Below are 70,938 nucleotides of genomic sequence, written 5' to 3'. Positions count from 1 at the left end.
CGCGCCCTGTGGCCGGCACGCGGCGCATCCGCTGGGCACCGGAGCTCCGCAGCGTCCCAGCGAAGAGAGACATCCAGGAGCGGCCCAGCGGCCGCGCGCAAGCCGTGCGTCTCTGCCGGCTTTGGATGGAGGACCAGCTCCGTGGAGCAGCTCCAGGCCGTTTTCCAACTCGGCCCCTTGGAAGTCAGTCACCCGGGCGCCGTGACAGCCGAGGCCGACTCAAAGTGCCTCTCTGCTTCGGAGAGGAGCTCAGCAACGTTCCCATCCAAGCTAATTGTGGCTAAGTTAGCGAAAACTGTCAGCTCGCCTGAAGACGGTAGACGAGCTGACTTTATGATAACACTGGCGATGGATGACTGATGGAGTAGGACGTGTTTCGGGGGAGCTCCTGCGAAAACGCTTAAAAATTTAACTCCAGGGCTTTTCAATAGCACTGTGGCAAGATATTTTGGGACTTTCACTTTATTCTTGCACTTTTCATCTCCGTCATGCCTCCTAAACCTAAGACCTCAAGTAAATCCACGGCGACACAAACGCGGCTTACTGCACCAGCGTCACCCTCGGCTTCGAGTGATAGCGCCCCGGCTCAACCAGTCACTCCACCTCCTGCTATGGATCCCGCCTCTGCGGACTTTAAGACAGAACTCCTTACTACCCTTCGTGACGAGGTGGTAAGCATTTTCAGAGCTGAGTTGGCGACGGCTATGTCTGATAATCTATCCAAAATAAAAGCGGAGCTACGAGAGGTGAAGGCTGAGCTAAATGTTAGCATTGGGGCCGTGAAAGCTGAGGTGAGCGAGCTGAGGGGCACTGTGCGCGATATGGAAGCTTCATTGTCGACCTGCACGGATGACATGGTCTCTCTCCAGACTAAAGTCGAGAAACTGTCTAATCAAGTTACTGTTTTGGAGAACAAATATGATGACTTGGAATCGAGAAGCCGCCGTCAGAACATCAGAATTCTGGGATACCCTGAGGAAAATGGTGCTGCTAATGCTAACACGGTATCCACTCTGCTGAAGGAGGCTTTTGGTCTTGATAAGTTGCCATTAGTTGATCGGGCGCACAGATTTGCTCAACCTTTGTCAAGTGGCCGCCCTCGTCCCATCATCGCACGCCTGCATTACTACTTGGACTGTGCAGACATTTTGAGACGTGCCAGAACCCAACAACGGATCAAGATCGGGGATGCCGTGATTTCCGTGTTCCCGGATTACACCGCGCGCACATCCAGAGCCCGGGCCGCCTTCAGCAACGTTCGACGCCAGCTCAAGGACATTCCAGATGTACGGTTTGGTATAGTGCATCCTGCTCGTCTCCGGATTACAAGTAAGGGAATCACGAGGGAGTTTACTTCTCCTGAAGAGGCCAGTGACTTTGTGAAAACTCTTAAGTGAACCCTGTTTGCATCTAGCCTACGTCCCATCTCATACAAGATGAGTACTTTAGTATGTATTAAGTTTATGGTTTAGGTCTTAGGTTTATGTTTTATACTACTTTGCCACAAGTTTCAGTGCTTTAACTGCCTTTTTTGTTTGTTTGTTGTTGTTGCTTTTTTTTTTTGTTTCTTCTTTTTTTTTATAATTATATAAGTTTGATATTATTTATTTATCATTATTAGTATTTAGTTATATCTTCTTTGTCTTTTAATTAATGTTATTTTCATCACTAGGCCTTGACAAACGACTTTTTGGTTAATGGAATGTTACAATGGCCTTTTTTTGTGTGTTTTTTTTTTTGTGCTTTTTCTTTTTTCTTTCTGTAAATTTAAGCGTAATTATCTTTATTTAATTTACTTACTTTAGTTATTGCAAGCTTAACTATTAGGTTTTTTTTTTTTTGTATTTAAATCAATGTTTCTTTGGCTGAGCATGTAGGCCCTGTCAGTCTGAGTTCATTATTCGCAGGGCTCCATTTTACTTTGGAGTTGGGTGGATGAGGTTCAAGTCCAAAGTCCTGAGCTCTTTCTGTTGGTTTTTGACTCCTTGTGGAGCCTGCACTGGCGCCCCGTCATTTGGGGAGGGGGTATTGGTAAGTGCATGGGTGGGGGGGTGGGGGGAAGGGGGGTTTGGGGTTAGTCCAGATTGTTTGGAGGTTTTTTTGGGTTTTTTTTTTTTTTTTTTTTTTTTTCCCCTTTTCTTTTTTTTTTTTTTTTTTTCTCTCTTTTTTTTTTCGTATCGGGGGTTGCAAACGGAAATTTGTCTTTTCTTTTTTCTTATTTCATTTTTTGATCTGTAATATAGATGGCTAATGCTGCAGGCTCTATAGTTAGATTTATTTGCTGGAATATTAAAGGTCTAGGGGGTGCTGTTAAACGATCTCGGGTGTTTTCTCATTTGAAACGCTTGAAACCTGATATCATTTTTTTGCAGGAGACCCATATGAGATCCAGGGACCAGGTCAGACTGAGGTGCCCATGGATATCTGAAGTATTCCATTCTAGTTTTAACTCTAAGGCGAGGGGGGTTGCCATTTTGATTGCTAAATCAGTTCAATTTACACACAATAAAACAATTTCAGATCGCGATGGCAGATATTTAATAGTTTTGGGCACAATTTTTGATTCCCCAGTTTTGCTAGTCAATGTTTATGCGCCAAATTTTGATAATCCCGGCTTCATGAATAATCTGTTTGAGAATCTGCCTTCTCTCAATGACCACCTTTTGGTTTTTGGAGGGGACTTAAATTGTGCTATTAATCCTGAATTAGACCGCTCTACATCAGTGTCTGCTTCCTCTCAAATGGCCAAGGCCCTTAGCTCATTCATGTCCAGTGGAGGCTATGTTGACCCTTGGAGATGTCGTAACCCCACAAGCAGAGAATATTCTTTTTATTCTCATGTACATCAAACCTTTTCTCGAATCGATTATTTTTTTATAGATGGTAGTCTTTTGTCTAAGGTGGTTGATGTAATGTATCACCCAATAGTAATTTCAGATCATTCTCCAGTGTCACTTGATATTCAGATTCAATCACGATCCCGTTATTCCTCACCATGGAGATTTAATACATCGCTGTTATCTGATGACAAATTCTGCGGGTTTATCATGAGCGCCATTGATGATTTCATTTCTTGTAATCAATCTGATTCTAACCCTGTCTCTAAAACATTGCTATGGGAGTCTTTAAAAGCCTATCTGCGGGGCCAGATTATTTCATATTCCGCATATTTAAAAAAACTAAGAGACTCAAATATAAAGAAATTGTCCTCTGAGATTAAATGTCTTGATCAACAGCTGGCAGCAGTTCATTGTGAGAATTTAACAAAACGCCGAGTGGCTTTACAAACAGATTTGGATCTTATTACGACCACAGAAGCAGAGCGCCTACTGATGCATTCTCGCTCTAAATATTACGAGCATGGGGACAAGTCGGGTAGATTACTAGCTCATCAGTTACGTCGTCAAACCTCTTCTAGATTAATTCCTCGCATTAAGGATGGATCAGGAACCTTGGTGGAGGAGCCTAGACTTGTTAATTCTGTATTTTCCTCCTTCTATGAATCTTTGTACAGTTCCGAGTTCTCTTCAAATGTGATGGTCATGCATACCTTTTTGAATGGCCTCGATTTTCCAATCATTGACCAGGAGTCTGCGGCTCAATTAGATTCTGAATTGACTGCTCAAGAACTGGTTCTGGCTTTACAGAGCATGAATAATCTCAGGACACCAGGTCCGGATGGATATCCGGTCGAATTTTTTAAAACTTTTCATGCAAAACTCATTCCTCTGCTTCATTCAGTATATCTTGAGTCCCTGTCATCTGGATGTCTTCCCCCAACATTGAGACAGGCGTCTATTAGCCTTATTTTAAAGAAGGAGAAGGATCCTGATCTTTGTACTTCATATAGACCTGTATCATTGATGAATGTCGACGCCAAGATTCTTGCGAAAGCTCTGGCTTGCCGCTTGGAAAAAATTCTTCCCTCTGTTATCTCAAATGAGCAGACAGGATTTATAAAAGGACGTCAGCTTTTCTACAATGTTCGTACCTTACTGAATGTTTTATATTCAAGGGAATCCTCAGCTAGTCCTGAAGTAGTAATAGCTGTAGACGCAGAAAAAGCGTTTGATAGAGTAGAGTGGCGTTATTTATTTGCAGTTTTGACAAAGTTTGGCTTCGGTAGGAAATTTATTTCATGGATCCGTCTTCTTTATACGCTACCCTGTGCTAGAGTTGTCACTAACAATATCCAATCTAACTACTTCATTTTGAACAGAGGCTGCAGACAGGGTTGTCCTTTATCACCTCTTTTATTTGCCCTTGCAATAGAACCCTTATCTATTCTTCTGAGGTCTTCCCCTTGGCTCACAGGCATTGTCCGGAAGCACACAGAATTTAAGCTTTCGTTGTATGCGGATGATTTGTTGTTATATGTTACAGATCCTAAAACGGTGGTCCCTAATATGATTTCAACCTTTCATAGATTTGGTTTGCTCTCAGGGTATAGAATTAATGTCTCGAAGTGTGAATGCTATCCCGTTAACAAACCAGCATTGCAACTCTCCTCATCAGATGTCCCGTTTAGAATATCCACTTCAGGCTTTAAATATTTGGGGGTACAACTAACTAGATCCTATAAATCTCTTTACGCTTCAAATTTTTTACCCCTGCTGGCTGAAATGAAGGCAGACTTTCAAAGGTGGAACTTTCTCCCTCTCTCATTGATTGGGAGAATTAATACAGTTAAGATGGTTGTCCTTCCAAAATTTTTGTTTCTTTGTCAGAATCTGCCTATTGTTTTGCCTAAAGCTTTTTTTAAGTCAGTTGATTCCGTTATTTCTCATTTCTTATGGAAAGGGAGACCACCCAGAGTTAGATTAAAAGTACTTCAAAGCTGCAAATTTGAGGGTGGTCTCTCCCTTCCAAATTTTCAATTTTATTATTGGGCGGTGAATATAACTAGAATTGCATATTGGACAAAACTGTTAAATGTGCCATGGTGTCAATTGGAGGCCCAATCCTGTACCTCATCATCTCTATCAGCCTTGTTGACCGGCTCTATTACAACCAACCCCTCTGGTCTTACTTCTAGCCCTGTGGTCATTTCTACTCTCAAGATATGGTTTCAGTTCAGGAAACAGCACGGTTTTACTGGTTTCAGCCCTCTCACTCCTCTCTTGGGAAATCATGCGTTTAAACCTACATTTATTGACCCAGTTTTTTCCATATGGCATGAGAAAGGGCTGAGGTGTTTTAAGGATTTCTATAAAGATGGTGTGTTCTATTCATTTACAGATCTAGCTCAAGAATTTACTCTTCCATCGTCCCATTTGTTTAGGTACTTTCAAATGAGACATTGTGCAAAATTATTATTCCCCAGTTTTCCACATCTCCCGCCTGCTCAACCTTGGGCTGAGCTCCTTCAATTAAATCCCTCTCAAAAATCACTTATTACAAAAATCTATGTCAACATTCAAGCCTTTAACAGCAATATGACAACAAAAATAAAGGAGGCCTGGGAGAATGAGTTGGGGCTCACTCTTGATAATCACTGGTGGGATTCTGTATTGCAGCACATTCATAAGAGTACCATTTGTGCCCGCTTGACGCTTATACAATTTAAAGTTCTGTTTAGGTGTCATTACTCCAAGACAAGATTAGCAAAAATTTTCCCCTCGACACTAGATATTTGTGATAGATGTGGCTTGTCTCCCTGTAACCTTACACATATGTTTTTCTCCTGCTCGGCACTCGCTAACTTTTGGCGGACTTACTTTGACACTATGTCTAAAGTTCTCCTTAAAACTGTTGATTTTTCTCCTTGTGTTGCCATCTTTGGTCTCCCAGTGGACTTCTCTAATTACTCCCCTTTACAGTTGCAGGTTATTTCCTTTACCTCCCTTATTGCCAGACGCCATCTTCTCTTACAGTGGAAGTCTGTTACAGCACCATCCAGCAAACATTGGATTTGTGAAGTTATGTCTTTTTTGAAGTTGGAAAAGATCCGATATTCCAGAAAAGGTTGTGTTGACAAATTCTTTAGGAAATGGCAGCCTTTTATTGACTTCTTCAAAACATCCTAAACCATCCCCAGCCCCCCCTCTTTTTTTTTTTTTTTTTTTTTTTTTTTTTTCATTATTATTTTAAGGAATGGCATTGTTCTTATTATTTTAATGTCACTGACGTTTTTCTGTAAATATGTGTAGCATTTTGGGTTTTTTTTTTTTTTTTTTTTTTCTTCTTTTTCTCTTTTGTTTTTGGGTTTGTTTTGTTCTGTTGACACCTCTGTACAAAATGGGAAAATATAGGTGTGACATTTGTTGTTGCTAACATTTTGATTTGTATTTAACACACCAATAAAAAAATATAAAAAAAAAAAAAAAAAAAAAAAAAACACTGGCGATGGATGAAAAAATGTAGCCGAAATGAGCGACTTTGCAGAGATTATGTCCCGCTGAAGCTCCCTTGCCGTGGCCCCCGCTAAATCGGTTAGATCTAAATAACTTCTGAAGGACTCTGAGCTGCACCATGTTTTTCTGAGTGAGTATATGAGCATGCACACACCTATAAATAAGGTCCAGGTGTCAAAAAAACCGGAGTTGCCCTTTAAAGTTTTGTATAAATCTCCCAATCACAGCGGCTCCTCTGTCCATGTGATGCTGTCACATGACAGGCAGGGCCAATCACATTAACATTACATTTTCAAATGTTCGTTATGGAGATTTCCTGCTCAAATCAACATACAGGTTTTCAGAGCACTATGGGTGGCATCACATAGCTGTCATCCATTTTTATAGTTGCAACTCCTGATAAAACGTGGAGCGCTTTTTGTTGAAACGCAGCTGAAGGATGGAGAAGAGGAGCAAGAAGACAAACAAATGAATCTGGCCAGCACCAGCTGCATACCTGAGGTCTTTGTGTGTCAGGCCAAAATGGAAACCTGGTGTGTGTGTGTGTGTGTACGCACGTGCACTCGTGACTGTTTTTGTGCATCCTTGTTAGGGCTGCATGATTCTAGAAAAAATGAGAATCACGATTCGGTAACACTTTACTTGAAGCACCCAGTATAACACATTATAAGTAGTCATACACACTCATAAATGATCGGAATGCTTTATAACCCACTATATAGCACAGGGTTAGGGTTAGGGTTAGGATTAGGTTTAGGACTAGGGTTAGGTCCTGATGTTTTAAAGCATTGTGATCATTTATTAGTGTTTATAACTGTAGTTATACAGTGCTAGAATGTACTTATAATGTGTTATACAGGGGTGCTTCAAGTAAAGTGTTACCCACGATTTCTTTTGCTTGGGATTGCGATCACGATTCTGTCACGCTTTTTTTTCCAAATATAAATATTTATTGCACTCACAGTCACTGCCGTACTGAGATGCACCCAAGGCATTGTGGGTAATGTAGTAAGTGTTTGGAGTTTTCTTTTTTTTAATTTAAAGAAAGAACATATACAAACTCAACAAACGGAAAGTTTTCATCCAGTCCATGCTTCACATGTCCGCATGGGTGTGCGTTGCGCGTTGGTCCACATGACGTAAAAATCTTCACGATTTCCGGTCCGCGAGGATCCGCGGACGTCCGCGCAGCAGCGGATTTTATGACCGTGTTGCACGTACGCGCAGGTTGTGCCGATATACGCATACGCCAGAGCGCCACAACAGATAAAGCATGACGGTAAAAGTGACGGTAGATGGCGCGACAGCCTGATGGCTCCATACAAGACTCATCCATGTTTCACATGTACGCGTTTCCGCATCCGCTTTGGAACCTCCCCGCACCACCGATGCGGACGCGTTTTCTCCCAGGCTACATTTTGTGCTCAGCTGTGCGCGTTCCATGCTCCACGCATCCTCGAGGAGCTTTTCCAGCACTACAGACTGTTTATCTGTGAAAAACTCGTGGACAGAGAAAGCAGACTCTGTCTGGAGGGAGGAGAAGGTTTGCCGACAGAAATGAAAGTATCTAATTGCTCCGGCGCCGCCCCTGCAATTCTGAATCAGAAAAAAAAAGGCTAAATAAACTTTAATACTAAATGATAATGTACTGACAATGTATGTGCTTCATTTTCTCTAAATAATCTGTAATAAAGGAGCAGATAAACAGTCTGCAGTGCCGGAAAAGCTCCTCGAGGATGCGTGGATCAGTGCGCCTGCATGGAATATGCACAGCTGAGCCCAAAATGTAGTGTGGGAGAAAGCGTGCGTGGACAACCTTAAAGGCTTGTCCATGCTTCCAATGTCCGCGTGTTGGTGTGCTAATTAATAAAAAGGTATAAACGGCTCCCTGAGTCCGCATCCCTGTTATGTAAAGAAGACAACCTGAAAACATAACTCGAGGGAGAAAGTGGGAGCGCTTGTTTTGATGCAGATTATGCTCAGGATCAAAATGTGGTCGAAGCATTTTTTTTTTATTTTTTTTGAGGGGAGGGGATCGTCACCATTGAGAAATGAGATCGCATAGATGTATGAATCGAGATCACGATTTTTTTACGATTAATTGTGCAGCCCTAATCCTTGTCAGTGGCATGATTGTGTTAAAGTTTAAACTGAGTGGTGTGTTTAAAAGGCACCTTGTAAATATTTTTCTTTAATCATTTTGACTGTATATCCTGTGTATTCGGTCGCATAACAGTATTTTAATTCGCATAGATTTTACCAGATGTGTATGACTGTTATGTGCGCAGTGCGGTGTGCGCACTGACATGTTGGAGGACTGTGCGCTCATGAGTCTTGATTATATTGAGCATTAACTACTCAAGTGAATTGATTGCTTTATTGTTTTTCATGTAGAGTCAGATGCTCCCGCTCCCGTCTCCTTTGAAGCAAAGAAATTGTCCTCTTGCCTCCCTTTAAGGGACGGGGGCTTGATGGCCTGTCTGTGGTGTACATCTTCATCCCTCCACTGAACCCCCCACAGTGCTGCTGACACATGTTTTGTCCTTTGAACCGTGAGATTTCTGTCCTACATGACTGTTTGCTCTCAGTTGGACCTGTTCATGCAGACCTGCTGCCAGCAGGGGGCGTCTCTCTGCTGCAGCTTTGTCGTCCCTGCAGGTGATTTTGTTTGAAGAAGCAGGAGACTCCTGATCCTGCCTCTCCCCGGCCTCTGTGGCATCCGGCCTCCACAGGAACTTCCTGCTGTGTTTCTTCGCACCTTTTTTGGTGTTGGTGTCATTCGGTTGGAGGCAGGAGGGGCCGTGGTGCTGGAAGACACTCCGGCAGGCCTCAACCAGCCGGAGAATGCAGACTGTAAGGTCGCACAGCGAATCCTGCAGGTAGAGGCAAGAACCGGGCGCTGTCGCTTTCCTGTGGGAAAACCGGACGACAGACATGGCGACACCGACGCCGAATGGCTTTCTGCTTCATTCATTAGCTTTATTTAACCCTCTGACGCCTGCATTTGTTTGGATTTTATGACTGTTTTTCAGCTTTCAATATTGAATTCATGAACGTTTTACTCACCAGAACAGGAAAAACCCACAATCCCACAGAAAGAATGGACGACAGAAGACAGACACAGGAATCTGAGGCCTCATCATCTGAGTCACAGCATCCCCTTTTACACAGACACAGAGTTGGAGACGTGAATAAAGTTTCATTTTCAGTAACTCCGACCACCGTCGTATAAACTGACACCCAAAAGGCAATCAGGTGTGTTCGGCTAGAAGACACCTAAAAGACACCAGACGCCACCATTCAGAGACAAATGTTGGACACCCCTGTTTGAAAGTCATCACAGGGTGTTCATATTTTAATTTTCAAACTGAATGACTGAAAATACTTCAGTGCTGGAAACTCAGAGACCCTTCAGAATTAAAACTGATAAAAATCCAAATTCTCTGACATTATTAAGCTTGAATGAATCAATGAAATACTGATAGAAATTATCATTTTTCTGTACAGAAAATGCAAATTCCCTCCAGTAAAACAGACCAAGTTGTGGCCGTTGTGTTTGTGTTGACAGCGTAATCAGGTGTAATTGTCCCTCTTCAAGCTGAACACATAAAGCCCATTTTGCTGCTGTGGCGTCATTTTTCACTGACGACCTGAAGTTTGTCTGTCACTCTTCGTCCAATGTCTTCGCTCACATATTGCAGTTCTTCTAGTATAATCAATGCAAATTTAGCAACATTTTCACAAAGTTTTGCAAAGACCGAAAAAAAAGCAGCTTTCAAATGGAAGTACAGACATCTACTAACATACATCTAGTTCTAAATGACATCTTCATCTAATTTGCATTGCTGGTCATTTGCATATCTAGATCAAATTAGATGATGATGTCATTTAAAACTGATACAGTAAGCTCGTTTCCGTGAGCCAAAAAATCCTTATAATGGGATTGCAAGGTGAAGCGGATTGTAAATGTGTCATATCCTGAGTGGATCCACTTCACTCGGAGTGGATTATTTTTCGGATCCGAGGTAGTCTCTGCTGATCGATAATCTGCTTGTGCCTCATATAAACCACTTTATATGAACCGCACCTGACATGAAGAAGAAACCATGTCTACAGCCATAGAGTCCTGATTATTCAAAGGCAACTTTTAAATGGATGTATAGACATCTCTTAACATACTTCTATTGTGTTTTATTATTCTTTTCCAAATGTAGAAATGCTGTGTACTGTTGCAAATGACATCTGATTGGTGTCTTGTCTCAAATAATCGGACCAACATTGGAATAGTTTAAATTAATGTAGTGTTTCCTGTTTGTAGTTTATTCTGTCATGTGCCCATTTATTTAATTAACCCTATATTCATTCATTCATTCATTCATTTTCTACCGCTTCTCCCTTTCGGGGTCGCGGGTGGCTGGAGCCGATCCCAGCTGCTGTGGGCGAAGGCGGGGTCACCCTGGACAGGTCGCCAGTCTGTCGGAGGGCTGACATAGACAGACATACAACCATTCACTCACACATTCACACCTAGGGGCAATTTAGGGTGACCATTTAACCTGACATGCATGTTTGTGGACCGTGGGAGGAAGCCGGAGAACCCGGAGAGAACCCACGCACACACGGGGAGAACATGCAAACTCCACACAGAAAGGCCTGAGCCCCGGCCGGTATTTGAACCCAGGACCTTTTTGCTCCCCTCTTAATGGAACTTTAAGATGCATATTCAATTATTTATTATAAAACTGAATATAGGGTTTTATAATAAATAATTGAATATGCATCTTAAAGTTCCATAAAGAGGGGATCCAATTTGTCTAACATGTCTAAACATGTTTTTTTTAAATAATGCAAAAGTTACTTTGCCTTGTGATTTGTTACTTTGAAAATATTGTAAAACAGTTGCTAACTCAGTTACTGTTTGAAGAAGTAACTTGTAACTATAACTAATTACTTTTTAAAAGAAACTCCCCCAACACTGGTCACAACTGATTAAGACCTGCTGGTGTTTCTACACTCTAATGCTGAAGAGCAGGAGGAGAGCTGGAGGGAAAGTTTGGCTTGATATGCAATAAAATAACTCCTAAGATAAAAAGAAAGGAACCGAAAGAGCAGATCAACTTTCTACATGGATCATGGCCTCACTGGTCCAGGTAAGACCCTGTTCAGAGTGGCTGCAGAGTCCAGTTGACTGTGTTGAGTTTATTATGAGGTGGCTTTCTCCTGGACTCTATCTCCAGCTCCTTTGTCGAACGGAAGTTGATCTGGATCTAGTTCTGTTCTGATCACACCATCCACAAAGGAAGTGAGGACTTCCTTATACTCTCAATTGTTTCCCTCTGATACTTTCCTGAGTTTGTGAATACCTGCTGAAGGTGTGTGTGTATGTGTGTGTGTGTGTGTGTGTGTGTGTGTGCGTGTGCGCGCGTGCGTGTGTGTATGTTGTTAAACTGGAGTATCCCTCTGCCAAAATGTTGCTGCAGGTCCTCTGAGTTTCAGTCCTTATATAGTCAGTCCAAAGAAGCACAAATCTGGTCCCGGCAGGGGCCCCCGTGCCTTACGTTTCGCCTCAGGAGATCTGTGGAGGTTTGTGTGTGACATGCAGAGACCTGCACATCTGCAGGCAGGAGCTTCCCTCCATGCTTTGCTCCCTGGACAGTTGGAGAAGTGTTCATATAACTGGCTTCATATGGATTCATATGGCTTCGATGTCATTTACACTTTGAGCGGAACATGAAAAGCTCTGGTCTGGAGCAGCAAGCTGAAGCTGAAGGGTGTATCAGTCCCGGCTATGCAGGAGACCGCCTGGAAATACCAGCGGCTGCAAGACAGCCAGGATCAGGGGTTCCATCCCTCATGTATATTAAAGCCTGCTGGGGCAAAACACTGTGTGACATCTAGTTTATATTGCAGGTCGGGCATGTTGAATCTCAGACGTTGACGTTACAGTGAGCGTCACAGTGTAGAACAGCTTTAATGCGACTGAAGATGAAAAAATTAAGCTGATTTACAACCAATGTTCCTGCTCCATCTCACTTTTACAAGAATTCAGAAAAGTTTAATTTCAGAGTTTCAGAAGAATGCAGCCAGTTTCTTGACAGGGAACCTAAAAAGGAACGAAATGCAGGCAAACCTGCAGCAGGCAGCCAATCACAGGCCTCCATTCCTGCAGCGGAGGATTTCGGGCCGTCCTGCACGTGAAGGATGCTTCCTGCAGTCAATCAGGAGGCCAGCCGAGCACACCTGCGGGAGCCCGCTCACCTGGACCAATCAGAGCGGCCCCTGTCACAACCTTACCTTTTATGGAGACGAGCCGCAGCGTCGCGAGCGCGGACATAAAAGAGGCGCGTTCGATGCTCGCGATGCTGCATTCAAGGACACCGCCGGGGCAGAAACACACCTGCAGGACTTCACCTCCGGACACACCCCTCACTCACCTGCACAGGTACGAGCAGCTCTCACACCCTCCGTCTGTCTCCTGCTGCCCGTTTCACACGGACGAAACTGCTGTTTTCCTCTCTGCTCTTTAAAAAAAAAAGCTGCTTTGTTTCCCTCACTTCACCTCATCCATGACTTGTACATTTTGTACACAGAGTCTTCAAACATGCAGCCTGTGATGTTCAGGAAGTCTGACTTCTGCTGTTCTGCTTGTAAATTAAACCGCAGGGCGGTGGCGCTCATTCATTAATTTATTCACTTTAGTCTATTTGGTAAATGGATTCTTTCACTGGTTTAATCGGTTGTAAATACCCCATAAAGCTGATTTACTGATGTTTAAGTGCTGAAATGCACTTTCTAAAAAAAAAAAAACGGGAGAAACGTAAAGGTCTTAAAGTATAATTACTGTAACGGGCATCTATTAAAGATTGAGAACAATTCTGAACTACAATGTGAAGAAAGTGGAATTCTGTGATCAGTTTGAGACCAGAGGACACAGCGACTCTTCCAGGTTGGACTGGAATGAGTGGAAACCATATTTCCATTTAATCTGCTGGAAGTGGAAACTGAGTGGAATCCACTAAGGCTCAAATCCTCAGTGATGAACTGCAGGGGTGGGTCCAGGTAACGTCAGGGAGGGGAGTTAATGTTGGGAGACAACTTTTGGGTTTTTTTGCAAGTTTTAGTTCGTCCTAATAAAGATGTGTTCATCTTCCTCTGTTGGCTTAAGTATGAGCTGGTCACACTGTTCTCTTAATCAACATCTTCAGTGCAGTTCTTAAAAACTATTTGACAGGCTCCTTCACAGCTTCTGTGCTGTAGCGCTGTTGGGATGGTCAGCTCTCTCAGATGATGCATTAACTTTAGTTTTTACAGTGAGAACACTGTCTGACAAGGGAAATCAGAATCTGCTCTGTCACTTCCTGTCTCTCTGAGCTGTCGGCTTGGATTTTCATTCCTATGATTACACAATGACAGGTGGAAACTTTACACAACGATTGGCATCTCTTAAAACTAGGTCCCCGTGTTTTAGCTCCGCCCCTGGGCGTCTCGGCAAGGAATGTTTGAGTTGTCTGAACTTGTCTGAAAGGCCCTGAAGCTGATTGGCGCTCGAGGTCTGCCGGTGAAGTCAAACCGGTGTGACTGCGTGTTGGCGGCCGCACCCAGCCTGCGGATGACGAACCCAGCCTGCAGCTTGTCGCGTTAACCCAACCCTCTCCTTTCAGACATGGATGATGAAATCGCCGCCCTCGTCGTGGACAACGGCTCCGGTATGTGCAAGGCCGGTTTCGCCGGGGACGACGCCCCCAGAGCCGTCTTCCCCTCCATCGTGGGCCGACCCAGGCACCAGGTACGGACCCCCTCCCTCCGACACTGCTCGGCTGTCTCAGCACTGAGGCACCAGACTGAAGGGGTTTGTTTTGGTGTGTCCAGGGTGTGATGGTGGGAATGGGACAGAAGGACAGCTACGTGGGAGACGAGGCCCAGAGCAAGAGAGGCATCCTGACCCTGAAGTACCCCATCGAGCACGGCATCGTCACCAACTGGGACGACATGGAGAAGGTGAGCGAGCTGCAGGTTTGAGACGGCCTGGCTCTGCATGTGCAGCTGAGTTCTGAAGATCAGACTGGCTGAGAGCAAGATTGCAGCTTCAGGATGTCTTCAGTGTCGGGTCCATAACTCGCATTCCAACGCTTGACTGAAAGTTCCAGAGGTAGAAATGATCTGTGTTCAGATGCTTGTGAGGAATGCAGAACTGAACAACCTGTAGACAAAGTTCCTGATCAGTGCTTCCTGCTCCCATCAGACTAGGATTTTGCCGGAAGGTTCAGAGAAGGAGGAAAGACAAGTTCATGACAAGTAATCATTTGAATATAGAGAGATGCTTCATGTATTAAAGCTCTTCTAGCAGTGCAAAGCTTCGGCAGTTGCGCTTAGAAAATGATCTAGACTGAGCCTGCGTGAATTGGTGTGTGAATATTAGTGTTTTCTTAATCCTTTGATATTTTCAGTTTCTAATTATTCATATAGAGAAAATAACAAGAGTAAAGAAATGCTTTATTTCATATTCAAGGTGCCTCATAGGGAAAGTATGGATGTTTCAAACTAAATGACCCTTGAGCAGAGCTGCAGTGTTTCAGTGTGATCCTCAAAAATGAACCGTCGGTCTCTTCAGAGGACGTTTGACTCTTGAATGTAATGGCTGAGACTCGAGTGTCTCTCTGGGTCAAGGGTTGGACTCTGTAAGGCTGGTAAGAGTCGGTGAAGCTAAACTGCTGCTCCGTCCTGCAGATCTGGCATCACACTTTCTACAACGAGTTGCGTGTGGCCCCAGAGGAGCACCCCGTCCTGCTGACCGAGGCCCCCCTCAACCCCAAAGCCAACAGGGAGAAGATGACCCAGGTGTGTTCAGGCCTCAAAGCAGCAGTTACCCAGTCAAGCCTCAGACACGCCACCTGTTTCCATGATATTTCAGCTGACACATGGTCGCTTCTTGTTGCAGATCATGTTCGAGACCTTCAACACTCCCGCCATGTATGTGGCCATCCAGGCCGTCCTGTCTCTGTATGCCTCTGGTCGTACTACAGGTGAGAACCATGTGGCCCTCTGCTGGACTTAGAGGTCCACATTCCTGCATAACATACCAGACTGGGATGAGTGTGTCCTCATGAAGCTCCAGGAAGCTGATGAGCAGCTGTGTTGAAGCAGAAACAGGTTGAACCTGCAGGACCTGGAGAGTCCGCCTCATTTTCTTAGAGCAGCATCAGAGGAACTGCAGCTGTGGCGTTCATGTACCTTTTTCATTTTCACTGAGTAGTTTGCTTCCCACAGGTATCGTGCTGGACTCTGGTGATGGCGTCAGCCACACCGTGCCCATCTACGAGGGCTACGCTCTGCCCCACGCCATCCTGCGTCTGGACCTGGCCGGACGAGATCTGACGGACTACCTGATGAAGATCCTCACCGAGAGAGGCTACAGCTTCACCACCACTGGTACAAACTCCACACACCCGGCTTTCATCACTCCTGAGGCTGGGACGGAATGAAATTGAAGTTTGTCTTCAGATAGACGGGTTATGTTAAAGCTGAAGCTTCAGTTTGCTTCAGTACATTGAGGAGAAATGAAAAAGCAACATTTGTAGTTGATGCAGGAGTTTTGAATTAAGATGTGGGTTTACTTGGTGCAGCAGCTCGGGTTGTTCAGGGTGATTTCAGGACATCTGGAGGAATTCCCCCCCTGAACTTTCAGTCTGTTTCTGGGACTTGAACCATGTATCCTGTGCTCTGCAGCTGAGCGTGAGATCGTGCGTGACATCAAGGAGAAGCTGGCCTACGTAGCCCTGGACTTCGAGCAGGAGATGCAGACGGCGGCCTCGTCTTCTAGCCTGGAGAAGAGCTACGAGCTCCCCGACGGACAGGTCATCACCATCGGCAACGAGCGGTTCCGCTGCCCCGAGGCGCTCTTCCAGCCTTCTTTCCTCGGTGTGTACGCAGACCGGGAAACCGTCTCTGAGGAGGGGGCACTTGGAGCTCTGTGGACTAACCACTCGGTCTCCTCTCAGGAATGGAGTCGGCCGGCATCCACGAGACGACCTACAACAGCATCATGAAGTGCGACGTGGACATCCGTAAGGACCTGTACGCCAACACCGTGCTGTCCGGAGGCACCACCATGTACCCCGGCATCGCTGACCGCATGCAGAAGGAGATCACCGCTCTGGCCCCGCCCACCATGAAAATCAAGGTACCCATCTGAATAATTGTTTTTCCAGCATGTTCTTGCTCAATTTAACTTGGACCGTGTATGAAATCTAGAACCTTAAAATGAATGCATGGGTTTGATCGCCCTGTCCTATTGACCTGTGGAAAACTGATGGTGCAAGTTTTTGAGTTTGATCTCTATTCTTTCCTCCCCCTCTCCAGATCATCGCCCCCCCAGAGAGGAAGTACTCGGTGTGGATCGGTGGCTCCATCCTGGCCTCCCTCTCCACTTTCCAGCAGATGTGGATCAGCAAGCAGGAGTACGATGAGTCCGGCCCCTCCATCGTCCACCGCAAGTGCTTCTAAAGCCCTCAGGCCTCCTCCTGCCCCGCCAGGGGCTTCGGGAGTAGAACCTGCTCCTCAGCACCTCCATCCAGCTATAAATGTGGCCTGTGTCAAGAGAAGATTTTCCCAACCCGATGAGTCCAGAGTCCAGTGTGGGGTTTTATATTTTTGCTAAAGATCCTCAATAAACTGTCTTCCCACCCGGCTCGAGCCTGAGCTGTCTCCACTCATCACGTCTTCTCCTCGTCTGTTTCATTTCTGTATGAATACCCAGTGTTTGTACTCAATAAAATGTCACCATTTGTTTACAGCCTTTGTAAAGTTGTCTTTCTTCAGATTGAAGCTGCAGTGCCTCAAATCATAACTGGTTTTGGCCATTCTTCCAACCCACTTGGTTCTGTTTCAAACTGTTTTTATTGCTGTTAAACACTCCAGTGTAACAGTTTAATTCGAGTGATTTCTGGGATTCCAGAGGAAAGGCTGAAGAAAACAAAAGGTATCCAAGAAATGATCAAATGACCCATTATACTTCAAAAAGTTGAAATCAGACAAAATCCATAATGTCAGGCCAGGGAGTTTTGCTCTTTTTTTTTTTTTTTTTTTTTGAGTGCTCATTTCAGTTGGTCAGGTTGTAATCATTACATATTAAAAAAAAAATTGGTTTGGAGACAGTTCCCCTCTGCATTTACAAAAACAATGTAGGCTACATTTATTTCAGCTTTGAGTTCTCTGGATACTTACGAGAAAATCCACTGCTGCTTGATGGTAGAAAGTGCAAACTTCAATGACCGCTGTGCCTGAAAATACCATGAGATGCTTCCACATGACCGTATGATACAAAATTGCTGACTCTTCTGGTGATACTGTCAATAGAATAGTGATGCAAACACATTAAAGTTACAGTATGTCTGTCTGACAGGCTGGATTAAGAAACACCAGGTCCCTCCCAGTGTGTTGAGTGTCATTGGACAGGAAAGCACCTCAATACTGATTTGTTTGTATTGCCAGAATATTTTATTTAAAAGTCAAGTTCTGTCTGGATGCTTAAAGGATAAGTTCGGTTTAAACAGTTTTCATATTGTTTATAGAACCAAGTAGAACAATATACTCACCCAGAAGGGTTTTCTGATCCAGTAAGTGCTTCGGGAGAATTTTAGATCCAAAGTTGAGCTGCAGACATCTGTATACTGTTAGATAATGGGGCAAGTGTGGCGCCGGCTCCCAAAACGGCTTTAATCGTCCAAAAAACTCATTACTTTCACCAGTATTTCCTCATGGTCCCTCAGCCTCTCCTCCACCACAGCCCGGTGTCGCAAAAAATACATGCTGTTGCGGTTTTACAGATCTCTGAAGTGAATATGGCGATTAGGATGTAAACTGAAGTACATTCACCAAGAGACACAGCAGGTGGCGCTGTGCACCTAGGTTGTTGGTCACCACAGCTCCAAAGAAGAAGAAGAAGATCTCTGAACCGCAAACATCTACCCGACCCCACACCTACTGTGTCTCTTGGTGAATTCACTTCAGTTTCCGTCCTGATCACCGTATTCACTTCAGAGATGTGTAAAACCACAACAGCATGTATCTGGCGACCCCGGGCTGTGGTGGAGGAGAGGCGAGAGCGGACCATGAGGAAATATTGGTGAAACTAATGAGTTTTTGGACAATTAAAGCCGTTTTGGGAGCCGGCGCCACACATGCTCCATTGGCTAACAGTATATGGAGGTCTGCAGCTTGACTTTGGATCTAAGTAAGTAAGTAAGCTTTATTTGTATAGCACTTTTCCCAGACCAGGGTCACAAAGTGCTTCACATAGAAATAATCTGTACAAAATACAAAAAATACAATCACTAAAATAACATAAATATGCAAGATAAAACAGTACCATGCAGGCCAGAAAACAAATAGATACACAAGATAAAAACGGTACCATACAGGCTAAAAGGCTTGTTCAAAGAAAAAGGTCTTTAGCTGCTTTTTAAAAGAATCAACATTGTCCAGAGACCTGAGCGAGCAGGGAAGCTCGTTCCAGAGACGCGGTGCCACTGCCTTAAATGATCTATCCCCTCCAGTTTTGAAACATGTGCGGGGAACCAAGTTTTGGTTGGAGGACCTCAGGCAGCGAGTGGAAATTAAATCTAAATTTCTCCAGAACCACTTATCGGATCAGAAAACACTTCTGGGTGAGGATATTGTTCTACTTCGTTCTATAAACAACGTGAAAACTGTTTAAACCGAACTTATCTTTTAAAGAAGAGGAATTTCGTTCAACTGTTAGTTTCTCTCCATTGATTTGACTCATTTCTTGAAAGAGAAATTACATTCTCAAAACAACATGGACCAATGTCCAAACTACTCTGAAACTGTTCTCAACAGAAAGATGTTTCTTATTCATTTCATTACATTATAAATATCATAGTCTATGTGTCAATCACTCAGAATATCCCTGCAAGTGATTAAGCACAGTCAGGCTAGATTTAGCACAATTTCCAAGTGAATAGATCATGCTGATCTGAAGTGATTGATTGATTTTCAGTCTAATGGTTTTTCTCTCCAAAACATATCAGCATCATTTCATTGTATCAGTCATCATCTGCAAAACCATCTGTTTAGCTGTCAGAATTAGTCAAAAACACACTTTAATACCATGAATACCAGATATGGGTTTGTTTACATGAGAGTGAGGAGGACAGTCAGGAGGGTGAAGAGAGTGAGCTATGAAACTCCAGCTTCATTTACAGCACTGCAGGTGACATACAATTTTTCCTTTTTTGTTGGTGTTTATTTTACAGTATGTTGAACTCTGGTGGATGGAAGCTACATTATGTGTGAATAAAAATGATAAAAATTTCCTTGGAAGTATGAATCAAAACTTGAAGATTCTTCTTACTGTAAACTACTTTTTTCTTCATTTTCTTATACAATATGTATTCTGCTAGCTAAACAACCCAAAAAAGAACAGCACGGTAACCATTGTGAACGAAGGACTGGGCTCAGACTGGAAGGTAGAGGAGGAATATTTCAGTGTTCCTCTGCCTTAACGACAGAACATCTAAACATATTGACTCTCAGAGCCACACAATACCAAAAGGACAAAGCATTTTCAAGACACTGACCATTTGTTTGAAAAAGAAATGTAGTTTTTCCACCTGAGTGAACTGTTTTGGAAGAGATCTGAGGTTTGACAGGTGAACCGTGGTGTTGAACTGAACCATCCAGGGTTTTTTTGTTTGTTTTTCTTCACAAGAGAACCAAGAGTGTTGAGAGCGTCCGGTCTGTTTGGAGAATTGAGCCAGAGCTGTTGAGAAGGACCTTTGGGTTTTGCTGGCACTGACTATTCACATAGGGAAGAAGGGTGTCTTCGAGTTTTGGGAGAGATTTTTAAAATGTAATCTCTGTTTCAAGAAATGAGCCAAAACAATGGAGAAAAACTGTAAATAAAGCTTTAGAGGCCCTGTGTAGACCCGTCAGAATTGGGAGGCAGAGCTCAGCATCCAGAGGCAGGAGCAGGAAGTGATGTGATGGTGGGAGGAAGTGGCTCATTGTGAAGGCACAGGTTGGGTTTTTCTGTCTACTTCATGTGTCTTTTCTTGTTTATGTTGGGATTTTTCCTCATTGGGCTGCTGATGACATGCTCCCAATTAAAACCAGCTCTCTTCTGCCAGTCTGCTTTTCCCTCAGAAACCTTTATGTTACTTGACAACCTCACATAACAAAAAAGGCCACAGTGGAGTTTATCGCTACTGGGGTTGTTAACTGAAGCCAGAGTTTTATTTACTCTGTGAAAAAGATCTTTTGATTGTGACAGTTTTGTACTAATATCATATTTTGCTTATTTTCATTTTCCGTTTATTTGTTGCATCTTTGAAGATGGACTCAACTTCTCCAATAACCTGTTTTTTTTATCTTATAAAGGATGTGAAAATAATGAGTCATTTCATACACATCATCAGAGGGAGCTAAGGTTCAGCTGATCTTTAATATAATTGTTCATATGACTTGAAACTGTTGGACTGGCGCCATCGTCTGGTCATCAGTGGAACTGCAACACCAGCAGATTTCTTTAATCAAAATACTCAGGATTCAAGAATTCTTGATTATGATACCAATACATTTTACATGACATGGTAATATTTTGTAGTTGAGGCTGGCTGACACAAAAAAAGTAAAGAATAACAAACAAAATAGGATAAAATGGAAAAGTAATCAAAGATAAGATGCTCTACCGAATCTGTATTGAATTTAGTTGAGCGTATATAAAATATGATCTTATTCAATCAATATTACAAAGTAAATTTCAGGTGATAAAACGTTTTATTCAAGTGATGCTTTTTCAGACGACATAATTTTACAGAAACGTGTGTGAGAAGGTGTCAGGAGAAGATCTACAGCAGCGTGCAGCTTTTCTCCTTCTCAGGCTTCACTTCTGTCTTCGGCGCAGAGCTGCTGTCTGCTGCAGCCGCCTCTCTGCCGGCTATAAAATGCACAGCTTTTAATCCGGAAAGTGACATTAGATACATGGTAAGGCATGCAAGAGTGAGCTCCCAGCACCAGAGGCACCAGGCAGGGAGTCTGCACGGAGGGGGAGGTCCAGGAGGGGTCAGCGATGGGCAGGCTCACCTCCCAGAAGATGAAATCCAGGTTAGGCTGAAAGGCAAAGAAAGTTTGTCCCTCTGTGATTGAAAATGTAGCATCTGAATCAAAGCTCGTAAAATACAGAGAACCCTGCATGCATCCCACACAGGTGCACAGAGACCTTGGTCCTGGACCCCCGGTTAAAGAAAAGGCCCCAGAGTCATTTTCCCAGCATTAACATGGAAATGTAGGCTTTTCCCAGAGAGTGAAGTAAAAGAACTCAGATCCAACAGAAACAGCTGTGTTTGACTGTGAGATTAACAGTTAGAGCAAACGATTTCCACTTGTCTGCACTTTAGTTTGATGACAAAGTGGATATAAACTGACAGAAGTTAGCTTGAAGGCAGAACATTCATTAAGAAAATGAGCAATTAAATGCTAACCTGATATTTTTTCTGATAAAAAACAGTTATTGTACATTTCTATGTATTTTCACTTGCATATGTGTATAGAATGCATCCAGAAAGTATTTATAATTTCCTCATTTTGATATATTTCAAAATGGATTCATGTCATTTTTTATTCATAATTCTACATCAACACATTGTAATCACAATTTTAAAAAGGCTTTGGTCATATTTATGGTAAATTATTCAAAATTCACAGGTATTCTTGGAGAGTTAATTACAAACGTGTCTTCTGTTTTTGATTAAAAAAAAAAAAACTAGTAAATAAGAACCACAGAGTTGTACTTCAGAATTCAAATTCTTCAAATTTCACTGATCGACATTCGAGTCGAACTGAAGACCCGACTCTGCTGGAGAGCTCAGTTTTTGCTGCATCTTTTAAGACTGAGAAAAGACACAAATCCTTTTTCCTCCTCAAAACGCTCCTCACCCTGCAGCGATACTTTACCTTTTGGGGAGACGTTGTCCTGGAAGTACCCGGGGTTGCTGATGTTGCCCGCCGGGCGGTACTGGCCCACCACGAAGGCTGTGTTGCCGTCGGTCGCCATGCCCACGCCCAGCTCGGTGCTCGACTTCCACACCACCTGGGTGAAGTGACCTGCGGACCGAATCACATTCCAGGAGCTCAGCTGTTGCTCTTCACGTCACATTCAAAGCCTACGCCTGCTTTCCTTCTGCTTTTCCTACCAGTGTTGCCTTGGAATCCAGGATTCTTGAAGTTGTAATCTTTGATCTCTGCGTACCATGAATCCACGGCTTCTTTCCCTGCGTGGCCACAGAAGAAACTGGCCTCAAACAAACAATTTGTGAATATAATGCAGGAGGTTTGCTGTAAAAATAAAGCTTCAATCAAGGAAAGTTTAGGTGTGTTCAACACAGCGGTTCTGGTGGTCTGACACGAAGAAGGAAACCCTGAAAAAGTGGGAATCACCTCACATTTACAGTAACTTATTTATTGTTTATTATTAATTTGCTCTGGAGATGTGAAAATAAACACTAAATACAGACACATACAAAAACAACAAACTCTATCTAGTCACATACATAAAGACAAACCCTTGTCAATAATCTAGATTAATATATTTTGATTTTATGAAACCAGATTTTTGCAAAATAGATAATTTTTGTATAACTATACACACACACACACACACAACACAGATACACAGTTGGCCATGTCTGAAAAGGAAACATGACTCTGATCAGAGGAGTCCAAACGTTCTTCATCAGGGAAGAAATTCAGAAAACTAACAAAGTTCAGGACCTGGGAGACGTGCACACAGCCTCTCCTCACCACAGGCTGCATAATGTTGCACTCCCTGGGTGTGGAGGTCCCTGTCGCTCACTCACCGCTTAAACCAGCGGAAGTGCTAAAAATCTTTAAATTACTTGTAAATTACTTTAATTTAGAAGCTTCTGGATTGGAGCTGGGATTGAGCCACTGTACTGCAGAGCTCTATACGGGCCGTCACAATAAGACACAATAATGCCCAGTTTCTCTGCTTTCTTGTAGTTTTTGAATCTCATCGACATCATAAACACTCCAGGAATAATGTTGACGAGAATGTGGGATGAACCTCAGTGAAAAACCGTATCACTCTTGACAACACGTCCTTAAAGTTGATGTGAACTCAATAAAAGCTGGGAGCAGGAAGCTCACCGGGAGCTGATCAAACATATTGAAGAGTGAAAATAGAGCCGGAAATCCTGCGATGCACAACTAACTGAGGACCTGATGTGAGGAAACAGCAGTTACTGCCACATCCTGCCTCTGGTTTCTCTGGTTTCGAGGTGTTTCGAGGGCAGTTACGGTGTCTGTTGCAGCAGTTTCAGATAAAACATGCATGTTTTCGACGTTCACTGCAGTGAAACACATCAGCGACGGGTGCTGAGAAGGAAACCCACCGGTCAGTTTGAGGGTTGCTGTGCTGCTCTTGTAGAAGACGTTCTCGCCGTCGTTGGTCTTGCTGTGCTGAAGCTGATTCACCTCCAGCATGTGATCCGCCCACTTCTGAGCCGCCGCCGTCAGCTCCTCGTTCAGGGTCATCGGCTCAGCGCCGTGGGCCGCCCGGTAGTCGTTGTGGCTCTTCAGGAACTCCTTCTTAAAGCTTTCGTCTGCAGAGATGCACATTAGGAATTGATGAGCTTTAGGTTCTGCTGCACTCAGAGGAAACAAGCTCAGGTTCTGGCAGGACGAAATATCACTGATGGGTTTGGAATGATTCCAAAAACAACCACTGAAAGAGAGTCTCTCACCTGCCATTGTTTGAGCAATTATGGAGGCTGAAACAGAACAAAAATGATGAGAAATAATCAGTCATGAGCTTTGGCCATGGACTGCAGCACGGCCCTGTAGCCTGCAGTGATCTGAGGCACGTACCTGGATCTCCGTGATTCCTTGAAGCTGTGGTGAAGCCGAGGTTCCTCCAGCTGGTATTTATGTACAGGAGCCGGACCTCTCCCTCCTCATCTTCACATGTAGGAGGAGACAGACGCCCGCCTCTCTCTCTCTCTCTCTCTCTCTCTCTCTGTCTCTCTTCCTTTTTAAATGTCATTTGTACACCAGTCTGAACCGTGGAGCACAGATCTGTCCCATGCAGGGTTTCATGTGTTTTCATCATGCATTTCTTAACAGATGTGTAGTTCCAAAGAATCTGAAAGGTTATTTGAAACGTCCGAGAACCTGTTTTCCTGGTTCTTTGGTATTTCTTTACTGACAGGTGTTCTGGTTAAGTCTAGCCAACCATGTGATGAGCACAAAGGATTAAAATCTCAATTAAAAAAAGCCTTAAACACACAAAGCCAACCTGTGAGCCCGCTGAGATGCTGCGGAGCAGGTTAAAGTCTCCCCCGGTCTCCGGCCTGCAGTTTTAACAAGCCGAGGCCTGAACGAAGCGCAGACTTCAAAAGCACATGCAGCTCATTAGCTCCCCGTAAAGCACTTTGCTCCCACGCCCTTAATGCACACTCAACCGTAAGTCCTGCAGATCTCACGCTGATCGCAGCGACACAACAAGATGGACGCTTCCCCTCGTCAACACCGGCGTTTCCTCTGCGGCTGTTGACTTGTCCCTCTGAGCAGGTTTGGCTCAAACAGACGTTAGCCAGAGGAAAAACAGTGGACAGCAACAACAACTGGTGAGGCTGGATCGTGAACACACGTTCTCACAATCTTTCAGGTGACAGTTTGTATAAAAATGTGCTTTTGGACTTCCAGTAACGCCATGTTGTGAGACACATGCACGGACTATGAGCTCCCTGGAAATCGGCGGCAGTTCGTAAAGTGATATGGCATCTTAACTGAAAGAGGGTGAACCCGAATCCCCAAAGACAAATATGAACACATTCAGAGATACGAGGGGAGTAGAGAAATGGCAAAAAATGCAAGAAGAAGCAAAAGGAAAAACAAAGGGCCGCCATCTTCCAAAGGAGGCGAGTGCAAAGTATTGAACATGGAGGACGTTCTCCGGGAGCTGAGACACTTAAAGAAAGAAAAGAAAGAGTCGTTTGCAAACACAAAGGCCTCCATTATCGTTAGGTTTCTGGATTATACGTTGAAGGAAGTGGCGCTGCGGCAAACTTGGGCCGAAAAACAAGTTAAGTTTCAAGAAGAGTTGATTGATTTCCACTGCGATTATTCTCCAGAATTGCAGAGGAGGGGGGGGGTGGGGGGGGGGGGGGGGGGGGGATGGCATCCAGGCCAGCCGAGGGTTCACCTGGAGTAGGGAGTGAAGACTTCTCCTGCGCTGGTGGAGGCTGCGCCAACGCTGACAGAGCCGGGCAACGAAGCTCTCAAAAGAGACATGGCAGCGACAGGATGGTGGGAGGAGAGGAAGAAACGACGCGCCGCGGTCTGATGCCGACCTTTTTGCAGAATGAATGCTGAGTGAAGTGCTCACTCATCACCTCATTTTGATGAGGTTGTCCTGCTGTATTGTGACAAAGTGTTACATTATTGACGACAATAAGATGTTATGTTTTTCAGTGTGTGTTACTGAAACAGCTGAACCTGCTGAAGTTAAAGGCAACAAAGATGTTAGTAGGAAAAAAGGGGAGTTAACTCTGGGGTTTTGTTTTTTGTTTTTTTTTTCATGATGACACCCACGATGGGATCGCTACCTCACCAAGGATTTGTTTTTTTTTTCTTTGGTTTGTGGTTCGGTCAGCATTACAACAATGACTGGATACATTTAGGTACTCAGTTGGTTTTTTGGAGGTCACATATGAGTTTATTTTACTTATCGATGCCTTCTTAAAATATCGCCTAAGACATTTTTTAAGATTTTTCAGGAAACACAAAAAACTGAACCATTGGTTGAATATATGATATTTACAAACAATCTTAATCAAAACAGCTATTCCAACAGATGCATGTTGACATACAAACCACAAGGTCAGTCAAACATGCAACATGAGAGAATTAAATGACTTAGGCAAATTTTTGTACATGCCTTTGTGACCTATGCAATTTTAAACCTTCTACACAGCAAATTTTCCAGTGTTGAATTAACTCTGAAAGTGTTAAAGAGTGGTCTCATATATACACTTTTGTAGTGTTAAAGTCTCAACACTGACCAGTGTTAATTTTCTAATGCTGACACTCTGTGGAGTTATATTAATATTCCTCTCTGTTGACCAGTGTTCCTATTTAACTCTGTGCAGTGTTAATTCTTAGAATGAACACTTTAAAGTGTATATCTTAACACTTAGATTTAACACTACAACAGTGTATATATGAGACCACTCTTTAACACTTTCAGAGTTAATTCAACACTGGACAATTTGCTGTGTATACCCTGTCAGGTATAAAGTTTAACAAACTAATGAAATGGAGCCTGGCAGCCTCTGGCATTTTTCAGTAAACAACTGCGTGACAGCGATAAGAAATGCAGCACGTTTGACCAAGAACTTTTGGCCCTTTTCCTCGCTGTACGCCATTTTCGGTTCCTGCTGGAGGGATGGCAGTTCACCACATTTTCGGACCACAAACCCCTCACCTTCACCATGTCCAAGACCAGTGAGCCATAGTCTGCCAGACAATAGTGCCCCCTCTTTGTCATCTTGGAGTTTACCATTGACATTCATCATGTAGCTGGTAAAAGCAATGTGGTGGCTGACTGCCTCTCCGGAGCGCACGTGGGCTCTGTGCAGCTGGGGCTGGATGACACTGCTATGGCTGCTGACCAGCAGGCTGATTCTGAGGTCCAGGCGTACAGGACAGCTGCCACAGGGTTACAGTTGGACGTTTCACTTCAGGGGAATGGGACTACGATCCTGTGTGACGTCTCTACAGGACAGCCTCACCCTATGGTCCCTGCAGGCTTGCACCGCCGGGTGTTTGACGCTATCCATGCGTTGTCGCACCCTGGGGTGAGGGCATCGGTGAAGCTGGCGGGGGCCAGGTTTATCTGGCCAGGTCTCAGGAAGGACGTCAGGAGTTGGGCAGTCTCCTGCGTGGCGTGTCAGAAAGCCAACATTCAACGCCACATATAGGCCGTTTTTTGTTCCTGAACGGAGGTTCGACTATGTCCATCTGGACTTGGTTGGTCTGCTGCCCCCCTCCCGAGGCTTTACGCACCTCCTCACGATGGTGGACCGGACCACCAGGTGGCCGGAGGTGGTCCTGCTGGCGTTGACAACGTCAGCAGAGGTGGCCCGGGATTTCATATCCACCTGGGTGGCCCGTTTTGGCACATCCCTGGATGTGGCATCGGACAGAGGCCCCCAGTTCACCTCTGAGCTCTGGACAGCAGTGGCAACGAACCACGGCATTCAACCCTCAGGCTAATGGGCTGTGCGAGCGCTTCCATCGCTCCACGAAGGCGGCTCTCAGTGCCAGCCTTACGGACTGCAACTGGGTTGATCGGCTGCCGTGGGTCATGCTGGGCCTGCATTCGGCCCCGAAGGAGGATCTGCAGGCATCTTCTACAGAGCTGGTACTGGGTCAGCTGCGGCGGGTTCCCGCAGAATTCCTCCCATATCCGTCGGAACCCTGGTCAATAGCGGTTATACGGCTCGTTTCCATGGAGGACAGTCGGCATTTTGTCCCGGTTCCGGCTCATCACTGCCTCCCCCGCTCCTTTGTACCGAGGATGCTGATGGCACCTAAGTTTGTATTTGTTTGCCACCATGCCCACCGGGCCCCACTGCAGCCTCCTTATGATGGCCCGTTCCACGTCCTGGAAGCGGAGCCCAACAACTTTCTTTTGGACAATGTCAGGAAGCAGGTCCGGGTTTCGCTAGATCACTTGAAACCTGCGCATGTTCTGCCGGAGGAGCCAATGGAGGTGGCGCAGCCTCGGAAGCGGGGTCGTCCCCCCAAATCGGCTGCTGCCACCGTGCCCCCTGCACCTTCAGTTGCCCCACCAGCTGTTCCTGCACTTGTGCCTGTGGAGGTGCGCAGTCATTTTGGCCATGTGATTAGGCCTCCCGTGTGGGACTGCAGATAATTATTGATGGCGCTTTTTAATTTTGTTGTTGTTGTTGTTGTTTTCCTTATGGCACTAGCCCCCTTCTGCATGTTGGGGGGCGGGGGGGCTGTGTGGTGTAAATGGATTACAGGATTCTCACATTCAAAGGGGCGGGGTTTAGTGACGTGGGGAGGTGTGGTGCACTGACAGAGGGGTTTATAAAGGCGGAAGTAGCCTGTCAGACGGAGCTTCCTGTGATAACAGCTGTCGCTGGCGTGTATGAAGAATAAACTCCACTCGCACCAAATCCTTCGTCTGTCTCCTCTTTCTGCGACTGCCACAGTGAAATATTATTCAATTTTTATAGCCTACCTTATATTATAGTAAACATCTTTGGCTAACAATATCAGAGGAGCCCTGAATCATAGAAATAATGTCAGCAACTGTGTAGACGTTTGTTCTTCTTGAATCAGCCGCCATCTTGAAACATCTTGAAATTGCCTAAGTCACATTGTCTTTTGACTTAGGCAAAATAAAACTGCCTAAGTCACACTCTTGATATAGGCAATTATACTAAAGGGGTAGAATGGCATGATCTGTTTAACTGAGGATGTAGGCAATTTTACCAGAGGTGGCCAGCATCATGAGGAGATGATTAAGGCAAAAAAAAAAATTTCGGAAAAAAATGACTTACGCAATTATTTTAAGAGGGTGGCGTAATGTTAGTAGTTCTTATATCCTTGCCATGTCAGCTAAGCCCACACGAATGGAATGTGTAAATGTAAAGGTAAAGTTATTTTATTTATGCAACTGTGAAAATGGGGAAAGTAAAATGGTAAGAAATATTGGTAACACTTTACTTGAAGCACCCGGTATAACACATTATAAGTGGTTATAAAGACTCATAAATGATCATAATGCTTTATAACCCACCATACAGTATAGGATTAGGGTTAGGGTTAGGGTTCGGTCCCGATGTTATAAAGCATTGTGATCATTTATGAGTATTTATAACTATAGTTATAAAGTGCTATAATGTAGCCTCCTTATAATGTGTTATATAGGGGTGCTTCAAGTAAAGTGTTACCGTAATGTTTTATTACTCTGGAAATTATTGAACCAACAAAGTTCCTCCACTTCTTGGCTAATAGATTGTTTTTGTATTTTGTAACCCTGACAGCAATTTTGTATTTGTACCTGTCATACTGTGTGAGACTCTGTCAAGAAACCTATTCTAATAAATGCCCAAAAAAAAACCAAAAAAAAACAAAGTGTTCTCACCTGCTTTTGCAGCCCTCTGTTGGGACGTCCGCGTCCTGTCAGAAACAAGAAGTTAGCTGGAAAAAAAGCAGAACGAACAATGATGTGATGAACTGATATGGTGAAACAGGGTGGTGTGGTTTATCAACCATTTCACCAGAAGTCGTTTACGTGATAAAGACTTATCGAGATTTCTCCAGAAGTGAAACAACCGTGTGGAAAAACACCCTGAGAGCTGAAGACATGGCTGCTGGAGCTGCTAGTGAAGGGCATGGTGGAGGTCACAGCCACTAGTTAAAGCCTCTTGGGATTGATTTGGTTTTGGGTGGATTCCTCTCTGCTGCTCGCTTTATCTCCATGTGTTTAACTCCCCGTTAAAACAGAAGAGTTGTAGGAGTTTTGATGATTCATCCATTCATTTAAGTTCTCAGTCACTTTATTTCATTCCGTCCGTCCATTAAAGGTCAAACACTGTTTAAACAATTGTTTTTTCTCCTGTTGGGTGTCACCTCACAGTAGTAAAACTCCGGGTTTGATTCCAGGCCTCTGTCTCTACGTGACTGTTCTGTGGCTGTTCCAGCTTTATTTAAAAAACCTGCTCGTTGGGTTAATTGATGACTGTGAATTCTTGTGGACCTGTGTCTCTGTGTGCGTCTTGTCGAGAACTCGGAGGCTGGTTGGTCCTGGGTGGACCGGTCCCTGGTGGACCAGGGGTGTGGAAGAAGGATCTCTCAACAACAATACACCTTCTGCTCCGTGCTGGAATGACGAGCTGTTAAAGCTAATCCTTGGACCTACAGTCATGGGTTACATGGCTTTACATGAGACAGCCGCATAATTACAGCTCACATGTTAAAGTGGAACTTCTCTACATTCTCACATAACTCAAACGGCTGTAAAACAACTCTGTAGAGCCGTCAACTGAACAACTATGTAAAATGGTGCTCGGGGCTGCAATACAACATGAGTGTCTGTTTTGTACAACTAGCTTTTTGTTGGAATACAAAAAAGAGTAAATTCTTATACTGGTATCAATATTAAATTAAGATTTATCCAAATGTTAAAGTTGTATCTGCTTGTGTTTCTCTTGTTCTCTCTTTCTTTGTAGTTTTGCGGTTCCAGTTGTCTCGAATCTTTGAGGGAAATTCACCAAGAGTCGACACACCCTCTAACAGCAGGCAGACAGTCATGTACACTGGATGAACAGCTGAGAGACACTTTACTGTAGTGGCTGGAAGTAATCTGCCAGTTTTGATGGACGTGTTTATGACTGCAGCATAATTTTCAGTGAATCACATTTTTGACAGAAGCATGACCAAATTATCCCATGACACACACACACACACACACACACACACACACACACACACACACACACACACACACACACACACACACACACATACACACACAATAATTTTTAGTCATATCTAAAGTAGATCACCATCACTCAGTACAGCAGAGTTGGAAAATGGATGGAGGATCAATATGTGGAAGGAGGGAGGAATAGATTGATAGAAAGAGGATGGGTGGATGGATAAATGTATGAATGAATGAATGAAAGGATGGATGGATTTAAACGTTGATGGTAGATGGCAGTGGTGTAGTGATACACAAAAATCTCAGTTCGATACGTACCTCGGTTCTGAGGTCACGTTTCAGTTCGATACAGTCCAGGAACAAAATGCAAAACCTAAATTGTTGTTCATTTGGGTGTTTAGTATTTGTAAACAACAAATTACTGTAACAACTTGCTATTTTCTAGAAACAGGAAAATGAAATAAATGCAAAGTGCTGCTTGGCAATAAGTTAAATACAATTCTCCTCGCACCACCGATGCGTATGTGCCTTCTGTCATGCTACATTTGGGATCACATGGTGCGCTTTCCATGGAGGCGCACTGATCCTTTTCCGGCACTCTACACTGTTTATCTGTTCCTTTATTATAGATTATTTATAGGAAATGAGGCATGTACATTGTCAGTACATTATCACTTAGTATCAGAGTTTATTTAGCCTTTTTTTTTCTGTTTCTGAATCGCGGGGGCGGAGCCCTAATGGTTAGATACGAGGGGGTACCCAAAAGTTCCCGGAATTTGATTGTAACTTTTTATTTATGACATTTCAAAATAAAACATCACCGTCGCCTTCAAAATAATCTCCATCCGCATCAATGCAGCGCTCCAGCCATGTCTCCCACTTCACCAATGCGTCGTGCCATTCTGGGCCGGCTGCGATTTGTCTGTCACCTCCTCCACATCTGCAAACCGCTGTCCCTTCAGCTCCTTCTTCAACTTGGGGAACAAGAAAAAGTCACTTGACGCTACATCTGGCGAATCAGGCGGATGGGAGAGGAGATTCATCTCATTCTTCACCAGAAACTGCGTGAGGCGCAGCGCCGTGTCCGCTGGCGCTCTGTGGTGGTGGATCAACCGGCTCCACTCCGCCACTACGCTCTGCTTCCTCCTCACATCCTATTTATAGCACTCTGTTACTATTTATAGTAACAGACTAACAGTAACAGACAGGCGTCAGTGTCACTCTGGGAGCTCAGCTGTTTCACAGATATGCACGAGGCTTACCTGCAGCACATCTGACAGCCAGAAGTTGTAACTCATTATTATTAGTATTTGATGACCAAATTCCAGTTGTTTTTGGGTACCCCCTCGTACTTTCATTTCTGTCGGCAGACCTTCTCATCCCTCCCAACAGAGTCTGCTCTCTCCATCCACCAGTGTCTCACTCTCCAGGTTTCTTTGTAGACGGAGCTACAGCCTGATGGCTTCTCACAGTCACTTTTCAAAGTTGCCGTCTGTCATGTTTTGTTTGCTGTGGCGCTCTGGCGCATGCGTACACCGGTACAACCTGCGCGCACATGCAACACGTGGCTGCGCGCTGACCCTAGCGGACAGGAATTCATGACGATTTTTGTCACAGGGACCAATCGCAATGCGGATACACGTGGACATGTGAAGCATGGACGAGGCTGCAGTAGCCATCATGCACGGGCTGCAGGTGTAGCTGCACATGGTAGAACGTAAACACACACAACGTCCGGCCCGTGAGCAAAAAAATAAAAAAAATTAATAAAAAGAAATCTTCCGGCCCTTGAACTCACCCGTGCACAGCCCTGCACCAAACCAAACGTCAATTACCGAAACGGTTCAATACTAATACATGTGTTGTTACACCCCTGGTAGGTGGATAGATGCTGGTAGATGCAGCCATGTTTTTTGGTTGGATGGATGGATGGTGAATCACTGGATTAATGGACAGATGGATATATGGATTCATGAATGACTGATAGCTTGATGATCAATGGATGAATAGATGACTGGCAGCATGACGGTGAATGGGTGGATGGATGGATGGATGGAAGGATGAATGGATGGATGCATGAATGCATGGACAGATGGATGAATGGAAATATGGATAAATGAATGGATGGATGGATGGATATATGGATCGATGAATGGATGGACAGATGGATGAATGATGGATAGATGGATAGACAAATGGAAGAATGTCAAATTGAGGCCTACATGTTCAAACAGAGTTCTTCTTGGAATTGAGAGAAGTATGTCTGGACGAGTGTTGCGCTCAGACTGGAGGTCTGATTTGCATGTAGATGATTCACTGAGCCTGTTTTGTTTTGCCTCTCGGAGTTTTAGTGCCTTCAGTGCTCAGATCCCTCCTCCTCTTTGTGCAGCAGTGAACCTGTCATTGGGATAAAAGGTGAAAAACTCTCCGAGACGACGCTGAAGGATAGGATTGAGGAGCTAAGCTGGCCTCGGGGGGAGCTTAGCATGTATTTGCAAGCTGCAGCATCTCTCTGTCGGAACACAGAATTAGTATGTTTTACCTCTTAGAAACTGACTCCTGATAAATTTTTGCACAAAGGTTCAAATTCCGGTGAGACTGAATAAATGTGAGGATCAGATCCTCAGTGAACAACAGCTACTTTATTGAGAAAAGTGCAGAATGTCGCCTTTTAATTTTTTTTTTTTTTTTTTTTTTAATCACATTGCAGTCTTAAACAACGGGCCTGACAGGAACCTGTATGTTTAGCACCACTGAGGAATTACTGAACTTTGCTCGTACTCTCAGCCAATATAACATTCCTGCTGCTCAGGGGTCTCAGTCCAGAGATGAATGATCCAGTTACATGGAAATAGACCTGATCAAGCAGAAATTAATATGATTACTCCAATTCACTAGCAAGCAGGCGGATTAATGCCTAATGAGTGTAGCGCACGGCATCCAGGAGAGCATTCTAAACCCAATTCACTTTGTATACGGATGGGAATAGAGATCTTAGGACCTGGAGTTTATTACAATTGTGGTTCACATTTATTTGTAGAATTTGCAGAATGACAGCATATTTAAAGTTTTACCCAGCTGAGGACTCTGTTAACCAACGTGTATCAGGAGATTCGGAGTCTAGTCAGAGCCTTGTCTGTTTACTGGGTTCATCTTTTAAAGGGTGTCTGGGAAAGTTGAAGAATTAAAAGTTGTGTATCAGGGATTCTAATCTTCTCTTCACTGATGGCTCTTGGTGGCTCTCCGGGTGAAGGCCTCTCCTCTGCTTCCTTCTCACATCCTGCTTGGTTTGGTTTTGGTCGGTGTTTCCTGTGTCTGTTTGTCCCATCCTGTTTCAGGCTTTCCTGCCTGATTTACTTCCTGTTCTCTATAAAATCTGCAATGTCAAAGTTAAGATATGTTGAAGTATTTGTTAAAGCCTTAGGTCTGCTGCAATTTATACTTTTTTTTCTTTTTTTTTTACAATACTGAGCTATGCATAGATAAAGAGATAGAAATAGAGATACAGCTGTGACAAATGACAGCTGTGGTTCCCTTTATATGGGTGTAGCACAAGAAATCAGCTGAAAACCCAAACCTGTCCTTCAGTGTGATCCCCGCTGAAGCTCAGACAAAAAAACCCTCCCTATCAATCAGCTTCAGCTCAAAGCCACTTTAACCCACAGCATGTCGGACTCACCACAGTCTGTTTGTGAGATCCTCTCACGACACGGGAAGGCAGAGAAAACAAACAGGCGTGACTGAAGGACCGCACGTCATGTTACGTAACTGGACACGGTGTCCTCTGTGGAGTTTGCATGTTGTCTCTGTGCATGCATGGACTTTTCCTCTGAGAATCCAAAGACATGCTCGAAAGAATAACTGGTGGCTCTAAGGCCTCGTTTACACGGCAAAGCTGTTCAGAGCCTCTGCAAGCAGAAGTTTTTAAAAACAGCTCCCAGGTGGAACTTTTTGAAAATGCTCCAACAGAAAACGTGACCTTTTGGAAAAATGTGAATAGACCTTGTAGCAGAATGTCCTCATTCTCGCCATTGTTAATGTGTATAACATGTTTTTCCCTGTGCTTTCATTGTTAAAACAAACCAGCAGCGCCAACTCCTGGATCAGCATGTTAACTCCACCATTTTCTGCCAAAAAAAAAAAAAAACGAGGAAAAACGATGCGTTTTCACCTGAAACATCGTGCAGACGGAGTGTAAACCGCTGTGAGGTGGTGTGTGTGCATTACTAATCCTGTGGATGATGAAAGAGAGCTCACTTCTTCCACAATATTTTAACCCTTCCATGATTCATGCTTTCACATTATGCTGCCAAAGTCACTATTTGTATAGGATGCATAAACACTCGTTTGCATCCTGCCGTCTTTGTCAGATTTCAGGACAATGTTAACGCTGATAGTGAGACTCTTTGTTTTCAGTAACGTCTTTTTCTTCTTTTTCAACATGTCTGTTGCACAATATTCTCCACGGGTTACGATCCTGTAAAACGATGCTGTCAAACACTCCGAGCCACTGCAGAAAGGACACTTTGTGTCTGAGAAGACAAGAGGAATGCCTGCAAATTAAAGTAAACAACAAACAGTGAGGAGACAGAGGAGATACAGACAGAAACTTCACAGAAAGTGAAACATTTTAAAGGAGAAAAGCTTTAAAGAGTTTACATTATTGTGAGAAATCAGAATAGAATGATGGCATTAGATGAACATTCTCTCCTGGAGGATATTTAACCTCAAAGGTAAAACTTATAAGAAGGAACCAGAGAATTTTTTCATTGAAAGGTTTGTACTTCTTCCATATCTTTATATATTTTCATTTAAATTGTATTCAATACATACTCATGACTTGATCCCATGCACTGCGAGAGAGAGCTCATGTAGCTCAAGTGGAAGTAGTGCTCAAGCGGTACGTAAACAATAGACAATAAAGAAAGAAATATAGAAGTAATGATGTTACTAATGTTGAGGAAATATGATTTTCCTATATATTCATTGCATTTTATTCTCATGTCTTCTAATTTAGAGGTTCCTCGTGGTTCCACTCTCTCTGGGTTGCCTCGCCCTCGTTCGTCACTCCCTCCTTGCAGGAGTGTTTGTTTTGCTTTGGATGCGCCGCTGTTATCAGCTCATTATCCAGGTATCTGGTCTGAACCCCGGCTGGGGGAGAACACTGACAGAAAGACGAAACCGCTTTTAGACATCTGTTGAGTTCTCTGAGATTTTATTCTTTTTTTTTTTTTATTCTTTTTTTTTAAAAATGGAAGAATTTCCACTAACTAACTAACTAACTAACTAACTAACTAACTAACTAACTAACTAACTAACAACCAGTGCACTCGAGTTAAGGATGTAGTAAGTCCAGTACGTCACACCACTAAATAAAATAAATTGAGGTTTTTTTTTTTTTTTTTTGGGCTGTCAAAAAATTATTTTTTTTAATTCACAATAAATCACATCATTTCCATAGTTAATCACAATTAGTCAGACTTTTTTTTTTTTTCTTTTACATTTTGCTTTGCATTTGAAGGCAGTTTCTAGCCCAGAACATGAGCATTTCTTCAGTCCAAACCATCAGTTCAAAAGTTGAATTTGAAGTCATTGTTGAAGTTTCAGCGTGGAGACTTCCTGCAGCCACTGATTTCTCACCAGAGCATCCTGGAATCAAACACAGTGAAAGAATTTCCTTTTGGACCTTGTTGGATTTTCTTTCAAAATAAAGTGCCATGTAGATGAACTTCTACGATGTCTATGTTAAAAACACAGCATTCCTCAGATCACACAAGCAGATCACACAAGCAGATCACACAAGCAGATCACACCGCTGTTGTGATCTGTGGTTCTGCAGCGAGGAGCAGGAGCAGGCTGACATCTGGCCTCCTCCTCCTCCTCCTCCTCCTCCTCCTCCTCCTCCTCCTCCTCGCGGTTAACGACCGCTCCATCAGGAAGGTGGAGCCCAGCGTGTGAGATTAGAGAGCGGAGCGGCCCTGTGGAGGCTCCAGTCGGGCCCGGGGTTACAGCCACATTAAAGGCTGTGGTATTCAGACCGGCGGGCTTCCAGGCTGAGGGCGGCGAGCGTCAGGGACATGTCACGCTCACTCTTCATTTTTTTTTTATGAATGAAAGTTTTCTTTAATCAGGAGGTAAAGGCCTCATGTAAAATATCCAAATAAAAAGCCTCCATCTGATTCTTTGAGCGGTGATGAGCTGCTCATAATCCCTGTTTACTGCAGGACTGCAGCAGCTCGGCTCATTATAATCCCTCTTCACAGGCGAGGCCTCAGATTAACAGGCCCAGGCCGTTAAAGACGGAAACCACCTTCATTTTTCAAACATCCTCTGCTACTTTCTCCAGTCTAGTGGAGCAATTAATGAGAAAGTAAAGCTCTCTTCTGTATGAAAGCTTTCTACACATGTTCTCATCAATGTTTCACATTATTTATCATAATCCAATTATTCACCAAAGCTCCTCAAATTTCAACATCTATACTATTCGATTGAACATTTTCTTGATCAATCAATATTGAAATGCGAGGAGATTGTTCAGTTTATTGTTTTTTTTTCATGAAGTGCAGCATCTGAATTATGTTGAATTCTCAAAAATAAAATGAACAATAGCAAAAGATTTTAATCAAATAAAGCGAAGACTGTTCTCCTTTCAAATATGGATGAACTCCAAAACCACAAAAGGCTTTATATGGACACAGATTGCGATTAAATACAGAGAATAATTAAATTCAAAAGAGTTACAAATGCTGTAAAAGACCATAAAAACAACTACAAATAACAAAAATAAGAAAATCACTAGAAAATAAGATAAAGTAACACAAAGAAACCAACCATTTACCATTCACAGATCCAGTTCATTTAAAAAAAACGGCCATAAAGGGACCACATATACAAAGAAATGAAAAATGATTTGCAAAATGAAATAAAACAAACGATCTGTGCTTAACTGGAGATGAATCAAGGTGTAGATCAGTAGCATTTCATTTAAAAAACCCAAACTCGGACTCTTTTTCCGTAATAGACTCTTTTTGGTTTAAAATCTTTTATGAACATATATTGAATTTCAAGTTTCAGTATTAGTGGTAACACATATTGGGAATAAACCCTTAAGTCTAAATGAGGATGATTAAAAACCACCGGCGGTTTGGTGTATTGAGGTTAAAGTGGAATGCAGGGAATGTGCATTTGTTTCCATTCCATTCATTAGTTTTTACTTAAACCGCAGGAAACTGTGGTGAAAAGATGCAGATTATTTTCCAGGTGTAAACCAGCTGCTCCGCTGCGGCTGCTTGAAATAACTCAAAGAAGTTTCACCGCAACCATTTTAACTCAAAACTGCATTTTTCAGGCCAAGCAGGACCGAACGTGTCCAACTGTTTTGCATGTAGGAAAAAAAATGTGAAAATACAGGTTTGAATCTTCTTAAAGCCTCCCAGCTCTCAGTTCAACACTCTAAAATTTCAAAAGCATTCTCAGACTCCATTAAAAAAAAAATAGCAGCAGCCTTGGTGGTATTTACAGCACGCAACATGTAATTTAGATGTTTGTCATGTGCAGGCGGCGCTTTACATTTTCCTCTGCGCTAATAAACATGTATGGAGGAAAGAGTCCCACGGGCTTCCCGGGGTTCACTTCCTGCATCCAGTCTGTCCAGCACAGCGAAAACCAACTCCAGACTGAGGCCTGAGGGCTCTGAAGGGACTGAGGAAGCTCCTGTCAGCTGATGCTCAGACACCCAGGAATACTTCATCTCATTAACATTAAACCAGATCTGCACGGCTGCAGTGATCTAAAACTCTGTAATAACTTATTTTTAGAAGCCAATGATGGAGAAAAAAAACCTAAAATTGCTCAAAAAAGGTTGCAAAAGAAATTACAATGATTTTGTAAAAAAACACACCCATATATATCATTATTTTATGTATACTGCATGATGATCAATCAATCACTCTACAGTCAATATTCACAACATGTTGAAAAATAAAAGTGAAAAAATAAATGTGGAACAACACACTCAGATTTAATACAAGAATTTGAAACTGTAACCCTGACCCCTTTTTTTCATTGTAATGAAAAAAAAAAAGTAAAACACACAAAGCAAAATCAAATCTCATCAACAGTAAGTCGTGGGCTGGGGCTGGTTTCCCTGGACTGGTTTGCAGCACACGGCTACGGCCAGTGGCCAACAGCTGGAACAGCTGGCAGTGTGATGGTCCTCCACTCTGACATGATTCTGTCTGAATCTGTTGTGTTCTCAGTCTGGAACAGCAGGTGGAGGCAGGGAACACACACACACACACACACACACACACACACACACACACACACACACACACACACACACACACACACACACACACACACACACACACGCACAGTCTCGTATTTCTATCCTTGTGGGGACCTTCCATTGACTCCCATTCATGTCTAGCCCCTAACCCTGATCCTTACCCTAACCCTAACCCACACCACAACACAGCCTAACCCTAAAGAAATGTTTTTGCATTTTTACTTTTTTCAGTAACAACAACATGGTCAAGAAAACACTGTTTCTCCTACTTAGGACCGGAAAAAGGTCCCCACAAGACACGTCGTTCCACGTTTTGCTATCCTTGTGGGGACATTTGGCCCCAACAAGGATAGAAATACGAGAACGCACACACGCACACACGCACACACACACACACACAGGAGGAGGAACTGCTTTTGGCCACAGACAGCAGCTTGTTCTCTCAATAAACTGCAGCTCTCAATCATTTTCTCTACTCAGAAGTAAAATTTGACACAAATTCATTCAGTCATTTTTTTCTTTACACCATATTGGAAACGATTTGCTGTGTTTCAGGTGTGCGTTCACACGACAAAGGTGCCAAAACTTGTTGAAAATGCTCCAACTCTGTCTCTGCGGCAACGGGGAGGCGCAACTGTTCTGAAACGCTGCAGTAGTGTAAGCTGATCCCAGCCGCAGTGAACAGTCCTGCACATGATGGATGGAAGCAGTGCTGCGAGCGGCAGAGAAACAGTGAGCACTAAGGGATGAGTCCAAGTTGAGTGGTCCACTTCTCATTTATTTGCTTGTGCAAAAACCAAAATAAAGTGCAAAAAGGTGCATTGGAGGATTTTCTGGAGCTTGGCTTCCCCAGCAGCAGCCCACAGCTGCCACCACCACGATCACAATCACTCTCTACTGAATGTCTTCGGGCCCTTAAGTACACTCAGCTTAACAGGGTAAAACCGTAAAAACTCCAAGAGGTGTAAGACATAATATTGGATCTCTAAAACTATGTTAAAATCCTCCACTACAAACTCATGATATTAATCTAAAGAAAAAAGCCCTACTTAAGCATAAGCCAAACTAACGACCCCAAATAAATGCATGAAATCCTAAACCATATCTAAAATCCGTGAAACCACCCCCCACCCATTTCCACTCTTGGTCCAGCCCAGAACCTTCTTTAGTGGTGTCCGTGGATCCCACTCCTGGACGAGGAAACCCCAATGCCCCAGTCTTGACTACGTTCAGTGGTAATTCTTTGCCAAGCCGAGTGTTTATTGGATGCTTGTCATATCAGGTGAAGGAATATCAGAGACCCCCCATGTGGTGTTTTAAATGCCAGCGCTTTGGGCATATGGCTGCCTCCTGCAATGGTAACAGACGATGTTCAAAGTGTGGAGGGGAACACGACATTGCATCTTGCACCGCGTCTGTTTCTAAGTGCTGTAATTGCGGTGGCAGTCATATGGCTACATCGAGGGAATGCTGTCTTTTTGTCAAAGCAAAGCAGGTTCAAGTGGTTAAAGAAACGCATAAGATCTCCTATGCAGAAGCCTTGAAAAGAGTGGAGGGAAGTGCACATCCTCACAGTCTCTCCTGTGCCCCTAAAGAACTATCACAATTTGGAATAACAGTCTTTTCTTTTAAGTCGTTATTTTCTGCAGGTAGCAATTCTTGCTTGATTGTCAATGCTGGGATTAAGTTTTTGCGAGCCACCAACCTCTACTCCAGTCTAAAGTGTGAACTGATGTTTACTACTTAACCTGAAGGGGCAGCATTGCGCTAAAAAAGCGTACAGCCTGCCGGAAATCATTAGAAGAAGAAGAAGAACCACTCCTGGACGTCGGAGCAGAAGGTAAGTTAAAATCACACACACACTTCACCACACTCACACACCCAACACCTCCTCCACACTCACTGCATGCATGCTGTAAGAGCCATTGTAATATAGTCAGTTTGGTGCTTATTGCATCATTTAGGTAATGGATTGATCTTATAGTTTAAATGAACATGTAAGTGTGGAGGCAATATTTTATGTTAATCTGGTGTCCTGCCTCTAGCAATCAGCTTGATTCTCCACAGGTTGCTGCTGCCTGCGAGGCCCGCAGAGGGGCAGGCTGAAAGCTTATTTGTTAAGGTGCTGGATTGGAGGAGGAGTTCAGTTGAAAAAAGTTTTTGACCGTGCAGCACAAGCGTGGAAAGAGAGCTTACCTTAAGGTGATTGTGGATTCAGACAAGGGAATATTTTGGATCTGGTAGTGGACCAGAAACATTTTGATTTTTTGTAAAGCCTTAAGTTGTTTGTTTTTGTTCTGAATAAATCTTCTATTAAGCTCAATCTTCTCATCTGGATTTTTGGAAGCACGCGTCTAAAAACACGACCCCCTCCCTCTATGTGGCCGTAAACAAGATTTTGGAAACCTTAGAGAACGGCCACAACATTCGTCAAAAACTTTCAACGTGGAGGAACTACTGGAGAGTAAAGCTGCAACTGGACCTGACTAATTGATGGGATTACCTGACTGCGTGCGTGGGCGTTCCGGTGCCACTGCAGAAGGAAAGAAGGACTTGGATTGAAGCAACAAAAGTACGTCAGCTGTAAGGTAAAGCCACGCTGCCAACTATTGGAGTAGCTCGGCAGGTTGCTGTTTAAGATCCGGACATTATCCCCGTGCGTTGTTTAAAGAAAGTGGTGTCATGGAAGATGATATGGAGAAAGCCGTTGTTACGGTCAAACACAAAGAAGCGTCTGCAGCTGAGAAACTACAGCAGTTTATCAATGCAAGGAGAGGAAAATTAAGGATGCTGACTGCAAAATCAAATGAGATGGAAAAGTTAATGGACAATGCTTCTAACTTGGAAGGAGTGAAGTCAAGAATGAAAGTTTTCAAGGTAACTTTGGAAGATTTCAAAGAATGCAACAGCACGGTTTTGATGTATCTTCATGAAGATGAGCATGCAGCAGACCAAGATGGATGGTTTAAGCCAAAATTGGATGCATTTGAAATCTTTATGAGGAAAGCTTACACATGGATTAAGGACACTGAAAGTGGTGAAGAAGCTCTACCAGTGTGTGATGATGAGGTAACTCCCATGGACAGCGTGTCAATGGTAACTCAGTCTAGTAAATCTAGTGGATCCAGGAGCAGCAGCAGCCGCAGTGGAACGTCGTCTACATCATCTGCACGCCGTAGACAGGAGGCAAAGCTCGCAGCTCTGGAGGCCAAGGCAGCTGCGCTCGAACAAAAACATGCTTTGGAGTTGAAAGAGGCGCAACTTAAAGCAGAGAAAGAGCAACTGGATGTGAAGACGGCTATGGCAGTGGCAAAGGCTAAAGTAAAAGCCTATGAAGACCAAGTGGCCCAGGAAACAGGTGATGCAATGAATGAGTATGTGGATGCTGCAGCTAAGGCAAAGACTCCAGCAAAGGTTGAAAGACGTGAAGATGGAGGACGTCACCCTGGCAACCTCTATGAGCAACGCCGTGCCACGTACAGGATGGGGCCATCACCAGGAGCCAGGAGTAAGGTAATGCAAGCTGAAAGCTCTCAAGCGGCTGCTAGTGGGGTCTCACAAAATCAAGGCAACATCACAAATGATGTCTACAAAGTAATGAAACAGCAGACGGACATCACAGAAATGCTAGTTAAGCAGCAACAGTTGGCTCGTCTACCAAAGAGAGACATACCTGTGTTCTGTGGTGATCCTCTAGACTTCCGGTCATTTATTAAAGCCTTTGAGCATGCTGTGGACTCTCGGACTGATAACAGTGCTGACAAGCTGTACTTCCTGGAACAGTATACGAGAGGTGAACCACGTGATCTTGTGAAAAGCTGCCAGCATATGCCCCCAAGTCGTGGTTACCAGAATGCTAGACATCTGTTGGAAGATCGATATGGCAACCCACTAAAAATTGCAGCTGCTCTGCTGGAAAGGATGTTCAAGTGGCCACAAATAAAACCAGAAGATGCTTCTGCCCTCAACAACTTTGCACTCTTCCTGTTAAGTTGTCGCAATGCCCTTGAAGATGTAGACTACATGGAGGAGTTGGATAGCCCAACTAATATGAGAGTTATCATCTCCAAGTTGCCTTATAAGTTAAAAGAAAGATGGAGAACATTAGCCTTTGAGATCCAAGAGGAGCGCCAAAGAAGAGTTAGGTTCACAGATCTAGCTTCCTTTGTTGACAGGCAGGCCAAGATCATTGCAGACCCCCTGTTTGGAGATTTACTAGGATCCGCTGCAGAGAAGAAGGAAAAGAAAGCATCAGTGCTGGACTTCAAAGTCAAGAAAGAAAGAATTAAAAGTAGCAGCTTTGTGACTGATGTAACTACGACAAAGAATGAAGGAATCTACAAATCAAAGACAAAGACCAATGACACATCAAGTCAAGTTTCCTTCTCAAAGCCCTGTCTGTTCTGCCAAGGCAACCATACACTTGTGGAGTGTCATCACATCACCAAAAAACCACACAAAGACAAGTTGGAATTCATAAGGAAGGCTGGCCTCTGCTTTGGATGCCTAGTTAAAGGCCACATGAGTAAAGACTGTAAAAGAAGAATGTCATGCAAAGTGTGTTCAGAAAAACATCCAGTCTTGTCGCACATTCCAAGAAAAGATGGTGCTCACAGCCAACCAAACACAGAAATCCAAGAGGAAGCTGATATGGAGCAAACTGTGGTTTCCAGCGCCCTCGTCAGCCTAAACCAAGAGAAAACCACCTCTGACGGGGCCGCAGATAAAGGTGTTCTTGCCATTCTTCCTGTCCTTGTGAAGGCAAAAAAGGGCAGCAAAGTCATAGAAACCTATGCCTTCATTGACCCTGGGAGCTCAGCAACGTTTTGCACAGACTCACTGGCAAGGCAATTAAACCTGCAAGGAAAAGGAACCGAGCTCATCCTGACTACAATGAGCTCGAGTAAGCCAGTTAAAAGTTGCCTTCTCAGAGACTTAGAGATCAGCGGGATTGAGGAGAACAGCTTCATAGACTTGCCTAAAGTGTTCACACAACAAAACATCCCAGTTACAAAGGAACACATTCCAAAGCAAAGCGACATCCAAAAATGGTCATATCTTCAGGAGGTGAAGCTGCCAGAGATCAACACAGACATTGGACTCCTTATTGGAAATAATGTACACAGAGCCTTTGAACCATGGAAAGTAATTCACAGCCAAGGTAATGGACCTTATGCAGTGAAGATGATTCTCGGCTGGACAGTTAACGGTCCACTCAGAGAAACTGGAGCAGATGACGGTGAGCAACAACAAGTCACAGTCAACAGGATTTCAATGGAGTCGGTGGAAAAACTGCTCATGCAACAATACCAAGCGGATTTTCCTGAACAACACCACAGTGACAAGACAGAAATGTCACAAGAAGACCAGCGTTTCATCACCTCTGTAACGAGGTCAGTCAGTCATGCCGACGGACACTATTACATCAACCTTCCAATTAAGAAATCGTCATTAAACATGCCAAACAACAGAAGTGCTGCAGTGCAGCGAGCAGTAAATCTCAAAAAGAAACTCTGCAAAAACCCTACACTTCATCAGGAGTACACAGACTGCATCAATGCGCTGTTAACAAAAGGATATGCGGTGCAGGTACCAGACGCCACACTCCGACGCCAAGATGGGAGAGTGTGGTACATCCCACATCACGGGGTGTACCACCCACAAAAAAAGACTCTGCGTGTTGTGTTTGACTGCACAGCCAGCTTCCAAGGAACTTCGCTCAACACAGAACTGCTCCAGGGTCCAGACCTGACGAACTCTCTCCTTGGAGTACTGACACGGTTTAGGCAGGACTATGTTGCCATGATGGCTGATATTGAAGCCATGTATCATCAAGTAAGAGTTCCAGCAGATGACACAGATGTGCTCCGTTTCCTGTGGTGGCCCGACGGAGACTTATCCAAGGATTTGGTGGAATATAAAATGGTTGTGCATCTTTTCGGTGCCACCTCATCTGCTAGCTGTGCTAACTTCGCGCTCAGGAGAACAGCAGAAGAAAATAGAAGTGGAGCCTCACCTCAAGCAGTTGAAACAGTTCTGAAAAACTTCTACGTGGATGACTGTTTAAAGTCAGTGAACAGCGACACTGATGCCATCGCCTTGAGTAAAGAGCTCGTGACCCTGTGTGCCTTAGGAGGCTTTCGTCTAACAAAATGGACAAGTAACAGCAGAGCCTTCCTGAGTGCTATCCCAGATGGTGAAAAGGCCAAAGACATTAAAGATCTGGACCTGGTCAAAGATGCTCTCCCCATAGAAAGAGCGCTGGGTGTGCTGTGGTGCATAGAATCGGACTGTTTTAAATTCAGAGTAAACGTAAGCAGGAAAGCAGTCACCAGAAGGGGAGTTCTATCGGTGGTGAGCTCCATATATGATCCACTGGGTTTTTTGGCTCCAGTGGTGCTCCCTGCAAAGATCTTTCTGCAGAAAATGTGCAAAGAAAAGCTAACGTGGGACGAGGAAATTCCGAACAGGCTGGTGCAGCATTGGACTAATTGGATCAGTCAACTGCCTCAGCTCTCCAACTTCAAGGTGAAGAGATGTATCAAACCCGAAGGATTTGGAGTCATTGCAACTGCACAGCTTCACCACTTCGCAGATGCTAGCGAGGTTGGTTATGGAACAGTGTCATTCCTGAAACTAACAAACAATGAAGGACAGGTGCACTGTGCTTTCATGATGGGGAAGTCAAGAGTGGCTCCCTTGAAGCAAACCACTATTCCCCGCTTGGAGCTGACAGCGGCAGTTGTAGCTGTCAATATGGACAGAATGCTGAGAGAAGAGCTCCAGCTTGAATTGAAAGACTCAAAGTTTTGGACTGACAGCACCGCTGTATTGAAGTATCTCCGCAATGAGTCTCTACGTCTGAAAACCTTCGTGGCAAACAGAGTTGCGGCGATCAAAGAAGCTACAAGGGTGGAGCAATGGTGTCACGTCAACACGTCTGAGAACCCAGCTGATTGTGCTTCTCGTGGGCTCACTGTGGATCAGTTCATGGTCAAGCAATACTGGCTTGAAGGGCCATCAGTTTTGAAGAATCCAGACAGCCACCTGGCAACACAACATAACTATATGAACCTCACCGAGGATGACCAAGAGGTCAAGAAAACAGTTGTCATGAGCTTTACTGTGAACACAGGTGCTGATGCAGTGAGCAAAGTAATGCACTACTATTCCAGCTGGCAACATTTGAAGAGAGCTGTTGCGTGGTTGCTCAGACTAAGACAAGTGCTGAGTTTGTTAAGCAGACAGCGGCGAATGATGAAGGCAGCAACACCACCCCTGGATGCTGTCACCAGCGAGCGAGTTTCTGATGTGGCAAAGGCACCACTGACGCTCGAGGACTTAAACGGAGCAGAAAAGGAGATCATTCGTTATTGTCAACGCCTACGGTTCCAAGCAGAGATCTCCACGCTGGAAAAGGGGGAACAGTCGGTGAAAAGAAGCAGCTCAATTCAGAAACTGGATCCAGTGCTGATAGAAGGTATCCTGAGAGTAGGAGGTCGTCTCACCAAATCCGTCATGCCAGAAGAATCGAAGCACCCCATAATCATGCCATGTGATGTACATCCCACAACTCTGCTTCTGCGGGACATTCATGAAAAGGTTGGACATCTAGGAAGAAACTACACCCTTGCCCGTTTACGCCAAAGATTCTGGGTTCCTGCAGCTAACTCAGCAGTAAGAAAGATCTTGTCAAGATGTGTCACATGTAAAAAGATCCAAGCGAAACCTCATGGACAAAAAATGGCAGACTTGCCAGTGGACAGACTGCAACCAGATAACCCGCCATTCACCAGTGTTGGTGTGGATTATTTCGGGCCCATAGAGGTCAAAAGAGGTCGCAGTATGGTTAAAAGATACGGTGTGCTGTTCACATGCTTGACGACTCGCGCCGTACACATCGAGGTCGCCCACAGTCTCGACACTGACTCCTGCCTCAATGCAATAAGACGGTTCGTGTGCAGAAGAGGCCAAGTTTCCATCATGAGGTCGGATAATGGCACAAACCTGGTTGGTGCAGAAAAGGAGCTGCGGATAGCCATGCAGCAATGGAATCAAGTCAAAATCCATGACATGCTGGCTCAAAAAGACATCCGGTGGATTTTCAGCCCACCTGCTGGACCTCATTTTGGAGGAGTGTGGGAACGACAGGTGAGATCTGTGAAAAAGGTCTTAAAGTCAGTGTTGCAAGAACAAACATTAGACGACGAGGGGCTACAGACTCTGTTATGTGAGGTGGAAGCCATTCTCAACGGCCGACCATTGACCACATCATCTGATGAGCCCAGTGACCTTGAGGCCTTAACTCCAAATCATCTGCTCCTGCTAAAGAAACAACCTATGCTGCCCCCAGGACTGTTTGGTAAAGATGACTGCTACACACGACGCAGATGGAAACAGATTCAGTATCTTGCTGACTTGTTCTGGAAGAGGTGGGTGCGTGAGTACCTCCCCAGCTTGCAGGAACGACAAAAATGGACTCAAGTCAAGCAAAACCTAGTACCAGGACAAGTCGTGATGGTCGTGGATGACAACGCCCCTCGAAGTTCATGGTTGCTGGGAAAGGTCATACAATCCATGTCAGACGCCAAAGGACTAGTCCGCAGAGTGCTGATAAAGACTCCTTTCAGCACTCTGGAAAGGCCCGTGGACAAGCTTTGCCTTGTGTGTGACATGGATGTTTAAAATTCTTTTTTTTGTTGTGCTGAGATTGCATTAGAACGCACATAGTTCTGTTAGAGTTACGCTTAGATTGTTTACGTTTGTTTTGGCTCTTCTTAAGCTATAAGTTTTTTGTTAATTATAAGTCCTCCTGCCTTATAATTAGGGGCCGGAATTGTAAGAGCCATTGTAATATAGTCAGTTTGGTGCTTGTTGCATCATTTAGGTAATGGATTGATCTTATAGTTTAAATGAACATGTAAGTGTGGAGGCAATATTTTATGTTAATCTGGTGTCCTGCCTCTAGCAATCAGCTTGATTCTCCACAGGTTGCTGCTGCCTGCGAGGCCCGCAGAGGGGCAGGCTGAAAGCTTATTTGTTAAGGTGCTGGATTGGAGGAGGAGTTCAGTTGAAAAAAGTTTTTGACCGTGCAGCACAAGCGTGGAAAGAGAGCTTACCTTAAGGTGATTGTGGATTCAGACAAGGGAATATTTTGGATCTGGTAGTGGACCAGAAACATTTTGATTTTTTGTAAAGCCTTAAGTTGTTTGTTTTTGTTCTGAATAAATCTTCTATTAAGCTCAATCTTCTCATCTGGATTTTTGGAAGCACGCGTCTAAAAACACGACCCCCTCCCTCTATGTGGCCGTAAACAAGATTTTGGAAACCTTAGAGAACGGCCACAACACATGCCAACACCTAAAAGAAAAGCTAATTAAAAACAGGCACATATATTTCACATTACCAGTTTTGATTTGTCATGTGTTTGACTTGCAGGTCCGCCGCCATCGCCACACTCGACCAGACCCACAGACAAACAGTTTCCAATAAATAAATAATTTAAAAAGACAACCGTTGTGCAAATCCCTTTATGTGCAAATTTGCTTCTCTAAAGTGCTGTGTGCATTACGAAGTGCAAAGCGAATGACAGAAAAAGTATGTGTGTAAAGTGCAGTGCATGTCACCAGTGAGACGAACGGCCTGTTTGTCACAATGGACCAAACCAAAACGCAAAAATGATGCATTTTCACTTGAAAGGTGTGAACTGGGCCTCAGCTCAACCTTCCAGAACTCTCACATGAATTTGTTTGGAAAGTTTTAGACTGTAAAGCATCAAGTGAAGGAAAATGAGACTTTAGGAGGAGTTCCTCCTGCTCTGCTCTGATAAAACATAGATTTCTCTGTGTGTTTTTCTGTGTGCAGGTGTGTTTATGAGCCCATAAATCTGGTTCAAACAGCCGCCCTCCAGATCAGGGGGGGTTGGGGGGGTCTGATAACACTGGTCGATATCTGCCATGCTCGCTCAGCCACTGGGACACACACTCATTACTGCTGTCGGTGTGTGTGTGCAGGTGTTTGACATTAACCTGGACGCTCATTCGTTTTCACGGCCTGCGAGGAGCCGGGTGGATTCTCTGATGAGTCCTCACTGCCATGGTTCTGGGTCCAACTGCAGCTGTCAGCACGATCAGAACTTTCCAAGTGAGTATTGACATGAGAACACATTTCAGCTGGATTTTAATCTCATTTCATGCTGAGTTCATGTCACGTTTGTGTCATGTTCACTCGTTGAGATGCAACTTTGTTGATACTGATGTTCATCTTTTAAAAGCTCCACTGTGTGTATGTGTGTGTGTTTGTGTGCAGGGAGCTGTGAGTGTCCTCAGCAGCCTGGTGAATGACGTCGCAGCGTCGCAGCGCCTGCTTGAACGGCAGAAGCATCCTGACCTGCAGCTGCAGAGCATGCAGAGCTTCCTCCAGCGCTCAGGCATCACTGTGAGGACACACACACTGCATTTAGCATTATCTGAAACACCAGACAGTGTGTGAATGAATGAAGGAATCAATCATTAACTGCGCAAAAATAAACGGTGTTACTACTTATTGTAAGTATTCGCAGTAACTACTTTTCCCAGTGTTACAGCGCCATTAGCATTAATATGAGGCACTGTTCTCTGATTCACTACTTTCAGCTGGTTTTTCCTCTGCCAGAGCCCAGCTGAGCAAGCAGAACATGGAGTTTGTGCACAGAAAAAAGAACCCTATTGGTCGAGTGTGTCACCAGAACAGAGCTACAGCCATAGAAATCTGATTATTGAAAGGCAGCTTTTCAATTGAAGTTCAGTCATTTATTAACATAGATCTATGTCAGGCCACAGTCTCTTATGCTTGCTCATGTAAGACTTTTGGGTTTTTATCTGTGAAAGTGTCTAGAAATGATGATGTTGCACTTGGCACTATATAAATACAGACATGTTATACATATTAAAATGTCATAATATTTCAACTGAAAGAGCATAATGTGAAATAATATTTACAATAAATGCAAATATGATGCGTGTGATTGTGTTTTGTAGGAGAAAGAATGTTGCTTTAAAACTGATACATTGTTGCCAACTCCTTGGTCAGGGAAGTTCTAAGTGATGTCATCATCTAATTTGCATAGCTGCTCATTTACATTTCTAGACCACATTAGATGATGACATCATCTAAACCGATACATTGTTGCCAACTTCCCAGTCAGGAAAGTTTTTAATAATCATCATGCTGAAGGAGGGAACTGTATTGCTGCAAACTGACAGCCATAGAGCCCTGATCATTCAAAGACAGCTTTTAAACGGAAGTACAGACGTATATTGTGTTTTATTATAAATGTAGAAATTGTACCTACAGCTTCAAATGGAATTTGATTGGTGTCTTGTTTCATATTGTCTCATAGCAACAGTTGAATAATTTAAAATAATGTAGTGCTTCCTGTTTGCAAATAATTGTGCCAAGTGTCCATTTATTTCATTAATCATATATTGAACACCAACAGTAACACTGATAAAGGCAATAATATCAACCATAATTACAAAATTCAATGTAAAAGTTTTTCTTATAGATAACATTGATAGCAACGTGTGTGTCTGTGTGTCTGTGTGTCTGTGTGTCTGTGTGTGTGTGTGTGTGTGTGTGTGTGTGTGTGTTAGTGCTCTCCTCTCCTCTAATCTGTGAGAATTATGAAAACAACATGTCCAGATGTTCTGCAGAAACCATGAATTGTGTCAATCGAATGAGTAGAACTGGAGTGAAGTGAAGCTGTGAATCTCTTCAGGTGGACCAACTGGACAGACTCAACATCATCCATGTGACTGGGACCAAAGGAAAGGTATGAACCGCCTCCGGCCTCAGTGGGAGCAGGAACACCCCACGGCCAATGACACAAAGCTACTCTGTCTTTCACCCTCCGAGGGATCAACGTGTGCCTTTACTGAAAGAATACTGAGGAATCACGGCCTCCGCACTGGGTTTTACAGGTAACACGACTTTCTTTCTTTTGATCAATATTCGGGAGACTGATGGTGTGTTGTGAAAACACACTGTCACAATGAAAAATATCCAAAATACTACTGAGACTGTTTTAACAAGGTGAAATTGTATGATTGTGTGTGTGCATGCATATATCCATACACACAGTGCACGCATACACATGATGTATGGAAACCTTCAGACAGCTGCAGGTTCGAACCCTCTGGACTTTGGCTGCCTCTCTCTGGTTTATTAACGATTAACTAACATCACAGGAGTTTATCTCCTCAGTGGTTCACAGTCAGCCGCTGCGCAGAAACAGCTCTACGACTCTACACCTGCTTCTGAGTGGAAGGTGGAGGGGAGTTCGGTTCAGTCGCTTTATGATCTGCTCTAATGAGATGGGTTAAAGTGATTTTGCTTTAAATTTGATCAAAAATGAACCAGAAATATTTGTCAGAATGACATGATCTTACTCATCTCTAAAGAAGCGCAGCTCGCAGTGTTTTGTAAACCAAGTATGGCCGTGATGTGATGAGATGTGCATTTTCAAAAGGTTTTCCTTCGTTTCCCCGGAGATGGAGTCAGGGCTTATTCAAAAGCTTCCATTTTCTCCATGCTTCCATTTAAAGGGAGCGTTTTCAAAAAGTTGCATTTTCAGTTTCTCTCAGCACCGCTGTCATCGAATGAAAGTTTTAACTCGAAAATTGTGGAAAATATCACTTTAAAAAACCTGAAGAAGCTTCAACAAAGCGATCAATCTTGTAGTGTGATCAGACGAGTCGTGATTTTTTTTCTTGTTCATAATTTATGTCAAATGATTCCATCCAGTCAGTGTACAGAAAATATTTCCTACATAGACATGAAGTCTGTTTCGGTGCGTCGCCTCTGCCTGCAGCTCGCCACACCTGGTTCACGTCAGAGAGCGAATCCGGATCGATGGCTGGCCAATCGGCAAAGAGCTTTTCACCAAGTACTTCTGGGAGACGATGGAGCGCTTAGAGGACACCAAGGTGAACTGTGGGAGGAATAAAAACACAAAGAACTAAGAGTTTGTTGTTTGAGTTCAGTGTGAAGAGTAATGCATCGCTAAGTAACGTGCTGCTTGTAATCTGATTACTGGGGTTTACAGACGCCATAATGCAGTTACAGTTACTGGAGGTGCTTCTAATACTGACCTGTGATGAATCTGCAGGACCTTCACGGAGGCTCCACGCCGTTTTACTTCCAGTTTCTGACTCTGCTGGCTTTCCACGTCTTCCTGCAGGAGAAAGTGAGCTGTGCGCACACACACATGCACGCACACACACTCACACATGCACCCTTTGACTGTGTGTGTGTGCGCGCAGGTGGATTTGGCGGTGGTGGAAGTTGGGATTGGGGGTCAGTACGACTGCACTAACATCATCAGGTACCTCCATGAGATTACTTATAGGACTGATATGAAAAGATGAAGCTGCACCTGTCTCTGTCCGGCGGAGTGTCTTTAAACGCTGTGTGTTTACGGTGTGCACGGTGTGTGCAGGAACCCTTGGGTGTGCGGCGTCACGTCTCTGGGCCTGGACCACTGCAGCTTGCTGGGAGACACCCTGGAGGAGATCGCTCTCCAGAAGGCCGGGATATTCAAGGTCAGTCCGAGTGTCTTCACCATCTGCTCACTGTGCTTCACTGGTTACGAGAGACAGGAATACGGCTCTGATTTTTATACACAAAACCATAATCGAAGATGAATTTGATGTTTTTGAATGATCGCTGCTTCTGTCTTCAGCCAGGAGTTCCTGCGTTCACCGTCTCACAGAAACCCGGAGCTATGAGAGTCCTGCAGCGCCGAGCCGAGGAGATCCAGGTGAGGAGACGCTCTCGGCTTCATCACTTCCACTTCAGACCAAGACCACCTCTGAGCACTGTGACCCCCTGACCTCTGCAGTGCCCCCTGGTGGTCTCTCCTGAACTCCATCAGTACGAAGCTGCAGTGGGGCCAGTCAGGCTGGGACTGGCAGGAAGTCATCAGCGCCTGAACGCATCGCTGGCTCTGCAGCTGAGTTCCAGCTGGCTGCAGCGACACAAGGCCCAGAGAGCAGGTAGGAGGAGCTCCAGGTAGAAACCGTTCAGCAGGAGAGACTGTCTGCATGAGGAGCTGAACCGCATGGACATGACGAAAAGGTGTGTCATTGCCAGTTTTGTGCTACTCTGAGGTCAGGTCCAACAAATAATAACAAGAACAACCTCTGACAAACGAATCGACTTAAAGTTTCAATTCGGCTGCAGCCGAGGTCAATCTGAGACCAGAGAGTGACTGTTTTTGAAGTGAATGATAGATAATGTTCTTTCTCTTTTCTTTGACATACAAACTGAACCCGGGAGTGACGTCAATTAATTTCCTTTAAAAGAAAATTCAGATTTAAATAAAAATATATTTTTTTTGTTGTGCTGGGCAACGATTAAATTTCTTAATCGTGATTAATCGCATCATTTTTCTTTCATTAATTGCAATTAATCACATTATGCACCAACAATGAATTCAAAAGTATGTTAACACCTGATGAAGTGTTTGTCGGTGTTAAGGAAGCAGTGTGTTAACACGTGCCGGCCCTAATTTTTGGGCATAACATGAACTTATCACTCTCAAGCATTTGCTTAGTTTCCGGGCCAGATTTGATCTGTTTTTGACTATTTATCTATTTATCTATCTGACTATTTATTTGTATGTAATTGTTGCTTTTATTGTTGTTTATTGTGTTGTGAAGCACTTTGTGGCTTTTTACCTGTGAAAGGTGCTATATAAATAAAAATTACTTACCTACTTACTTAAATACAGTTTATGTTAATTATAATTTTATATTCAAACACATTTGGATACAATAAATAGACATAAAGACAAAATTATTCAAATTATTGTTCAGTATCGGTTATGTAATGTTTATATATTGATATATTTATGGACTGGCAGCAGCTCCAGCCTGAACTATCTTCCTTTCTCTAATGAAAAACAAGAGAAGTGAAGAGTTATGCCATCTGGTGGTCTAAACGGTGTATTACAACAATATTCTGATTTCAGCCTAAAGTCATTCATTGTTTTGGACATAAAGTGTCACATTAAGCACTTTTCAGTGAAGACATTCAGCTGTGCTGCATCACTTCTGTGCACAGACACTGTTTGCACAAAATATGATTTTAAAAACTTTTAGTGTCTCTTTCGTACAGATAATTCAGCTCACACATTGAATGGACTGAACTCCCAGAATGCCTCTTTCCAGCCCAGCATGGCCATGCTGAGAGGTAAGTTATGAAAACTGAAGCGTTGTCATGTAAACGGGGCCTAAAGCTTTTGTGTGACACGTGGTTTCGGTTGAGGTTTGTGGTTGTGTGACCTACTCTGTTTGCCGTCCTGATGCCTGCAGGTCTGCAGGAGACCGAGTGGCCGGGTCGGAGCCAGACGCTGAGCTGCGGTCCGGTCACTTATTACCTGGACGGAGCTCACACCGCTGAGAGCATGCAGGCCTGCGTCAGCTGGTTCAGCCAGGAGACGCTGCACAGAGACCGCCAGTACGACAACCACACTGCTGCCATCAGCACCGACCATCGAGCACTTCCTCACAATCTGAAACTCTATACAGAACACAATGAGGATCAGCTTCAGATCACAAAGGCGTCTCTCTTGTATCTTCCAGAGTTAAAGTTTTGCTTTTCAACACGACCGGAGAGAGAGACTCTGCAGCTTTACTGAGTCTGCTGGTGGTGAGTGAAGAGCAACGACCAGCTCACTGCATTAAAACACATCCTCAGTGTGTGTATGTATGTATGTGTGTGTGTGTGTGTGTGTGTGTGTGTGTGTGTGTGTGTGTGTGTGTGTGTGTGTGTGTGTGTGTGTGTGTGTGTGTGTGTGTGTGTGTGCCTCCCCAGACCTGTGGGTTCGACTTTGCTCTTTTCTGCCCCAACATCTCTGAATCTCCTGCAGGTAAGAACTTTCTCATATTCAGATGATCTGAATCAGATCTCACAAAATTTTAGAAAAAATGTTGTGACCCAGCAGAGCAGTAAAAAGTGGTTGTTGAGACTCGGCTAAACCACTGCCTGTGAGCGCTCTCCTGCTCAGAACAAAATGCTGCATCTGAGCTTCAAATATTAAATCTGGTCTCTTTTCTTTTCTGCTCTTATTTTGCTTGCTCGACAGAGAGAAGAGAGACATTAGCTACACTGAAACAGATTATTTTCTTGTGTCGTTGCAGCTCAGCACAGCCTCGGTGTGCAGATGTTGGATCGATGCAGAGAAAACCAGAACATCTGGGAGAGCCTGAACGCACCGCGGCAGCAGCAGCTCTGCCGCCCCCTGGTGGCCGGTGCTGCTCCCTGCAGCCTGGCGTTTCCCTGCATCCTGAGCGCCCTCCAGTGGATCAGCCGGATGGAGCAGCCCCCCTCAGGCGGGCTTCAGGCCCCCTGCAGCGTCTCTGTGCTGGTGACCGGAAGTCTGCACCTGGTGGGAGGAGCTCTGAAACTTCTGGAACCTTCTCTCAACTCACAATAGATCACAACCGACTGTTTTTCATTTTTATGTTAACTGAACTAATATTCTTTATTTATGGTTTTTTCTCATTAAATCACAAACAAGTTGATCATTTCATTCTGTTTGGTTATTTCAGCAGTCCAATTTTTTTTTTTTTTTTTTTTTTTTTGCTGCTTTTAAATACCTATCTCTAATATTATACATGCCACATGAAATCAACCCTGATGGTAAAATATTGACATTGTTTCTTCTTTTCAGCCAATTCAAAAGTTCAAAGGTCAATTCCGTGGCGTTGGTTGTTTATCTGTTCCACAAATTTGTGAAGAAATCCAAACGGAACCAACTTCAGTCTGAAAGAGTCATTGTGACAAGGTAATAATATAAATAGTACAAGTAATACTAATTCTATTACTTCAGTAACTACTAGTGCAGTTAGCAGTACAATCATCATAGTGCCAGCACTACTGCTGGTACCAGAACTTGAGAGAAGGCTTTATTGAATGAGGGACTGGACACATTTTTTAAATAAAATAGGTAAAATAAAGATAAAAATGGATAGACCAAACCCAATTTAAAAAAAAAAAAAGTCAATTACATCAATGAAATCAAATATAAGCACATGCAATATAAATCCACAGGGGAAAAGGAAGTGAATTTAAATAATGGATTTATCAGAACAGACCACCAGTTTCAAGTTTTTAAAAAAAAGTATAAGAGAAGACAGGAAGTCATTTTTGTGTCTTGATTTGAGTTTAAATATGTGATGAAGGTAAATGCAGGAAGGAATCTGAAGTTAAAATTCACATTCATAAGAATATTATTCTTTAATCTCGGTATTCTGAGTGCACTTTTAGCTCAAATTCTTTTTCCTGCACGGTGCACTGAGCTCAGGTTTGAGCCCTGAAGCTTTTTCAGCTTTTGAAAGAGTTTTTTCTTCATATCTCAGATGTTGAAAACAAGCAGAAATGACCTCCGCTGAGTGGAGCAGCCTCCTGGCTTCAAACTCAGCGCCTCTCATTTGCATGCTGCTGTTCGCCTCCCACACTGGCTGCAGAAGACACTCTGCTTTATCATCCAAAAGCTCCCAGAGCTGCACACTGCTCCTCTCCAGCAGGTCTTTAACAGCCACCTCACACCGGAGCGCTTCCCGCTTCCCTCTAAACTACACGCACTGATATCCCTACAGATCCTTCGACTCGGGGCTCAGATCTTAAAAACCGCATTTGCATTTTGGTCAGATCTGCACAGACGAGCTGACTCACAGCAGACCTGGGACAGGAGACGGTCTCAGTCGGGGAAATTGATTCATTTCTGGCAAAAATTGGAGAAAAGAAAGTGAAGCTGGCTGCCAAGAGCTGGAAAAACCTGCGTGGGGTCATCTAAAAAAGCTCCCTGAGGGGATAATTCCGCCGGAAAACAGTGATTTAACATTTTTACGACTCAATCTGAGCTCCAGCGATCAGAGCTGAAGTTCAAAGTACTGAAAAGTCAAAGATGAAGCGTCTATGCTTTAATAAAAAAATAAAAGCATATGAGGAACTATGAATAAGAAAATATTTACACAAGTTATAAAGTAAATCAGTATTTGTTATCCACTCTTTCAGGGACAAACAGGACAGTGAAGTGAACCTCAAACAGCGCAGTTCAACTCATCTGGAGCCGCAAAACATCTTGAACCTTCAATATCAAGAAAACGCAGCTTAAACACCTCTTTTGATGTAATGACCAAAATCATAGACTTAAAATTCCAGCTCTGTCCTGTTGACCCATACATTTTCAACAGTTAAATCAGTTTTCGTTTGTAATGGGTGTAGTGGTTTTGATGAAAATCCTCTTCACCCTTCGACACAGAACTGGATCCTCTCTAAACTCGTGACGATAATCACATATGTCCTCAATATCACCGTCCAGCCTGACAGATCATCCTCGGACTCTTTTCACAAGATGCCCGACAATCGTTGGCATCTTCTTTTCCATCAGGAGTGAAGGAAACCTGCACAGCATGTATGTACAGGTCCTAAGACAGAACCCTGTGGAACTCCATAATTACCTTCAGTCTGAGCTGGAGGATGAGGACTGGAGTATTTGAAGTGGAGTACCTCCTCTGCTTTTCAAAGAAAAGTCATTTTTGAAAACTCTGGTGATGACCTTATATGGTCATGCTTTCCCGAGCTTTCCTCTTAAAGGTTTACTGATACCTGTGGCTCACCTCACTATTTCAAATGTACAGAATCCTTGACAGCGTCTTCGCCGTTCCTTCGGTTTTATCTCTCCTGCATGATAAACCTAAGGAATTCCTTGCAGGGACTTCATAATTCAGAGGAGTCATACCTGTCTGGCCTGCGCTCACTCCCCTGCTGTGAATTCCTGGTAGAGATGTCCAAGCGAGGCGGGCAGACCGCCACAGTCCCAGTCCGCTGCAGGGAAGGCATTGTTTTTCCCTTTCTATTTACTTTCCGTGTATTACGGCAGGATGCTCGCTTTGGCCTCTCCCAGCTCTTCCTTAATCCCTTTCATTACTTCAGCATTTGAACGGACATACTTGAGGCCACGTTTGGGTGCCGAAGGGTTAATGGAGGATGTTTTGAAAGGTCGAAGGGGCCCACTGGGGCCGGAGGACACTGCTGGGAGCCTCTGTCTTTCAGGCTTATTAGCCCTTCATCAAGATTATGGCAGACAAGAAGCCTGAGGACAGGAGGACAGACTGAGGCCTGAAAATCTCCCCAGACCCAACAGACAAAATATCATTAGACGAGACGGTCAGCCGCTTTATGAAGCGCAGACATGCGGAGCTCAGAGATCCTGCCTCATCCGTACACTTTATTGGAAATGAAGTGAGTGCACGGTGAGTTGAGGCTGCAGTCTGACTTCCGTGACTTCTTAATAAGAGAACAAAGACCGTCACGCAGACAGGTAGCGAGGGAAAACCCCCAGTTGGCGTGTAAATCACTTTATTGTGCTAATCAGGTATTAGAGGCAGCCGGAGCAATTAGTGGAGGAACAACAGAGATTTGTTGTGGCGAGGCACCTCCTTGAATGAGAAACCTCGGGGATTTGGCTGCGGATCCGGAGCCGATGCTCCGGCGGACCTGAATCCTCTTACTCAGGGTATCAGCACTGAACTCTCCCCAGAGTACAGAGGGAAACGCCACTGCTGTGCTTATCACAGACTTCTGTTGTGGATTCAGCTCCCGGATTTCAACTAACCTGCACGTGCACAGAGAGGGTTCACTCACAGGGGAGAAACAGAAACAAGAGGAAGCTCTGATCTGAGCAATGCAGCGTCAGAAAGCCAGATCGGACATGACAAATTAAAAAAGTGCAGTTGTTGTTGACAGTAACTCATATTGCAGGACAGGTGCAGCTTTACAGAAGAGCTGCATTTTTACCCTTTTTCATGTGGATGGAGTCAGAGCTTTTGAATATACATTCCACCTTAAGAAGCTGTTTTCAGTAAGAGCTGAGCACCGCTGGTGAGTCAATGAGCAGCCAAAACACAATGAAAACTTTACATTTTCATTTGAATAAATATGAACAGGACCTCAAACACAAAAGTGAGCAATACAGTCCTGTTATGAATTCAGTCGTTGATCAATCACAAATTGCTTCAGTTTAAAATGCAGTCAGTGACCAGTCTGTCATTTAAGTCGTAGTGAATCACTTTATGAAATCACATTTAAATTCAGATGAGTTTTTTCACATATCGAAGAAAATGAAGTAAATGTTTTCACAATGACTTTAATTGTGAAAGGCTCATCTCAGGTAAGCATTTACAAGCTTTCAGTGGGGCTCTACTGTCGATAAATCATGCTTGATAGTGACTGCAGACATAAAGCTTGACGGCCGAACACGGCCTGCGCCCTACGGATCAGTTCGACACCACTCTGTTACAAAACTCTTTCTATAATTTTGTCACAAATTTTTTGGATGTATCTTCACAGCAGTGTGCCTTTCTTTTCATTTTTTTTTTCAAGTAAATGTTGGGAAAGTCTATATTTTTTATTTGATTTCAACAATAGCCACTCTACTTAATTCTCATGTGGGGAAAAAAAACCCCCAAAGTACTTAAATTAACTTTAACTTCCTCTTTTTAAAATGACACAACAGCAAACATTAATCCTCATGAAATGAGATTTTAGTGTGTATTCTTCATATCTGACAGATGCAGCAGCAGCTCTGAAGTGATTTTTCTAATTTTTTTCTGGGGAAGCGAACTGATTTGAGCCAACAGGCTAACAGCCAGCCCAGACGGCAGGAACTTCTTTAAAGGAACTGAAGCTTCAGTACAACGATCAAAGAGAAGTCTGCAGGTAATAATTTAACTGTTTTCTCTGCACATGTTAACAGAAATACTGCTTTTTCTTCTCTTTATGGGGAAAATAACCAGTTTCACCAATTTCTGGAACGATTGTTTATACAATGCTGTGCTTGTCTTTGTCTTGACTTCATTTTGTCCTTTTAGAGTTTTAATTTTTTCTTGGTCTTGACTCATGTCAACTCCATGGAAATGTAATAACTGCAGCCAATAATGGAATAACACATAAACAGGACATGAAACACAAAATTTATTTTGAATTATTTGTGCACAACCTTTAAATTGTTTACTCCCTATTTTATTATAGTATTGGCAAATTATTGACGTCATTACATGTAAATAAATAAAGTTGAGTTGAGTAAAAAAAACAACAAAATTGTTCATGTTCCTGTTCCTGTTTATTTATTCCATTTCTTTCATGATACATAATCAATTTAATTCTACACATCTCTTAATCTTCATGTGTTATCATGTGAAATGAAAAGGAGCAGACAGAAGACAAGTCTTCTATCCGTCTGCTCCTTCGCTGCAACACATTTTCCCAGGGCAACCAGCACTTAGTCCATGTATTTGGATTGTAGCTCAACTACTACAGAACATACATACAGATTAAAAACCAACAACAAACAAACATACAACAAAACCAAACAACAACAAAAAAACAAAAAACTAAACAAAACTACTCCCGTCCTCAGTCATCAAATTCATAATTGTTGATTTTTTCTTCTTTAAACTTTTTCCTAAACTGAAACATGACTGTATAATCCTTTAACTCTGTGTTTTCTGCATTCCATAGCTTTGTACCTACAACAGAGATACACATCTGCCTCAGCGTTGTCCGAGCGAACTGGTGTTTAAAATCATATGGTCTCCTATGATTTCCACTCTCTGATCTGATCTCAAATATCTGTTGAAGCTGTTTTGGTAAAACTTTAACTTTCGCTCTGAACACCACCAGAAGTGTTCTCAGCTCAATTAAGTTTGTTAATTTTAGTAAACCTGACAACATAAAAGGTCTCTTGGTATGTGCTCTATAATCTTCTTTATACATAATTCGTAATGCTCTTTTTTGTAACTTAACCAAGGAAAAAATATTCGTCTTGTACGTATTGCCCCACACTTCTAAACAATAAATAAAGTACGGTAATACTAACGTACAATACAGCATTCTCAAGGTGCTTGTATCCAACTCATATTTTACTTTGTTCAAAATAAAAAGACTCTTAGCCACAAATTGTTAAGATGTTGGGCTTTAAAAAAGTCCCTGTGCTGGACTGAGTGTCGGGGTTTCCACTGTTCTCCCTAATGGTTATTTCTGGTCTAGTTTGTTCAGTGAAGGAAAAACATTTGGGCTGTGGTGAGCGCGTGATCACGGACATGAGTGATGGTGTTCTGACTGTTAAATGGAGTTTAAAGCCCCCCCCCCCCCCCCACTCCGGTTCCACCGCTCTTTGTTGGCAGAGTTTTTAAAGAGAGAAAAAGAGGCAGAGGGAGGGTGAAGTTAAGGGTCACAAGGCAATTGGAGGCCTTTTGAGATGCCATTGTTGTGGAGGGTCGGACAGAAATGGATGTGAAGTTGTGGGAGGGGAATGTGTGTGTGGGAGAAACACACACACATGAAGATAGAGACAGGGAGTGAGGTATGGATGGAGTACCCTCTGCATATCTCCTGTCTGGAGCTCTATAAGGAGACTCATAAATCCTCAGCAGCATTGCTTATTTTTTTGGGAGAAAAGGTGAAAAACAGGATAATTTACTCTCCTTCTCCCGTGGTTCCAAAACTTCCTGAGAACACATAAAGATCACATTAACTGAAGCAAAATTCAGTGCTTGAAAATGTTTTTCTGACTCAATGATGTGACGGTAGTGTTAGCAGTACCTCTCAGTGGGCAGTGATTGGTCGCTATCAGCCTTTATTAGCGTTCAATAGCAGAATTAGCATTAGCTGCCCATTAGCAGACAGCTGCTGTTCTTCCCACCGCTCGTAAAATACCACCAGCAGTGTTTCCTCTTCTGGAAAACAGGCTTGGAACCGAGACCCCCGCTTTGAGAGGGACCATCAGGCTAACAGAATACCATCAGCACCATGGAAATGGAGCATCAGGGACAGTGTCCTGCTTCTCACCGGCCCAGGAGATCAGACCTCATTCATCTGCATGTGCTGCATATTAAAGAGTGCCTGCAGAGGCGAACCAGATACTGTTTGTCATGGTAACAATAGACATAACTTTCATTACATTTTAAGGTCTTTCTCAACAATGGCGAGAACACAGACATTTCCATGGCCGGGCAACCAAGATGGATTGCCTAAGACTGACAGTCATGCCGCTGTGTAGGCCGCCATTGTTGTTATTGTCCGTCTTTAAAAAAGTCAAGCTTTCAGTTGCCCAACGCATAAAAGAGCAATGAAAGCTTTCAGTTTTCACTTGAAAACGAAGTGTAAACGAGGCTTACTGTTCCTGTGACTTCCTCTGGATTAATGTACAGTGCGTGCGTGTGTGTGTGTGTGTGTGTGTATCCGTGGGGGGGCATCCTGTGCTCCTGTCGTGACATTTAAACCTGCTTCGTGGTGAGTTGTCCCCACGGTAACTTCACTTGCAAACCCCTTCGCTCGCCGCCCGTCACGTTAGCCCAGCCGGCGGTAATCTACTGCCACACGGAGACGGATTGTCTCACCACCTGGTGATCTGGACAGTATTTGTTTGCAGACATGAAGACCCCCTGTCACGGTTTTGTCTGCGCCTTGGATGAAACTGGATTTATCAGATAGCTCAGCCCAAACATGCGCCGCTCGTCATCTGTGTGTCTGAACGGCCTGATGCGTTCTCTCCACAGGCTCTGGCTGGCCATTGTGCTGCTGGAGGTGAATTCCTGGGCTCGGAGCTGTCTTGTCCTGTGTGGGTTCCCCACAATAAATCACCTCTGCCCACACAGAGAGCTTGGCCACTCTTCACCTCCATAAACTGTACAATGATGCTTCTCTCTGGGGCCTGAGACGAGGCAGATAGCTGAGTGTGGACGGAGGAATCCCAGAAACAGGAATCCCCACCCGACCCCACCCCCACCCCCTCAGCCCCACCCACCCCCACCCACCCCGGATAATCTAACCAAACTAACATGTTTGGGAGGAGTTGTGGTTCTTTTTTTCAGTTTTATCAGTCTGCAGGCTGGATGAAGAGTTGATGTAAACACTGACCTCTTGGCTACGGAGCCCAGTGGTCTTTCATACCAACATTCTTTTATATAAAAAACAGTCTTAATGACTAATGCTAATGCCGTTTAAGTCCCAGCATATTTCATTTTGCTGTCATGAGAACTCAGTCAGTTCAAGATTAATGAGATGCTTCTCCTCTAGTAAACAGTTTCATTAAAAATCAGCCAACAACAGCGCCAACTCATGGCATAGAAAACTATCTGCAGATTTTTCACCATTCCTGTCATGTCCACAGAAACAGAAGTGGTTTTTGGAACATCGCTGTGTTAATGTGGAACTGAAAGTAAAATGCAAAATGATACATTTTCACTGAAACATTGAGAGAAACATTATCCTGGCCTGAATTTGTAACCAGACTAATATGTGTTACTTTGTTTCTCTTCATCGGTATTTGGCGTTTTGATGTTTTATGGTAACTTACGGGTTTTTAATAGTCTGTGTGTGATTGGTCTGCTCCTTCTGCAGATGAAGCAGTCATATATGGTTGGTACTAATGGATTACCAAGACCCGGTATGTTGTGGACTCAGACCCAACATCTGCTAGAGAACCATGGTTATCATCTGAAATCAGAGCTCCTGAGACCCCTGAAGGTCAGGACCTCCACGAGGCGTTCAGGACCTCCAGGAAGTGTTCAAAACCTCCGTGAGGCGTTCAGGACCTCCGTGAGGCGTTCAGGACCTCCATGAGGCATTCAGGACCTCCGTGAGGCATTCAGGACCTCCGTGAGGCGTTCAGGACCTCCGTGAGGCGTTCAGGACCTTCGTGAGTCATTCAGGCTGCTTTCTGTTCCCACATTGTGTGTTGAGCGTCACTGAGGAATGTTGAGTTGCTGAGAGTCACTCCTTCACACGTCTCCATGTCGCTCAGTGCAGGTGCTTGAAGAGAGGAGGCCCGTCTCCTCCTCTTCCTCCTCCTTCTCCTCCTCTTCCTCCTCCTTCTCCTCCTCTTCCCCCCCTCCCCCCGTTCGTCCTCACAAGTGTTTAATTAAAACTTTTTCTGTTGTAGAAGCAGCAGGTTGGAGTTAAGCCTAGCGCTGGGCTCGGAGCCCGGGGTCTGCCGGCGGGGGTTGGGGGCGGGTGCTGTGTTTGGGAGGGAGGGGCCGGGCTGGCTTTGGGAGGGGTATGATGGAAGGGTGGGAGGGGGTGAGGCATTCGTTTAGCGGCCACAGAGGTCTCCGCCAACCAGATAGGTGCTGGTTAAGCTCCCTCAATAAGTGGGGGAGTCGGGGGGTGTTGAGGGGGAACAGTCCATTGATCCCACCCTGACTCTGATCATAATCCTGGACTGGACTCCAGGCTGCGATCTGGACGCCTCAGCCGTCGTCCCTGCTGCAGGATCCCTGACGAACACTCACATCCCTGGGACTGAGCAGGATCTCAGTCCAGATTATAGAGCATCTTCCTCCCACTGGCTGGGAAATGAGGAACAACAGATGTACTTTCGGAAGTAAAGTAACAGCTTGGATCCTCAGTTAGGATTTTACTTTACTGTTTTGCATTTCGTCGTTTCATAAAAATGTCTCATTTTTACTCGTGTTTATCTTGTAGTTACCTTTTATTTGCAGTAACTAGTAAAGCAACCCACTACTTTATGAAGAGGTGACCTTTGTAGATAATTATCTGTTTTCAGTAGCACTGGGGAAATAAAATTAATTTTCAACTGACTGTAGATTCTTTAAATTCACAGCAGATTTTATTTAAATGTTTGCAGTAACGTAAAAGTTATTCACTAAGTAACTTTCCCTTTTGTGTGCAGTAACTTGTAAAATTTCTTTACTTGTAAAAAACTTCTTTTTCAATAAGTAACTATTTTAACCCATAACTGAAAACACTGTTACCAGGAAAGTTTGACTCTTATAGTTCAGGTTACTTCTGTTGTTGCAGAAGGTTGTGTGTTAGAAACCCTAACCCTAAGAATGAATGAAAAAAGTAACTTGACTTAGATTTAGACATTTTCAAGTGAAAACTGAAAGCTGTCTTTGTGATTTGTGGGTCAGTTTATATGACAAAAGTAAAAAACACTGTTTGGCTTCCAAGGTAGAACTTTTTGAAAACGCTCTCCGTCTCCGTGGACACGGGCTTTATGTGGCTGCTCTGCAATGCTAGTGTATTATTTTTGTGTGTGTGTGTGTGGCTCCTCCTATGTACACTCACACACACACACATCTGCATGGTTTCATCAAAAACACAACCAACGGCGCAAACTCCTGGCCTGACGTGCTAACTGCATCGTTTTCAGCATTTTCTGGGAAACAATCATTTCTACGTTTCTGTGTAAATGAGAAACCTTTCTGAAACGAAAGAATGCATTTCCACCTGAAATATTTTCGTGTAAAACAAGGTCTGATGATTATTATCGATCGCTGTTTTTCAGTAACAATCTGACTCCAACGTTGCAGCAAGTAAGTTCAATTTCTCCAATTCAGTTTAACTATGAGGGAATGGACATTACTTTTTGTTTAGTGTAACTACTACTGTAGAAGATCTGCTACTTTTTTTTCATTTGAAGAAGCAACTGTTGTCGGTAGCTGGATTCTCCTGGACTCTGGCATTCAGCCAAAGGATAAACTGATGGAGTGATTTGAAGAAACGTGGTTTATAATGTGGAGAGTCTGTGGGACTGAAGAGTTTGCACATGCTGAGATCAGGTGAAGTGAGCAGTGAGTCAATGAGTCCGCTCCATGACTCCACCCCGTGTTTTACCCCCCCTCCATCCTCCACCCTCTGCTGGGGTGATTACTCTGCTTTACCCCAGAGACACTCACACACTCACAAACTCCCACAACACACACACTTGCTCCGGCTCTCCCGTATCTCCCAGAGTCCCCGGGGTCAGGCATGGAGGTGGCGGTGCTCCCCAGGAGCAGGAGCAGCAGGAGGAGCAGCTAACTCCAGAGCCGGATGGATGGAGAGCCCCCCGAATGAGACCCCCGCAGACCGCCTTCGCCATGGAGCTCGGAAGAGTCTGGTCCAGACATCAGAGGACGCTGCTCATCACCATGATGATGTTCAAACTGGGTGAGTCAGAGCAGGAAAGTTGCAGGTCACCTCCACCTCCACCTCCACCTCCACCTCCACCAGGCGGTGATGGAGCAGTGACCCCCAGCTGGAGGAGGGACACACTCCAGAACACACACTGTCAGGAAGGAACAGCAGGTTAACACTTTATTACACTTACATTCAAGATAGAATCCTCTAAACGTCTCATACGGTGTTTAGTTTATACACTTTTAAGTAATTTTTCTGCTGAAATATACAGAAAAGAAATCATGTGATTAATATTGTTTTATAGCTATAAATCACATTCGTTTGTTGTTGTTTTGTTAAGGTACATAAGCCTGTTTGTGTGTACATGAAGTAAATAGAAGATTTGTTTCTTTTATTTCACTCATTTGATCAAAAATATGATATGAATATACATATGATCGTCAGTTTATTCATTTTAATTAAGTTTATTTGTGCAAAATATGCATAAAAGACAAATGAAGGATTAAAATATTTACATAGTATAAGGAGCCCATTTCTTTGAATACAGCAACATAATCACAGCAGATGATTTTTTTTGTTACCTGTAAATCCAGCTTTTAAAAGTACTCTAGCTTGTTTTCATTTAATTAATCAGAACTTAATATATGTGCATGTGGATGTGATCATGTTGCTTTGCGTGGATGTTGATGTTTGTACATGAAGCAATTCGTACATTTGTTCACTTTATTTTACTCATGCTTATATCACTCAAAATCTTCACTTTGTTCATGCTGTTTAAGTTTACTTGTGCAGAAAAAAAGACAGAGGATAAGTTTTTGAATAGAACACTGAAATATATACAAACTGTAACGTTTTAGGGAAAAGACACTATTGTAACTTTCATGGTCGGTTTTCTTTCTATGGAGGTGTTTAACTTACATTTAAATCTTTCAAATTCTAAGTGTGTTAGAAAAGTTTTGGTTTCTGGTGTTTGGGGGCCAAACTACTGCAGCTGTGTGTGTGTGGCGTAACTACACCGTAGTGCTGTTGGAATAATATTATTATTAAGCATAAATTCATGATATTTGATTACAGATTTGAACACGTGGCATATTGCGCGGTGCATGTAGGAACCTGGATCAGCAGGCTGCAGCTGTGTGCAGATGTGCAGGACGTGTGCAGCCATGCATGACACTCCTTCCTCTCTGTAGATGCGAATAATAGTCTGATGCCATGTTTTTTTTATAATCAATTTAGTTATTATATTTACTGATGCAAAATATTTTTATGCTACAAATAAAAAATAAAATATTGAAACTTTTTATATAAATATATTAAAAATAGATGAACTAGATTTTATTGTAGTTTTATATGCAGATGAACTTTGTATTTATCATCCACTGATAAGTCTTGACACACTGGATTCCGCCATTGTTGTTTTTGTCCATCTACTGAGAAAGGGCAGAAGAACTATTGACTCTGGCCGAGCATGTGCAGCAACAGCGTTTTAGAAAAGTTGTGTTTTCCTCCTTTTTCCAGATGGGCTTGAAACATTTTCTAAAAGTTCTGCTTCTGAAAACTTTTTTAAAAAGTCACATTTCAGTGGATCCAAGCACCGCTGCCGTGTAACTGGACACTTAAAACACAAGAAAAGTTTTGGGTTTTGACTCCACATCATGCTGAAAAGATGCTGCAAAGATGTAGAAGGAAGTGAACCACACAGAGAAGAGTAATGTGAACTTTGACCTCTGGAAGCAGTATGAGTCTATATGGGAGCAACCTGTTAGCTTCCTGCTGGATTTAAATTCCTGATTTAACTTTGCCACCCTGCCCTGTGTGTGTGTGTGTGTGTGTGTGTGTGTGTGTGTGTGTGTGTGTGTGTGTGTGTGTGTCGGGGTGTGTCTGGGTGTGTTAGCCCGGTGCACCCCCGACACTTCATGAAACCCCCGAGTGACCCATTTTTCCCGCGACCTTCATTCTGTGTGGAGCAGCGTCTGAGGCTCCTTTCAGATCTCAGGGATTGGCTGCGGGTGGCATTGTTACCCGTCACCATGGCAACCGGCCGAGCGTCCGGCTGCACTGCCTTTTTTTTTTTTTTTTCCTGTCCCCAGCTTTGAATGGAGGAGTGAGGGGTATTAAGGAGCGTGGCAAGAGAGCTGGCAGGACACACTCACACACACACACACACACACACGCACACACGCACACACACACACACACGCACACACACAGTTTTTTTTTTTTATGTAAAGCTTTCTCAGATTAATTGAATGAAGCCTCAGTAAAGAAGAAACTGAGTGAATAATCTCCATCTCCTCCTCTGCAGGCCCCCCCTGTCCCCCCCCTGTTCCCCCTCAGCTCCCCCTCAGCTCCTCCTCTCTTCCTCCTCTCTTCCTCCTCTGTGCTGTCATCTCCAGATGATGCACACAGCAGGAACCTAGTGCATTTGTCAGGACAGTTTTATGAGCTGTCAGGGGGAAACTGTGACTCATTCAAGGAGAATTCCCCCTCCCGGGACCTGGACAGAGTTTGTTTTCGGATGAAAAACATAAGAATCAAGCAGATAAAACTCATGTGGAGCTGCAACAGTTGGCGGATTCCCTCTTTAGTTGCTTTTCTGATCGTCAATCGAGATGATTTATGACCAGTTTTTGGTCAGATTATTATAAAGCCTAAATTCTAAGATTGTGGAATCTAAAATATGAAAAAGAAGTGGTCAATGTCGGTCCTGATGGTGATGAAGGGAACACTTTCTGGTTTAGTTGAGTTCACTTTAGGACACGCATGATTACACACCTGATTATATTTATAACCATTTTCAAACTCTACAATGGAATCACTATGAACTGGGAGCCACTGTCGTTGTTGTCTCATTCATGAACTATTAACTCATAGTGCTCGTGCGCTGCAGCGTTTTCCCCGTTTCCATGGAAAGAATGTTGGAGTATTTTCAAGTCGTTCTGTTTTCTGTGGCTCCGAGCTCCGTCGTCATGTGAACGGACCTCCAGGTGAACGGACCTGTGAAGGCCTCTAATCAGTCTCAAAGACCTCATTTCTCAGTGAAAGAGCACAGTAATGAGTAATCCACTCAGCAGTCCGAGCAGCTGTGTTTGAGGAGCCGGGTGTCAGTGAGTCGCTCTGCTCTGGCCCAGGAGTGTGTTGGGACATATTTCGTCTCTAAACGAGCCCGGGACACTTGCTGACGTGACGCAGCCTTTGTGAGGAGACAAAAAGCTGCACGTCTCTGGCCGGGACTGAGTCAGGGGGGATTTTTTTTTTTTTTTTCCTTTTCTTTTTTTGGTTTTTGTCCAAAGCAGCGCAGCCACCTGCTGAGGAGCCTCGGGAGCACAAAGCTGCCAGACTCTTCAATAAAATTCCTCTGAGCTCAACTTGTGCGTTAGCCGGGGGGGTGGAGGCGGTGGGGGTAGGGGGGGGGGGGGGGGGGGGGTTTCTGTGATTCAGGGGCTTCAGCTTCAGCTTCACCGACCCGCTGACTCTCTGTTGACTTTGTGATCAGTGCAGCAGCGACTGGGAGTGAAAACTTTCACTCTGAACTCCTCCAAACGGCCCGACGCACTCAGACTCACCTCCTTTCAGCACAACTCAGGTTCACTTTCAGGCTTTCAGCAGAACTGATTGGGTTTTAAGCTCTTTCAACTCTTTTAACATGAATATTTTACTATTTTTATATTTCACTGTAAAGAAAAAGAAGTAAACCATAAATAATAAAGTGGTGCTACTTCACCTAACATGCAATAAACTTGAAAGAAACATGATTACATTTTCAAATTTAGATTCTCAGCAACATTTTAGGCATAAATGGGTATTTTTGAATGTTAAATCATCAAGCAAAAACTGTAACAACATTACTGAATGAATGAAGTTATTCTAGAAAAGTTCTGTTTCAGCTGGAGAATAAAAAAGGACAGAAGGATTGAAAGAAAAAGAAAAAATGAATGAAAGAAATGCAATAATGAAAAAAGGAACCCAAAGCAGATAAAATAAATAATAATTTAAAAATGTCAAAAGAAAGAAAAATGAAGGAATCATACTTAAAACATAAAAAAAACAAATTAAAAAAAAACAAATGTCAAAAATTAATGAAGAGCAAACACCAAAAATGAAAAGTGAAATTTGAATTTCAGCATTAACATTCAGATTGCTAGATACGTGATAAAATATGTTTTAATTGAACTGATTTATTTGTCACAGGAGCAGCTAAACCAAGGCCCTGTTTCCACCTGGCATTAAAATCATTGGTGATCCGAGGTCATGCGGTGAAGCCAGACATCGTTTTCTTCTTTATCATGCGTAAAGAACGAGCTGCTTCAGACGGGAATCCAGTAACCCATCGCTGTCCGGTTCATAAACACGCTGTAAGCTAACACTCAGAGTATTGGCTGGAACTGAAGAACCTCAGCTCAGCTCCATTATGACGTGTTTTCCAAACACACTGCTGACCCCTACTGCATTCAAGACGCATATTGTTCTTACTACCAAACGCACATGATCATATGTGGGCCAGAGCACCTGGGAAAGTGGTCTGAGTGAAGATGTATTGCTGCCTGTTCATACTAGATCACCGGAGATACACTTTAATGCCAGGCGGGAATGGAATCTATATGAATTGTGTCGAACACTCAGGAGTCCGTTAAAGTTCAATTTCTCCTCCTTTATCAGCTCCACAAAGAGCTCTCACGATAAGAAGCCTTCCACACAAGATTCAGCCTCGTCTTTTTTTTAAATTGCACCCCTGTGTCTTTTTAATCCTTCAGTTTATTTGCAACTTTTCTAAGTACTTTTCATAGCAGTTCACAGAATAGCTTGCA

The 70,938-nt window shown here is 43.7% G+C and overlaps 4 protein-coding genes across 4 annotated transcripts in view; 3 read left to right on the top strand and 1 right to left on the bottom strand.

Moving 5' to 3' along the window:
* The first annotated feature begins 12,638 nt into the window (after positions 1-12,638).
* LOC115398691 (actin, non-muscle 6.2) lies at positions 12,639-17,145 on the top strand. The gene is made up of 9 exons (XM_030105598.1): positions 12,639-12,795; positions 14,015-14,139; positions 14,223-14,351; positions 15,081-15,191; positions 15,292-15,376; positions 15,621-15,782; positions 16,080-16,271; positions 16,352-16,533; positions 16,713-17,145. The coding sequence occupies exons 2-9, from the start codon at positions 14,017-14,019 to the stop codon at positions 16,854-16,856; spliced, it is 1,128 nt and encodes a 375-aa protein (XP_029961458.1). The 5' UTR covers positions 12,639-12,795; positions 14,015-14,016; the 3' UTR covers positions 16,857-17,145.
* A 3,766-nt stretch (positions 17,146-20,911) lies between these two features.
* LOC115398719 (Golgi-associated plant pathogenesis-related protein 1) lies at positions 20,912-25,524 on the bottom strand. The gene is made up of 6 exons (XM_030105635.1): positions 24,258-25,524; positions 24,134-24,160; positions 23,783-23,992; positions 22,565-22,642; positions 22,326-22,475; positions 20,912-21,482 (listed from the first exon to the last, which is right to left on the bottom strand). The coding sequence occupies exons 1-6, from the start codon at positions 24,496-24,498 to the stop codon at positions 21,478-21,480; spliced, it is 711 nt and encodes a 236-aa protein (XP_029961495.1). The 5' UTR covers positions 24,499-25,524; the 3' UTR covers positions 20,912-21,477.
* A 21,616-nt stretch (positions 25,525-47,140) lies between these two features.
* On the top strand, positions 47,141-55,634 carry LOC115398252 (folylpolyglutamate synthase, mitochondrial-like). The gene is made up of 15 exons (XM_030104934.1): positions 47,141-47,308; positions 49,466-49,594; positions 50,916-50,969; positions 51,053-51,117; positions 52,008-52,122; positions 52,305-52,382; positions 52,459-52,520; positions 52,635-52,737; positions 52,878-52,955; positions 53,037-53,190; positions 54,323-54,388; positions 54,511-54,681; positions 54,783-54,847; positions 55,013-55,067; positions 55,339-55,634. The coding sequence occupies exons 1-15, from the start codon at positions 47,141-47,143 to the stop codon at positions 55,632-55,634; spliced, it is 1,659 nt and encodes a 552-aa protein (XP_029960794.1).
* Positions 55,635-66,075: 10,441 nt separating this feature from the next.
* LOC115398174 (protein crumbs homolog 2-like) overlaps positions 66,076-70,938 on the top strand; it is a 25,292-nt gene continuing 20,429 nt past the window's right edge. Inside the window, exon 1 of the mRNA XM_030104835.1 lies at positions 66,076-66,160. Coding sequence (XP_029960695.1) covers positions 66,091-66,160 — 70 coding nt within the window. The 5' untranslated portion in view covers positions 66,076-66,090. The remainder of the gene's footprint in view (positions 66,161-70,938) is intronic.

Source organism: Salarias fasciatus, chromosome 12, assembly GCF_902148845.1.
Source record: "Salarias fasciatus chromosome 12, fSalaFa1.1, whole genome shotgun sequence".
In the NCBI taxonomy this organism is placed as follows: Eukaryota; Metazoa; Chordata; class Actinopteri; order Blenniiformes; family Blenniidae; genus Salarias; species Salarias fasciatus.
The sequence above is the reverse complement of the archived record's forward strand: the minus strand, read 5'-3'. Positions and strand labels throughout refer to the sequence as shown.

What these genes read in the sequence shown, in the direction of transcription:
- LOC115398719 (XM_030105635.1), bottom strand. Translation starts at nt 24,498, where the DNA reads ATGATGAAAACACATGAAACCCTGCATGGGACAGATCTGTGCTCCACG. An exon ending in AAGGAATCACGGAGATCCAG is followed by an intron (nt 24,161 to 24,257) that starts GTACGTGCCTCA and finishes GTTCTGTTTCAG; the next exon opens with CCTCCATAATTGCTCAAACA. An exon ending in TGGATTCCAAGGCAACACTG is followed by an intron (nt 22,476 to 22,564) that starts GTAGGAAAAGCA and finishes TTCGGTCCGCAG; the next exon opens with GTCACTTCACCCAGGTGGTG.
- LOC115398691 (XM_030105598.1), top strand. Translation starts at nt 14,017, where the DNA reads ATGGATGATGAAATCGCCGCCCTCGTCGTGGACAACGGCTCCGGTATG. An exon ending in TGCCTCTGGTCGTACTACAG is followed by an intron (nt 15,377 to 15,620) that starts GTGAGAACCATG and finishes TGCTTCCCACAG; the next exon opens with GTATCGTGCTGGACTCTGGT. An exon ending in CGCCCACCATGAAAATCAAG is followed by an intron (nt 16,534 to 16,712) that starts GTACCCATCTGA and finishes CCCCCTCTCCAG; the next exon opens with ATCATCGCCCCCCCAGAGAG.
- LOC115398252 (XM_030104934.1), top strand. Translation starts at nt 47,141, where the DNA reads ATGAGGTCGGATAATGGCACAAACCTGGTTGGTGCAGAAAAGGAGCTG. An exon ending in CTCCGCACTGGGTTTTACAG is followed by an intron (nt 51,118 to 52,007) that starts GTAACACGACTT and finishes CTCTGCCTGCAG; the next exon opens with CTCGCCACACCTGGTTCACG. An exon ending in CATCTCTGAATCTCCTGCAG is followed by an intron (nt 55,068 to 55,338) that starts GTAAGAACTTTC and finishes GTGTCGTTGCAG; the next exon opens with CTCAGCACAGCCTCGGTGTG.